The sequence below is a fragment of the Papaver somniferum genome, chromosome 3 (assembly GCF_003573695.1).
Source record: "Papaver somniferum cultivar HN1 chromosome 3, ASM357369v1, whole genome shotgun sequence".
NCBI lineage: Eukaryota > Viridiplantae > Streptophyta > Magnoliopsida > Ranunculales > Papaveraceae > Papaver > Papaver somniferum.
This window is the reverse complement of record NC_039360.1, coordinates 162,718,777-162,790,528: the sequence shown is the minus strand read 5'-3', so window position 1 is coordinate 162,790,528 and position 71,752 is coordinate 162,718,777. Positions and strand designations below refer to the sequence as shown.

Sequence of the window (71,752 nt, the reverse complement as noted above, 5' to 3'; positions counted from 1 at the left end):
CCTTTCAAAAGTTTTGATGTTTCTCTATTACCAAAATACAATCATCTGTGAAGAATCAAGATTGATCCTTTTCTAGTACACACAGAAATACCATCAATAGACTCACCCTTTTACTCTTTTTAGTGATTTTTCCTCAACACTGTGGTATTTTTTCTCTTTGATGGAGTTGTGGTCATGTTTCTCCACTTGTCTTTAAGGTCCCCGACAGTTCAGCACACAAATACGTTAGCGTATTTCCCCAAGATGTATGTACAATTCCCTTCTCCATACTTCTTCACAGCGCATAGAAAGGTCTAAACTTCATCTGCCACATAGTTCTCCCTGACTCTCCGTAGTTTAGGAGATTTCCTAACTCCTAAAGGTTTTAATTTTGTTCTATGATGGTATCTTCCTTTATCAGTTAATATGGATGATACATGTCCTGGAAACACAAACATGGAACAACTGGTATCTTTTGTATCCACTCCACTTTCTTCCTCTTCTTCCTGAGTTAATGCACATACCATCTCACGGAGTTGTGTTATCCTGCAACTGCCCTCCTCCCCTTCTATACAATTCAAAAGGCTCGAAAACGTCAAAATCTCAACTTCATCAGTTACTTGATTGTTCCACACATCAAGGTCCACTGAAATATCCATTCCCTGTACCCCACCAACATTCTTCCTTTCCAAACGGATCAATCCAGACTCAATTTCTTCGAACCTCATGCTGAACCCCAAATCAATTTCTTCATCAGTTCTGGTTCTTCTTGGTAATGCTTCCTTTAGGTTACCATTATCAAACATTGGATTGACAAACATGGAACTGATATCATTTACAGAATCAGAGCTAGAAAAACAGATTGAGTGATATTAGTTTACAACAGAATAATCTATTTGATAAATTTTCTTTATTGAATTTTCATACCTCTAGTTATATATGCTTATTATCTTTCTTTTTGACAAAATTACTCTGACCATTTTCTCTCAAATTCGGTTGGTTGATTTTTGATGGGTTTAATTTGTGTAGCAAATGGAGATTGGATTTTTTAATTAGATTGTTTGGAAGGGAGTTAGAAGATTAACCGGATTTGTTGTTGTTGTGTTTAAATCAGATGAAATCTAGTCGTAGATCACACGTCATGGTACTTCATGTTTTCGGTGCAATTGTTCATAATTGCTTTGCAGCAAGCTTTATTATTATTTTCATTTTGGATAAAGGGAAGTTCAATTATTTTGATGAAATTATTTGCTCCCTTTGTTTATATCTTATACCGGTACATATACATTTTTATTCAGAAAAATAAAATTGTTGCGACTCGATATTGTGATCCCCTTGAAGTCAAGAAGTGTCATTTTGCCAATACAAAATAAAATTTTATACATGGTATAAGTTTAATTTTTTTTTAAAAGGTCTTTGACTATGATCTCTCTAATAAAATAAGTTAATGGAACACGACCACATGTGAAAATACTTATGACTTTCATTGATGATAAGTATTTACAGAAAAATGATGTCTACTATCATCTTCTTCGTGTTTAAAATAACAAGAAATACCACGAGTGAGGTTCGTTGCAAGTATTGAGATTCCAAACTTAAACATCAAATATAACCATTTTATTTTCACTTACCTGTTAGATTATAACATTTGGTGTCATGTGATGATAGGTTGCAAGGATTATTTTAAATGATGAAGATTAGTCATAGTTACTCTTGGTTTCTAAAACAAGACATTATATCTCAATTTATAACCATATTGTTAAATATATTTTATATTTCATCAGCTTATACAACCCATGCATTACCTCTATGGCTTCGCCACTTGAAGAAATGATAGGAACTAAAAAATATCAATTATCTATTACCGTTCTTAAGAAAACTTACTTTTCTTTCCTAGTATTCTAACGATAGAGAATGGAGATTATAGCTGTAAATTTCCAAAACACATGTACACACAATTTTTAGTCTTCAACCGACCACAATTTTGATTTTATAATGCTATTTTTTTATGGTAGATATTGTATCCATTAACTTCTATGTCAAAAGATATCTTTGGCGCACAAAGATCATCAAATATTTACTACATTCGTTTCTAAAAAAGAGATACTATCATATTTTTATTTTAGCCTAAAAATAAGTCAAATTAGAAAAGTGATAATATCTCTTTCTTGAAAACCGAGGGAGTATATTTATTTAGCATATCAAACACAACACATCATTGCAACGCCGTACATACGGATACAACGTACACGTCATAATCAAGATACAGGAAATAGAACACGCAATCATGCACTCAAATAGTAAATAGTCATCATGCTCGCAAATAAAAGAAAGCTTAATGATTGACGACAATCCATGGCTACCTCGAGATCCACGATCTGCTGGTTCATCCTTTAAATCGATCGTGGTTAATAAAGACTAACTGTTAATCACACAATCACTCTAAGAATTTATCCAATAACCTCATACAAGGTTCATAACATAACACCATGCAAGTTTCTAGATATAGGCTACGTCAAATAACTAACGCTTCTAGTTTTACTAATGGTTCTTTAACTTAGTAATAAGTAATTTTGGGATAAAACAATATCTATATACCCAAATAGGGTTAAATTGGGTGTCATCAGAAAGCCCTAAAAAATGCTACAACTTCGCAGAAGTAAGCGAAAACTAATTCGGACCGTAAAGGGTCCAAAACATCAAAATACTTAATCAGGCCCTAAACCTAGCCCGTGGTTTGGCTCAACCCGGATCGCCAATTCGGCCCGTTAACCCGTGGACCAACCCTAGCTGGACCGCTAACTGAACCACCAATCATAACCCATGAACCGGTCTGACTCACTGAGTTGGTCTCTGTTGACTAGGTGAGTCAACTCACTATAACTCACTTCATCTTCAACCTCTAACAACCCCTTGTAAACAGCACGAGGGTCCAACTTTGAGGATCTATAATTCACTCGTTTCATAACCAAAATGAGTAATTCTTGTCTCTAAAGAAAACTGGAATCTTTCTCTACAACTTTATAGTTTTTATCCGAATTTAAATATGTCTCTAACATACTTAGAAAAGTCCATGAACATGGCTACTCACCGCAATAACAAGAATTTTCCAGATTTCATACTCATCACCAAAATCATCCTAACTCTCTCAAATCAACTCCAAATCAAGCAAACTTGGTTTCTTTGGTTTCAAGATTCAATATAATATAATCCCTACGTGAAAACTAAGATTCAATTTAACATATAGAGTATCTAGAATCAAAATCTAAGTTAAACATAAAATCATGATAATCATAAATTACTTGATTGATTTTACTCCATTTATAAAACTAAGAGCAACCCAAACATTAATAACATACATAAATCAACTAAAAGCGTTACCTTGATCGTTTTAACAAGTTTTTCTTCCTCAAATCCATGATTATCAATATCATCATCACCATCAACTCGTCCTCATCAAACTTCTCATCTATCATAAACAATGATCCACTTTCAACACAAACACTCAACTGATTACCCTCTCACTTTATTCTTTACTTGTTCGTAACATAATAAACCATACAAATATCTCTCCCTATATCTCACCATTATAAGCTTATTCTCTCTATCTTAGTTCTCTTTTTCTCTCATCACCAATTCTCCTAATTTCCTCTACAAGAACTTCTCATCCCAAAAGCTATATTATACTCTCAGAACTTATCTTTTAATCCACCTCCTCCTCATTTTCTTTCAATTTTGATCTCAAAATAACTACCAATCAACACCACCACCTTCCCATGAAGTGGATATATATGGACGTGTAATAAAACTAAATTAATTAATTTAGGTGACTTACACTCCCTTTACACTTTACTATATAAATCCAGAGACATTGGTTAAGGGTTAACCTTTTACTTAAAAGAGGTTCACTTAAAATATAGGTCCGGTCAATGAAAGTCCACGGAAACGGAAAAGTCAACGGTGACGGTCAACAACAGTTTTGGCTAATTTCTACTCAAACTTCCGAGCTTCGTATCTTCTTTATCCGATAACCGGTTTACGCGTTCTTGTAATCCTTTTCGCATAACCTTTAGATATCTATCTAATGACATTGGTTTCGTATCTAAACCGTTGTTAGATTAATTTCTATTAATTAAAATCTATATTAACTAATCGAGTCATTAGCGAGTAAATGATCTCTTGACCGTCTCTTGACCGGTCAAATAGCGTTGACGAGCTTGAGGGTCCTTACATGATATCTCCTAAAGTTTGTAACCACTGAACACCTAATACGGCATCGCAGCCACTAATTGCTAACATAAAAAATTTAGTGGAGAAACTATAGTCCTGTAACTTAGCTGACACATTATCACATGACCCGCTAGTTTGGAGAAATCCACCGTCCCCTATCATTACTCGCATAACTGCATCATTAGATTGAATAGGATAGCCGCATTGCTTGGCGATTGTAGGATGCAGAAAATTATGAGTGGAACCTGAGTCAATTAGAACAATGATTGGTTTCCCCTTTATATAACCCGTAATACGCATTGTGTTTGGAAACAGAGAGTCCATAAGAGCATAAAGTGAAATTTCAGGTGTTGTCTCAATCCCCTTATCTTTTTCAACTCTGATTTCTTTATCATCATCACCAATACTATAATCTTGATCAAGCTCAGTAATAGTAACACCAGAGGCACCTTCCAAGTATAACAAACGGGAATGCTCACAAAGATGTCCAGGCTTATATAATTTATCACAGTTAAAACAAAGGCCTTTCTAACGTCTTTCCTTTTGTTCCATCTATGATAAACGTTTACTCCCGGAGGTAAGCTATTCTTTTGAGAATTTGGAGGAGTTACAGTTCCTAATGCCTTTGGTTGAACATGACGAATCCAAGGTTTTGCTACAGAAAAAGCTTTAGTAGCAGTAAAAGCATCCTCTTGTCGTAAAGATATGTCGAATGCCTCGGAAAGGGTCTTTGGTAAAAATAATCGAACACCGGTACCAATATCAGGGCGAAGTGCAGAGATAAAGATACTAACCAAATGTTCCTCGGGTATACCACACACAAAATTCAGTAGCTTTTCAAATTCAGTAATGAGTTCGCGGACAGTACCTTGTTGTGATAATTTGGACAAAGAGCTGCAGGGATCAATATGCTTCCGAGATGCGAATATAGAACGAAGTTTAGAAGAGAATTGTTCCATGTTGGTGCTTCAAGAGTGTCTTTGATCCAACAGTACCATGAATTTGCATCCCCTTTGAAGTGAACAGCAGCCAATGGTATCCTTTGAGCATCTGATACACCATGAAGAGTGTAGTATTGTTCAGCCTGGAAAATCCAGCCTTCAGGATCATCTCCGTAAAATATAGGAAACTTCAAATTTCTTGTGCCTGCACGAATCGTGAAATCAGAACCAGTAGCACCATCATTAACTAAGGGACTTTTATTGTGTGCGTGACCATTGCTAGAAGATTTTCCTGACTCCGTAAAAATAGATGTAAGACCATCGATACTGGTTGTAAGCTTTGTGAAGAGAGTTTCCAGTTTTGTATCTGAGCGGTATACGATCTTGCTTCATGTCTTCGATTACTGTCTAAATTTTGTCAGTTAACCCTAGAACATGCTTACTCAATTCTTGAAATTTCATTGTTGGAAGTAAAGAAGAGAAGAATTTTTTTTTTTTGAGGATGAAGACCTAACCTGCTCTGATCCAGATGGTAGGATTCAGCACCAAGTAATAGAACCCTAATGATAAAATCCTTTGAATTGGGGATTATCCACCTAGGTTAAGAAAACTTAATAGATTGATCTCAAAATTGAATGTCTTACACAACTCTAGAGATGAGTATATATAGAGTTACTGACTTCTAAAAATAAGAACACTAAAGAAAGAAACAGTTAACTTAAGAAACAAGAACTAAACTAGGAAAGCAATAAACTACAGTAATAAGGAAAGATAGTAGTGGTGTCAGTATCCCAACATGTGTATAAAAAATTGGTGAAGGAGACATGTTAAGTATGCGTACTCGTACGCATACTGGAGGAAGTTTTCCAACCGAAAAATTTCTGCTGAGTTTGGGAATTAACAAGCTCCTACCTAGTCACCATAAGTACGCGTACCCGTACACATACTGGCGGAAGTTTTCGAACCTAAAATTTCTGCTGAGTTTGGAAACTATACAAACTCAAATCCGGTTGCTTAAGTACACATACTTAAGCTGGTTACTTTATCAAATCGGTCAGTTCATGAACTTAAACATTTAATTTATAAGGAATGCAATCTTTGTAAACCGTGGCTATAATGTTCATGATTGATTCAAGTGAATCAAACCGATTTTGTTTCAACTGTGTCTTCTATGCAATTGAACAACTCTTTATCTAGTTTCATTTGAAGTCATTTGAACTAGCTATGATTAAGATGAATAGGGTTGATATGAGAGTAATCATATGGATAACTCGGTTAACTATTTGTGAGCCAACATGGTGTACACGTTTGTGTACGGTTACATAAACTTAAATGAGGGTAAATTTCATTTGTGTGTAACAAGCTAAGTTCGATATAACGGTTGAAAGATATTAGCTTCGTTGAATCAGGTTTTTCATCTAACGGTGAATATTGAATGCTTTGTCACCAAGGTAAATTGGATTGCAAACCCTGATTTGAAAACTATATAAAGGAGAACTCTAGCAACTAGGAAACCTAATCCCCACACCTCCTGTGTGATACTAGTTACATAACTAGATTCGATTCTCCTTTAACCTTAGGTTTCTTCTCGAGACCCTGTAGGTTAACGACTTAAAGACTTCAATGGGATTGTGAATCCAGACCGAATTACTTTTCGTGTAGTTAAGTGATCTGATCTTGTTGTATCTATCATACGAGTACAATTGTATAATCGGCTTGAGATTTATATCTCCGATGGGCAAGATAAAAAAGTAATCACAAACATCTTCGTCTCATCGTTTGTTATTCCATAATATCTTGTTTCGATAGTCGATTAAGATTATTGTGAGGTGATTGATAACACTAGGATGTTCTTCGAGAATATAAGAGCGGTTTATCAATTGGTTCCTGTTCACCTTGATTTATCAAAAGACGGAACAAAAACTCTTGGGTATTTTTGTGGGAAACAAATTTATCAATCATATAGACTTTTCTGTGTGAGACAGATTTGTTTATCAAGTCTTCGACATTGGGTCGTAACAACTCTTGGCTGTGGGTGAAATCTGCTAAGGGAATCAAGTGCGTAGTATCCTGCTGGGATCATAGACGTAAGGAGCGCAACTGTACCTTGAATCAGTGTGAGATTGATTAGGGTTCAACTACAGTCCAGTCCGAAGTTAATTGGTAGTAGGATAGTGTCTGAAGCGGCTTAATACAGTATGGTGTTCAATCTGGACTAGGTCCAGGGGTTTTTCTGCATTTGCGGTTTCCTCGTTAACAAAATTTTGGTGTCTGTGTTATTTCTTTTCCGCATTATATTTTGTTATATAATTGAAATGTCACAGGTTGCGCGTTAGGATCAATCAATTAGAAAATCCAACCTTTGGTTGTTGATTTACATTGATTGACACTTGAACATTGGTTTTTGGTACCGTTCAAGTTGTTTCACACAATAATCAGGCTCGCGGATTTCTATCTGTTTGATTTCTGATTACATTGTGAGACAAGAGATATTTTACTCTTCGATATAACTTACTCTAGATTGAGTCTGAATGTCTAGTTGATTCTCTAGAAAGTATATTGGAGTAAGTCCTCTCAGATTGCCAAACAAATTATTGGGTGTGGTTGTTAGACCCCCGCATTTTCAGCCTCAGTTTCTTCTCTTTGGCTTAAGATATGAAAAAATTTAATGCCACATGTTGTCGATCGTTTATCAAAACATTGTGATGCTAATATGATGCGAGTTACTCTTTACCATATTAATCAGATGTGATCGTCCTAATCAAAGAAGAGGAAAGTCAAATTAAGTTGTACATGGTTGACACCGATTATCGGGATTTGTGGCATGAATGCATTTCTAAACAAAATTGTTATCGTTCTACCGGAAAACATGTTTATATACTTAATATCAAAGTTCCTTATTTTGACACCATTACATGAGAATTTGGGAAATAGTACTAGGAAATAGTACTAAACTAAACAAATGAAACCAAATGGATGAGAATCATCTGCTTTTTTCAATATATAAAAATCTAAGGTTTATATCTGTTAGAGGAAGACGGGAAAATTTCTAGGGGTTTTGTTTAAAACAGTAGTTTTAATGTCGAGACGACTCAACTAAATAGTAACTAGCTCTAAAATCCATAGACTCAGTTAATGTATGATTTGGGATTTGGTTAATAAATTGAAATTCTTTTGTAATGTGGGTTATGGTTAATAACAGTATGGGCTAAATTTAAGAGAAGGCAAGATTTTTGGATCTACTTTGTTCATTTTATTTTTTTAATGAAGAAAATAAGGACTGGAGGTTTGGGATTTAAGGAAGCTTCTAGCTAGGGAAACCTAATAATGATCGATAAAGCGGTCTAGGTATTGGTTGATAATCCAAATGGCCTATGTTTTAGGATTTTGAAAGAAAAGTATTTCAAGAAATATGGACATTGCTATCCAGGAAGAAGGATAAACCTTTCTGGATATGGAAGTGTATTCTTCAAGGCATAGAACACATTATGAAATTCAACATATGAGAGGTTGGAGACATAACCTCCACCAATATATGGGGTGATACGTGGAATCCTGGACATGAAAAGTCATTTGAGAACAATTTTAATCATAAGATAACACTATAACACTTGTGTCATAGTTAAGCAACCCTAACACAAGAAGTGGAATAAGAAAAATTTGGACATTCTTTTTGGTACTCGGGTGGTGGAAGATGTTCTGAAAATAAATCCATACAGCTCTGAAAATGGGAACTTAAAGAAAGAGAAACTGAGATGGACCCTTAAGACAAATGGAGAATTCTCAGTCAAGTATTTATACGCTAAACTGAACAATCCAACAATCAAGCTTCATCTTGTTCTCCAAAGTTCTGGAAAACTTTATGGAGCATGGATACATCTGAGAGAATAAAGTTATTTATTTGGAAATGTATTCATGATACTTTACCAATAAGAAAAAATAATTGAGATCTGTTCTCAATGTGGAAACTTAGTGTGTTTCATATGTTGAAACTAATCATCATATTTTTTTCTTTTTTTGTTATGAATTTGCAAAGAAAGTTGGAAGATGCCTCAAATAACAACACAAGGAGTAAATTCTTACTCTGATTTTTGTACTTCTTTACCTGAAAATTAAGGAACGGATGGTAGATATACATAATGCAATCTCTATGGCTTTGGTATAAACAAATGCTGGTTCATTTGGAATGAGATGCGCTTGAGAGTTTTCCAAAACAAAACTCACACACTTATGCAAGTTTCAATGCATGTCACTAAACATTACAATTTGCACCCAATTAGAGAGCATGACAATCAGGATACTATAAATAGGATTCCAAACATAAATTTAAATTGGGCAACACCATTGATGAGTGCTTTTAAAATTAATTATGATGCATCATGGATCTCTGCGAATATTAAATCATGATTTGGTATCATTTATTTTAATTGGATAACTTCTTTCAAAGGAGCTAAATATGGAACCTTCTTCGCAACCTTCACTGAAAAAGCAGAAGCTCAGACTTCGTTACAAGCAACGATATGAGCCAAACATAAAGGAATTTAAAATTTACAAGAACATATAGATATACATATTATAATAGTAATAATAGATTATGACTTTAATATCAAGCATGAGGAAATAAATGGCAATAATATATTTCTCACAGTGTGATGAAAAAAAGAAGAAGTTATAAGATATGTTGATTGAAACTATCTTAGTTTAATGCTCAAAGGCTTTGGTATATTATTGATAAAACTCATGATTTCATTACGTCTTAGGAATGTATCATATTGAGCAAACCAAAAATAACCAAAATAAATAAATATAACTTTGAGTATTATGAGTCGATATAATGATCATTCATGTTTTCTTATATTGCTTTCCTCCGATATTCTACACAATTGTTTTTCGCTCTTCTACTGCCTTTTCCCGCTCTTTTAAAGGTCTTTTCCTCTTATGTTCGAAAGCTGAAACACAATTCAAGCCCATCTAACCTGCCCACATATCAAAAATATAATTGATAACACATAATTAACATAAACAAAAAGTAATATTACGTACTCTTTGACATCCGATTGGAACTACCTATCAATCTTATTTTTTCCAACAATATTTTTGACATGATTTGCATTACTGGAGAATTTCAAGTGTTCTCGTTGACCACTAAATTGAGAGAGTATTAATAGTATATGTAATTGATATTTTTGTATTCACCCCTAAACGATGATGGAAAAACTTGACCTATAATTGTGTCATTGCGAACATCATATTCACCTCTTTTAAGAAGAAAAATATATATGAGTGTCAGAATAATTCAACATTTGAAGGATTTATAGTTGTTCCGCTTAGCCTACGAGACCTATTTTATATTTCCTAGATGTAAAATATCTAGTTTAATTTGCATTTCTTTTTTCTCATATCGTGGATCTTCATTTTCCATTGACGACTCCGATCCTGAAAAATCCACAAGAGATAGTTCCATTAGCATTAAAGAATGTAATATGACTAATATTCTTTCAACTTGAACGCATGAGTTGTTGTTACCTTTTTTTAAACGAAAGTTATGCATAATATATCACAAGAAAAACACTTAACTATTTGTATACTATGGTTTCTTAAATTGTATTGAAAATTTTTTTTGTTAAAAAAAGAACCTTCAAAAAAGAAAAAAATCAATATGGGTTAGCAACAAAAGAAATATCATATTAATATATCATTATTTTTCATTTTCTCAAACAAAAATCACATTTGTGCCTCCAACACCGAAAAATCATATTTTAAAATTTAATTGTGCTTTTGACACTTAAGACTTACGCGTAGATGACCATTATTATCCGATTTCAGAAATCTGACTCAGAGATAGTATTTTAATATCTTCTTCACCGGGTACCTCCTCCGAACCAGGGGCATCCTGATTGGAGAGGTTCTTAAATATATGAAAAGAAAACTAAGAACGTCAGATTATTAACAGAAGTAAAAAAGATGGAGCAAAAAGAAAAAAAAGAAAGTAAACAAGACCAAAAAAACTAAGGAAAACTTCTCATCATGAACCCGATTTTTTCAAACATCTCCAATGCTTCATTGTAGTTGCTTGAAACTGTTGCAAAAACATAGTGGGCAAGTGCCTATCATAATGTAAAAATCTTTTAGGGATAATGAATCACTGTAATAGATAGTTCATCAAGTCGACGACAAAAAGCTGTAAACTTTGTAAATACTGATAAGCTATAGAAATGGAAAATAAGATTTTCGAGAAATAATGATCAACTTATGGAAAGGAAAATAAGATTTGCGAGAATAACATAACAAGATTGATGCAATTTTGATCAATCCATGGAAAGAAAATATAAGACTTTGGAAAATAATGCGGCTGATTTAATTTCATCAAAATACAGAAAGAAAATTAAGAATTAGGAATTCCAGAATGCACAAAATCATGAAGCTATATAAATACAATATAACTTTATCTCCATATCGTAACATCTCCATCTTTGTATCCTAACATCTCTACCTCCTCAAATCCATTATAATATTGATGTTTTCTTTTTTTTTCCTCCAAAAAGAGGTAATTTATTATTTCAGAAGTCTGTCGTAGTTAATATGTGTTTTGGTGCAAAAGCCCAAGATGCTTATTTTTCTAATAGAAAAGAATCCTAAAAGTTATTGTTATGTTAGAATACATTTCATGTTTATTTGTTGATGATGAGTCATAAGTCCAAATTTTTTGAATGTTTACAGTGGGACTTACTAATAATATTTTTTTGGATACTGCACAATACATACTTTCAGGCCTTTTAAAATGACAATAATACCCATGTCAATCATTTCAATCCAAAATGTATCATTTTCCTTTTGAAAAATACAATAGATGCAAATATATTTTTTTTAAAGATACATCTGAGAGAAGAAGCTGCTGGAATGTCATAAATGGATGATGATGTTTCTGAAATGGGAAGAAGAAGAATGGAAGAAAAGGTATCGCAACAGCAAGAAGAAGTAGAGAAGGTATCGATTGCAGACTCAATTTTCCACAAAGTTAATAAATCAATTAGGTTTGTCAAAATGATTCATCGCAGATTATAATGTGAACTTCCACTCTTGACGAAAAAATGCTTCGATTTATGATTCCTATCACTTAAAATGTGGACATTATCTGGGAAAAAAATTAACGAATTAAGACAGGGTTTTCCCTACAATTGATACTAAACTTTCATATCGCCGTATCTCAGTGGATAATAATTCATACATAAATTGAATAAAAATCACAAGTACACTTACAGAGAGACTTCGCTGCGAGCCCACTTATAAAGCCAGTCCGTAGTTATCCGAGAACTTTGAATTGCACGACTACATCAGAGGGGGAAGATAGCAGAATAATCCCACAGTCCCCTGAGATTGACTGTAGAGCTCCAAAATCCAGCTGTCAATAATTTAAGAGATTAAACTTCATATAGAGACATTAAGGATCTAAATAATCTATTTAGGAATCGTACTAAAATTTTTAAACAAAGATTAACAGCAATCTAAACCCTCTTTGAAATATATACAAGAAACTTCTCTCAGATGATATATATATATATATATATATACAATAATGAGTTGGTTTTCAAATAAATTATAAACACAAAGTAAACATAACAGAATCTTACCAACTAATGGACTCTTCTCCGTGAAGCTTTCAGTTCTTTAATGATTCTCGTCAAATGCACAACTTGATCCGTCCCAGTAACTGAAAGTAATAATTGAATGATCACATCAACCCCTAAGAAGTTCCAAGTAGAAATAATAACCAATTTTTAAGTAATCGTTAGCATGATTCGAAGACAATGTAGATTTTGTTGAAACCAATAAAACATGGAAAACAAGTGAATCGTATTAAACGTAATAGTTGTACTGAAATATAAAGTTCAACCAACCAATCATTCGGCACACACTCACAACAACAATAATAGATGAGTGACATAATCGTTCGGCAAGGATGACTCTTTGCGGACTCTTCAATGATCACTAAAGCGCCCTGAGGTTTTCTGCCTCGAATATAGATTTGTAACGTTACCCGTACCTCATTCATACATGCACCCTACATAGCAATTACTCAAAAAAAAAATGGTGCTAACATCATATTCCACACGGGCATCTATCATAGAATTTCCCACCCAAACCATACGTGAATACAAAAATCATATATAATATTCTCATCATCATTCTCTCTAGATACCAAAAACATAATAGTAGTTTTTTTTTTTGAAGTACTTTAGAAGAACAGTAATCATCCGTGTATGAGACATGAAAGTATATACAATAATATGCTCCTTTTTTTAAATTGGATTTTTGGATGGAAATGAGTTTCATCGTGGATAACCTCTCCCGGCTTAAGGCAAGCCTAACAAACTTTTATACTCTTTAGTAGTAAATTGGGTTAAGCCCAACTATAATTGTTGTGAACCCAGGTAAATCTACATAAGCACGCATAAATTTGTTTCTCCTTCAAAAGAAAAAACACCTCTTTTATAGAGGATGATAAAGAGAACGGAATAAGAACAGATTAGACAAAATGATCTCTAGTTATTTGTCTCCTTTGAAATATGGAGAAAGGCATCACGTAAGAATGACTCCTAAATAATGCAACTTGATAGATTCTTCCGTAGACGTAACAATATTGTGTGTTACAAGTCGACAACCACTCAACTTGATGATCCAAAACAATATCTTCTACCTCCAAACTCACATATATAGGCTCCTGACCTGAGTTCACAAGTTATCACCACCTAGCTAGCTCTTTTGAATTATTTGCTGCTGCTGTTTCAATCTCTAAATCAACCTTCTCAAACTCATCCTCCCAATCGACTTCCAATATCAAATAATAAATAGGTGTAATGTTTGTTTTGTGTGGGAACCATCAGACATACCCTGGAGAGATACACGATCAGTCATATGTGATGCTTAGCATGATGGTATCTCCTCTCAAGTGTAAGTTTCTATAGACTTGGATTACCGGAAATTTTGTTAGGAAGCAAGGCGCTGTATGTGCTTGGTTAATTATATTCAGTCTGAAAATAACTGGGCATGTTTTTACATCTTACGGCGTCAGGTTTCCTCAATATTCCATGTTGTAGCTGCTGGTAGCTACTGGAGTACTAAAGGGAATGACAACAGTATTTACTTGGTGGTGCCGTGGATCAGGCTTGGGATTTGACTCATATTAATTTCTCGTACCCACATGATACCTCCATGGTTTGCAAAGATAAACGATAAAACAGGCACACCTGCAACCTCTACGGTTTTCCTTGTTGCGACTGCTATTATTGCCTTGGCTATATATAGACACTATTTAAAAGTACTTAAATCATTTGCTTACGCTGTTGCTCGATAAGTATGCTTTGTGAAAATGCGTGTATCAATACTAAACTTTTCGATGGTTCATTTTGTTTGCTTTGATTTGTAGCTGGGATGCAAGTTGTATGTTTAAATATTTATAATACACTTATGAAAGAATGAACAGATTAACGGGTTACAACTTAATTCATGTAAAAACATAACAGCAAACATGAATGAAGATTACTAGTCCCGGAGATGAAAGGAAACCTCCAACCGTTGCGTTGGTCGGGCTCTTATTAGTCGTACCTAGATGCCTGGGATTTGAATCTCACTTGCATTAGCGCAAGGAAAAGAGTTCACTTTCTGTATGCAAAGTTGCCCAGCATTACGGGTAAAAAAATAAACCTCCACTTATGTAATAATTAAAGAGGTAATAAAAAAGAAAGAAAAGTGAAAATTTAGTTAGTAATCGTGGTGGTAGTACTGGTGGCATAAGTACTAGTACCAGTCATTGCCATCATCATCCTCAATAGATTACCATCTGCACTCATAGCTGATGATGATGATTCTCCCAAATGCATATAAGTAGATGTACTGATGTACGGATGGGGAGGAACCATTGTAGAGGAAGAAGAGCATGGTATCGTGTTGTTGCTTGTTTCGCTGCTGTTACAGCAAGAGTGATGACCATAATACGTTACTTCAAATGTATTAGGGTCGTCATCCAGTCTCTGCACTTGCTTCTTCGCTTCGCAGCCATAAAAGCTCTTGTGAGTGCATCTATAGTAACCTCTGTTGCATAAAATGGGGACATAATCAAATTAGCTACAGGAAACCCGGTTATCAAAATCAGCTATAAAATCCTAGACAGCTGATAGGAGTATTGTACGATGGCTTCATTTCATGCACAGTTATTTGGTTGATAAGAATGTGCGGTAATTACCTAGGGAAGGATGAGCCAAGAATCTCCTTCTGGCCATACTTTCTCCAAGTAAATCCGTCGTCTGGTGGAATCTCCAAATTTCCCATGACAGGACCTGCTACTCTCACTGTACGCTTGTCGGCTCCATCTTTTCTAAAGGTTGATAAAAGGAAAAAGGAAATTCTGTTAGATATTGAAATGTGAAATGGACATAATCCGATAAAAGAAAAGTTATGAACATATCATTACCTCTTCCGCGCGCGCGCTCTTTGTGCAGCGACTGCTGGAATACCCTTGCGAGGATCTGACTCTATGTTACTTTCATATTGTTGTTGCTTCTGTAGATAGTACGCATGATCTTCTACCATGTTAATGATGCTATTACTGCTCAATAAATGCCCTACTGATGAATGGTGGCCCGTATCCTCATGACCTTGTACTTGTTCAAGTGCCTGCGAGTAACTAGACCTCAACCATTCCTGTATATTATTGTTATCTGGCACGCTTGTCCTTGCAGCAACAACAGCATGCGGTTCAAACAACGAGAACTCACCATAATCAACAATTGGATGGTGGTGAAGTTGAGGAGGAAGAGCAGGAAGTAATAAAGGAGAAGATGACGTCATAGTCGCCATTGACGAAGAGTTACTCATCGTCCTGTTCATCATCAGATCATTCAAATGATTCGCAGACATTTCAAATACTCTTAGTATCTCATTACAAGAGCTGGAGAGAGCATTAGGCTGTCCTGTCAGGTTTGCGAGATTCGACTCAAGTTCTCTAGCAAGTCTGCACCCATGGATGATCATCGACAAGGTTTCTTCCATGCTAAAGAGAGGTAGTTATCTGGTTTCCTCTTTGAGGTGGTTGGATGAAACTTTTAAGAGATGATGATTCCATTCTGTTCTTCCAATTAAAGATTTATTTATACATAATGGACTGCTAATAGTAAATTATGATGACTTGGTCAAATGGTCATGGGGTCAACCATGAATTCTCCTTGCCCTGTCTTATTTGTGGTTCAGTCCAAGGGAAGACTTGGCCTTTCTTTACCTTCATTACTATTTCCTCTCTAATTTGCTCATTGAATGGAAATGAATCTTTTGAACTTTGAAAAAGAAAATTCTTACTTTCTTCTTTAAATCTTCTTAGAAGCTTGAAAGACTTCTTCTACAAAGTGAAAGAATAGAGATTAGACGTATTTTGGAGGTTTCGATTTCAAACAGGTAGAGGGGCCTTTGTCCAACTGCCATCATCATGAGGCAATTGGCTTTGACTTGGTCATACACCACAAAAAACTTTGTATCATGAACAAACACACATCAAATAATTTATCAAATAAAACAGAAACACGAGATGGATCCTGACATTCAATTCCATGAACGAAGTTATGGTTTTTTTCCTGTCAAACAAAATTATGGTTTGATTGAATGACTCCATCCAAGGAACAATTCTGTGCCATAAAAAGAACAGGATTGCACTCTTGGAGTCAAGAGTTCAAGTTGTTTACAGTCACATCATTTCCCCAACCAAGCAGAAACATGAGAGCCCACAAAAACACACAAAAAAACGGCCACAAGGGGGAGACTGAGATTCCGAGAAGTCAAAGAGTAAACATGCCTAACCATCTTAACTGGTCTGCAACCTATGCTCAGACATTAAGTACTAGAAATCAACGAAAGAAATTAAGATTTGTTAGCATAATTGATTTATTTTAAGAAAAAGCAAGTACAAACTGCAGGATTTCTTCCAGTGAATCAAAAATTTGTCAAAAATTTATCGTAGGCTTCACTGATATCCACAGGTCAGATATCAAAATTCACAACCACAGAGAAAGGCGTGGTGTTATTTAACCAACTATCATACTATTGCCTAGATTCTTTGGCTATGGAGTCTGCCATTTACATGCTCTACCAATATACTTAACCTCGATAACTCACTATTTTGCTACAAGATAAAAAACTACGTCCAGAATCACTTGACTTCACCTGCCCACAATATTAGCTCCATGAGTCACGTTCCAATCGTCTCTAGCAAGAACACTTCTTGAATACTGTTCTGTTTAGCTCATTCTACTGCAGCCTAGCAAGTCCAGTTCTCTGCACTCTCTCTACTCTTGAGGTGACTCCTGAGCCACCACCTTTGACAACTGCAAGTTGGCCCAAATCAATAAAAAATATTAGACAAAAGCCATATGTGCCATCAAGTACCATATTCTAGGCATATGAAGCATCATAGAAAATTGTTTTTGTACATCAAGTACCATCAACATTAGTGCTTGTTAAAGTGCAAATCATATGAGATATTTCAACAGGATTCTTATTTTGGTACCATTATTCAAGCTAGCTGTATTCTTCGTGGTAAATGTAATCACGTGGGCTATGTGTACCAATTCTCTTAGTAGTTCTAAAAGTTACCGGACAACAAAGGTTTCTCCAAGCTGCTAACATGCATGTAAAAACCAAATTCTACACAATTATTCTACCCTAACTTAGCTGTTCTAACACAAAATCACCTTTTCTTGAGAGAGCTTACATGTTCCAATGAGAAAAGAAATTACATCAACAAAATGGTAAAAACTGATAGTCTAGGGAAGGAATTAAATTGCTAATTTCTGTCAATTTTACTGGATATGAGCAGAAAACGGTAAAAAATTGAACGGAAAAACGAAACTCATATGCATTAACCCTTAAGTTGCAGCAACAAGTAAAGAAAACCATGCAAGTTTCATACATCCACCAGAATAGGTGGATAGTGGCTGAGGATATAATAAGAGAGAACTGAACTTAAGGAACGGTTGGCAAATTTCCAAATGGTACAAACTAGAAACATTCGAAACGACTGATAATAATGAGAGAAAAAAATAACACATGGAGAAGCATCAGATTTCCTAAAAGGTTGTTGAATATAAAAAGATAACGGTTTTCATTACTTCCAAAAGAATAGACATCAAGTTCAAAACCATCAAGAACTCAGACCTATGCAGACAATGTCGAGGATTAAACTTAAATTAAGTTTCTCTCCAAGAAACCAGAACTAAGGGAATAACACCAGTTAACATATTTCTACTCCAACTTAAATGATATACACAGATAAATTACTTAAAACCAATGGGGACTTAGAATCATAAGATAAGAATTTTTTTCAGGAATTTCTCCAGGATAACCTGACTGACCAAGTACAAGTTCTTGTAATTTTGCTAAATTCCAAACTCAACTGGTAATGAAATGAACATCGGTTATCATTCATTTCAAAGTATTTTCAACTCTGGTTAATCCTTTGGATACTGTGCTTAAAATCTGTTACTACTAAGAGAAAGAAAAACCAGAAACTAGGCTCCTGAGGTAGCTTTCAGAACCATCCTAGCACCCGAATTCAAGCCTCAGTCAAGACTTTGAACTGTAAAAGCCTACTTTGGTTTCCACACAAATTACCAAATCCACTATCTGATGGGCGATAGAGAGACTAGAGAAGAATAACGTTATTTTTTTCCAACATATATGTGACATGTCCTAACCCTTTACCAATGGATTAAAAGTTACATCATAGATGTACGGTACTTGATTTACATAGTACATTTCGATTAAAAATTGCTTACAAAATCAAACAATATACATCTATGAATACCTAGACTTAATTTCATTTTAAAGGGTCAAGGTTTAGAAGAATGCATTCATAAAAAACTACTTCTCCTAACAATGCTACTACACACACATTGAACTGCAGAACACAACATGGATACATATTCTGATGCTCCCTTTACAACCGCTACTCTCACTGTTGGCAGATTAACTTCTGCAGGAAAGACAAACGGTAACTAAGGATAGCAAGCAGGCAGAATCAGAAACTTTATTATAAGCAATCATATGGGAACAACAGCAAAAACGTATTCAAATCCACCTTGTCGGAGACCGCAAATATGTTGCACAAGCAGTCAAAAATTATGTGTAAAGGAGATGGACTTTGCTTCAAAATTGTGAATATCTGTTGATCTCTTTTGCTAGACAGCAGTGTAAATACTAAATACGTAAACTGGTACGCAAAAACTAAGTCAAGTGGCTTTGCAGTTTTCATACTAGGTAGGAGGTATAATGAACTATACAAGTGGTTATGTGCGAAGTTAGGAGGTATAGTGAACCATAGAAAGCTACTTGATATTTCATAACATCGTGTATAACCACTCAGTACTACTCCTAATAGACTTTCCAATTTTCTTCAACTGATGTAAAATCAAATCATCACTAAACATTCAAATTTGGTATCCGAGAGACTCAGTTCTAAGCACACATAATGTCACAACACAAAGTAGATGAAGTCATAAAACATTATACCAAACCTAAGATGTAACAGCAGACTGTACACACTAAAAGCTACAGAGTTCAACCTTTGAGATTATGTAAGCCATAGTTGTGAAGTTTTCAATTTCTAGAAACAGTTAGCTAATAAAAATGAAAATACACAGCTTCAAGTTAGAAAAAGCAATTTGATAAGAATCATGATACAGCACTCAGAGAAACATGAACATACTGCAACACTTTTTCCTTCCTCAGTCATCAAGGATACTACCCAACTTGGATGTCCCATTTAAGGTGCAAATACAAATCACTGGCAGCTGATAACCACTGAGACTTTTCAACCTCACCTTTTTACTACAAAAAAACCCCAAGAAAAAGCTCTCATTATGGCATCTAAAAGTGGCATATAAAGTCAGTGGAAACCCTCACAAGGAACTCATCCAGTTAGTCACCACTGAAGCAGATTTGGCCCCTCCATTGACACATATCCCCTGAGTCAGCAAGACCAAGAAATTTCCAAGTGCTGTTTGGTGTGGGTTTGGTCAATCCCCTACAGCACTTCTCTACATGGCTGGAAAGTCTCCTCACCACCACAGCTTCTACCAATATTACTAGAACAATAATAGAAGTGTGATGGATCTGGGTTACCTTCCCTCCATGTTGCGACTATAAACAAGATAGAAGAGTGCATTCATACAAACCTTCTCTTCTTAACAATGCTACTACACACACATTGAACTACAGCTCACAACATGGAATCATCATCCCAACACATCCACATATTCTGATGCTCCCTTTACAAACAGCAAATTAACTCCTGCAGGGGAGCACTATGGATCTTGAGAATTACAAACAGTAACTAAGGATAGCAAGCAGGCAAAATCAAAAGCTTTACTAGAAGCAATCATATGGGCACAACACCGGTTATCATTCATTTTTAAGTATTTTCAACTCTTATTAATCCTTTGGAAACTTTGCTTAAAATCCATTATTACTAAGAGCAAGGAAAACCAGAAACTAGGCTTCTGAGTGGTTTTGTTGTCTTGCGCACCCATGCACAAGATAACAGCCAATCATTGCATTGGAAAATGCAAAAAAAAAGAGCATGAGAGGTGATGTTAAATTGCATTGGAGAATGTAGAAAATTTATTAACATTTGCATTCTCTAATGCAAATTAACATCATCTCTCAAGTTTTTTAATTGTTTTTTGCATTTTCCAATGCAATGATTGGCTGTTATCTTGTGCACCCATGCACAAGATAACAAAACCCCGGAGTGAGAAGGACAAATGGTTTTTTCCAACTAAGGATAGCAAGCAGGCAGAAACAAAAGCTTTACTAGCAATCGTAAGGGCACAACATCGGTTTTCATTCATTTAAAAGAATTTTCAACTCTGGTTAACCGTTTGTAAACTTAGCTTAATATCTGTTAATTATTAAGAGCAAGAAAAACCAAAACTAGGCTTCTAAGTAGCTTCCAGAATGATCCTAGCAAACGAATTCAAGCTTCAATAAAGACTTTGAAGTGTAACCCTCCTTTGGTTTCCACAAAAAAAAAAGATATCAATTCCAGCTATCTAACGGGAGATAAGAGACTAGAGAAGAATAAAGTGATCTTTTCCATCATATATATCCCAACCCCTTTAAAAAGTATCTTAGATGTAAGATACTTGATTTACATGGTACATTTCCATTATAAATTGCTTATACATTTATGAACACTGCGACCTAAATCCATTAAAAAGGGGTCAGAATACAACTAATAAAATAACACTTTATTCTATTCTAGTCTAACTTCAAGACCTAAATTTGTTGCAGTTGAGTTCGATATTTATAAGGATACATGGGATTTAAGTTCCGATCATGCCGGTATCAATGTAAACTCATTAACATCTGTGGCTACTACTACCGAATTTAAAAAATGGCAGCATGAGGAATGTTTGAGTAAGTTACAACTCAACCACAAAAACTTGAGCGCTTTTCTAACTTATGCTGTTTTCAAATGGAAACTCTACTTTGCACTATTTGTTAATCCTAGGAAAGTGCTACAGACTAAAGTTGGATTTTCAGCGACCTTTACAAATAATCACAAAATCCTTTCCTGGCAATTCAATTCCACCTTCCAAACAGGAAACGGGATTGACACTAATTTAAGTTTCAAATCATGTCTTTCGATCCAAAATTTCGATATTTAACAATTTCATTATGAATTCTTCCAGGAAGGAAATTACAGATTAAATCAAGACAGCAAAGGATCGAATTAGTCGAAAAAAAGTCTGTTCTCAATACAAGTTTGATTAGGCTTGTCAACTAACCTACATTTCATCTAGTTAAAACTACCTTAATTAATCTCTAAAATGCGAACAATACACAAACAAAACCACTGATTCAAGTAAATCTGAAGAACATAAAACAATAACAACAAATCAAATCAAGCCACAAAATCCATGAAGCTGAAATAATAAAAAAGGAATACGAGAATCCAAAATGCAATACAGGTTCAGAGATTCTAGACTAAAAATTCTTGGTTGAATTACTCCAAAGTAAGTGTGTCCTCTTTCATTTGATTAGTTCAGTAGCCTAAATTTCATCTTTCCTGGTTAAAAGTTAAACCCAAGAATTTGAACCAAACACAAACAAATCATGAATTAACAACAAATTTAGAATTACGCAGACCAATAACAACAAATCAAATTAAGACACAAATCAATGAAGCTGAAAAGAGAGATTTAGGGTTCATATTAGGACTTACCCGTTTAAGATCCAGGCGAGTCTTAGTATTAAACTGAAGCTCAAACTGAGCACCAGACAACCGCTGTCTCTTCAACCAAAAATACTTATTCTGCAATTCGCCTGGTGATACTTTAATAACCTGATATTGACTCTTAATTCTCATCTCAAATTGTTCTCTTGATTTCTTATCAATATGTGGTGATCTGTTTACTGTATACACTTTCCTTCTTTCAGGTAATCTAATCAAACCTTTCGATGCTGATGATGATGAATCAGATGGCGATGAGAATGCCTGAGTTTTCACAATAAGCTTTTGAGATTGAGGTGATGATGAGGAGGATGTACTCAAAGATCGATGAAATCTGAAGAGATTCACTAGGGTTTTCGATGGATTTTTTGTTGCCATTTTGTGATTTAGGGTTTAAGAAATCGGGGATCTGAAAAGATTTCTTGATTTCTCTCTCTACAGAAATGAAGAGAAGATAAAAACATACTTAAGGCCGGCTTTCCTCTTTGACACCCAGGCCCAAAAGTTAGGGGAACCGGTTTGTGGTTTAACACCGAGTCTCTGAGTGATTTCCTTTTCCAATTCCGATTTCTATTCTTATTCTTGGTATACGTCGGCTCTATAAATATTGTATTCTCTTTTACTTTTTTTGATTCAATTTCTTACGGAAGAAAATAAAGCAATGGATTGTGCAACTGATCCTCCTGTACAGTTACCAGAAGCCGTCAGGGATGAAGGTGTCGAAGCAATTGAGGAGGAAGGTCCCTATGATGCCTTATCTTCCTTGTGGTATCATAAGCGACATACTCCTCAGACTTCCAGCTGTGGCAACACAATGACTTATTGTATCACTTAACGACAACTCCGTACTTCAAGCGTGCACACCTCGACCGAGCTACTCCAGACATTGTTGTGCAATCTCTTAGCGAGCAAGATGACAATGACATCGATCTTTTTTTTTTCGATGGTGAAGGTGAGAATGTAGCTATAAGCTTCTCTCTTGATGAGTATTGCGGCGGTCCACATAAGCTATGGAGTTCATATCATGGGTTTCTCTTATTCAGAGGTGTTGTTAGCTGCTCTCATCCTCCAAGTAAAAAAAGATGGCCTGCAGGAATTTTTACTGGATGGTTGATGGCTGGTATTCAAGCCTATCAGACGCAATAATATCATTCAATATAGAAACCGAAGACTTATGCGTTGTAGAAGTTGTTGTGCCATCTAGTAATATAAACCCTGCAGATTCTTTTCAAAAACTTTTTAAGTTGGAAGGCGTAATAAATTATGGGTATCGAGGGTTCATAGATCGGAAAACAGAAATCAAAGAAGACAATGTTTAAAGTGGTTCGGTCACTGACCTACATCCACTGAGAAACCCCGTAGGGTGAATTGGATTGATCTCCAGGCTTGCTAGGATATTTTACATTTACAAGATTGATCCTATTTATAGTTGATAGGATATGGACCTAGAAGATAAAGAAACAAACCATATCTTTGACTAGGTGAAACTTATCTATCTACATTAGAGGATTTACTAGCTGACTTGATCCTATAATCTAGAAGATATTGTTACAGACTTGGTCTTCTTGGTCTATAATGCACCGTATATTCCAACAACCCCCCACAAGTTGGACACGGAGAGAATTGAAGTGTGCAACTTGGACAACATCTTGAAAAGAAACCTTGTAAAGAAACTTTGTATAACGTACTTCGATAATGGTATATGATCTTCTTTCACGGACCATGACGATTGAACTTTATGAGCTGGCTTTCTCGTGTAATTAAAAGCTGCAATTTGATTGTTCTTCTTCAATATCTTCCTCCATATCTTGTACTTGGACTTCGAAGATCACGCTTGAGACGAACTGGATCTTCAATTAAGACACACAATAATGAGGCAAAACGAGCATCGAACTGCTGAAACAGGTCTTGACTTGATTTTGAAACTTATCTTGATTACCAGAAACGGCAAGAAGTTCGAAAATAGAAAATATTTTTAGAATTGATTTGAATGTTCTTGAGAGAATGAACAAACAAATTTTGAGAACAAGATAAAAACTCAAATAATGAGTAAATAAAAAGAGATGACAGTCCTTCATAATAACAAGATGATGGACGTCTAACTGTTTACGATTATTTTTTTTTCGTGAATGAAAAACAACTTTTGAAAATAAGATCGCAAAAGAGTCTTTTCCGAATAAAGGATATTATCAAAAAACTACTTTTGGAAATAAGATCACAAAATATCATGTATTTTGGGAACGAGGGTAAGAAATAAATGAAGATTTCTTGAAGGAGAACTTCCATAAACCAAAGACCATCATAGCCGATGAAAATTATGATCATGAAAGAAAGCTTTCGTGGGCAGGAGATATATATTGCATCCATACACCACAATTAATCAAAGGAGTCAAATTACACTTCTTCTAAAGAGAGGAGTACTCCTCGTAAATCAAATTCCTAGAACGAGCCAAGAACTTGTACAAGACACATTGATAACTAACACACATCAAAATTGATGCAATGATGAAAATATATTCTGATTTGTGCCCATGAACTGGAACAACAAGTTTCGATCAGAGGTAACTTGTTTGACAAAGTGAAATAATACAAAGTGCAGCAGTATCAACTAACAAAGAAGGCTATTACTGGCACTGCTGATGCAATATATTTCCGAGAAAAATATATTGGATATACTCCGAAAATATTTTTGGAAACAAAATCAATTTCACATAAACATGGAAATATTTTCTGGTTTGCCAGTGAGGTAATTAAGGGCATATTATAACACATACGATGTTAACAATTTTCATTGACAGAGAAATAATACAAATTTGTATGCGGATATTTTGGACATTAAATTGATTCGACTATGAAATAGTCAACTAGGATTACCCATATATCGGGTTTTCTTGAAAGGATATGAGGATATGAAATCCAATAATGAAAGATCAAGAATTTAGTTCTCGAATAACAAAGAGAACAATCTTTAGGAATGAAAAGTTGACATGATAACACGTACATCTTTTGTGAATGATTAAGATGCGCGGGAAAGTTGAATAAGTTGACCGTAAAATGATCAACTAAGTTTGAGGAATATTATCTCATAAAAGAACCATATGAGGATATTATTTGATACTCGCAGCTTGCTATGGTAATTAATAAAAGAACCATAAGCTGATTGACATGCACCTTGAATCAAGGTTCCGACATACCGGGGTTTCACAAACCATGTGTTTCAACTGACAGCGAATAAAAATGGCACAAACTGCGACACTTAAGCAGAATTCCATGCCATATGAGATATTCCAATAATTTGGGGAATATGAATGCAGATATGCAAGCTATTTTTGGAAAACATAGATTCCAACAATGTGAATATATGGGAAAATATATTAGTTTCATTTGATTGACCAAACGAAACTCTGAAATTTCCGTCGATGATTATTAGCCATGGAACTTGAACTTGGACTTGAAATGACCCATGTAACAACACTTGAGATCGGATGATGAGAAATATGGTAAATTCAAATTCTTCCACAAATCGTGTACCAGAATGGTAGATGATAAATGAGCAGTTGAACTACTACATTTATGAATTAACTCATAAACTTAGGGGCTAGGTTGATCTTGCATAAAGATCTAAAAGGAGAGAATCGCCCAGTGAAGCCAGGTGAAATCATATTTATATCGCATAATCGATAACCAATCATCCGTTTTATTTTGCATCTCCTATTCCTCAGGGAGAGACTTGCGTTGAATATGATCACAATCTTATCATTATTAAGTCTGTGGGTGTAGCCATAGCCGGGAATCACACAAACCTATGTACTTGAGAGCAGTAGCAGAATGATCTTCACGAGGCATAAATGAGTGAAATGGCTTTAACAGGCTTGAATTATACATCAACTGGAGAAGCAAAATGATCTTCATAGAAACTGGTAGTTGCGTCTTGTGGTTGCAAACTGTCTTGAATTGATATTAGGCTTTCAAGAAGGTTTAGAAGAGTGGTACGGACTTGGTTTGATGATTACTAACCAAGACATGACATGATAGACAAACCAATGGTTGTCTAAGAAAAATAGTTTTCACAAGTGAAAAATGAGTTGTATAGTCTTCATGCTCACAACTTGCTACTGAACCTGATAAAAGGCACAAGAGTTTATAGATACCTTCGATTTGATTGTTCAGATGATAATGACGAATGAAACAGAAAAGACCATGCAGTTGAACTTGATCTTCATGCACGGACCTTGGAAGTTAAACTTGATGATCCGTCTTCCATATGGGTTCATCAACAACTCGTAACTTATAAAAAGATGCTGAAACGTATGACAGGTGGATAAAAAAGATTTGATAAGAAAATTTGGAATTGAACCAAATCTCCCGAGATATCAGAAATATTTTAGGAAATAAATGGCTATTAATGCCAAATCGAGCAAACATCTCGACTTGCATAATAATAGCACCAGAGAAGTAAACAAAGCGGAAAGTTTGTTTTGATTTCGTCTTGACCTAACAGACACATAAGAGAATCTTAATCCATTTGATTAAGATTTTCAGTGATGATAACAAATTTTGGAGTAAAAGTATCCTTCCAAAACGGATGATTATGCACAATCGTCGGAATAAAACCAACACTGGAATCAATAAAATTGTCCAAAATAAAATATGACAAAAATTGGGACTGATTTTCAGAGAAAAGAAACCTGAAAAGATTAATGACAGTTGCACAAAGTGCAAAAGAAATGGAACTTGCAAACGGAAATGTAAACATCGTTTGAGATTTGAGAGTAGGACAATGATAAATTTCAAAGAACGATATCCATAGATATAATGAAAACGAAACTCATGATGATGAGAAAAACGATCATTAGGAAGAGTTAATTTGATGATAACTCTGTTGGAAATAATGGATATAAATCATCCATAGAATATAGGCTAATATTGGAGATTAGTCCAAATAAAATAGATGAAAATGACAGAAAAAAAAAAATAGAAAGCGGAAGCAATATGAGCGGATCTCCCCGCTCTGATACCATAATAAATTATGGGTATCGAGGGTTCATAGATCGGAAAACAGAAATCAAAGAAGACAATGTTTAAAGTGGTTCGGTCACTGACCTACATCCACTGAGAAACCCCGTAGGGTGAATTGGATTGATCTCCAGGCTTGCTAGGATATTTTACATTTACAAGATTGATCCTATTTATAGTTGATAGGATATGGACCTAGAAGATAAAGAAACAAACCATATCTTTGACTAGGTGAAACTTATCTATCTACATTAGAGGATTTACTAGCTGACTTGATCCTATAATCTAGAAGATATTGTTACAGACTTGGTCTTCTTGGTCTATAATGCACCGTATATTCCAACAAGGCGATTTGATCCTTGATCATCTTCTAGCATGAGGCATGGAAGAAAAGGTACTGCTTGAGTAAGTTGCACTGAAAATTCTTTGCACTAGCTGTAGTGCTGATCTTAGGGAGGTTCTATTTGTTCTGATTAAAGTTAGGTATGAATGGGGAAGCTCTCTTTATTTGTCATCCCAAGCATCATCCGCGGCGCCCTCTTAATTTCCTCGTATTTGCTTGGGGCGCATGCACGTACTTGTATTTATCCTCTACATTTACTGATGCTGCCTGTTTTTCTTTCCGCCTTGAAACCTAAAATCTCGCCCAATGCAAATTTTGATTCATCATTAGATAAATTGTAACTAAACATAAATTAAACGAGTGAGGGTGCCAAATCAGGGTTTACGAAAAAAGGTTAAGATATATTTCTGATAAGCATACCTTGCCCACCCTCAAACGTTTTTGCTTCTTCATATGTGATTTTTTGGCTCTTCTCTCGTTGCCATGGTCCCAAAAAAAATGTGTGTGTTGGTAGTTTGAATTTTATTTTTTGATTGACCAAGCCCACTAGTAATTGATATACGTAACCAATGAGGAGGGTTACGTCATGGTAAAGGGGAATTCGTAGGTGATTCGTTAAAAAAAAAAGATGAATATGTCGCGTCACTCCGTCACCTTAGTAACATCACACTACACTGAAAAAATTAATCTTAGGTGGAACTTCAGTCTTACAGACAAATTTGTGCGGAAACCCTTCAATACCTTCTTCTGCAATCATAGAATCATATAATGACTTAACTGAGAACTTCCCATTGGTGTTATGTGCCCATCTTCTTGTGTCAGGTAAAGTGTCGCTAACAGGTGGATTCAAACCAATAACAATGATTAGATCAGCAATAGTTCAGCAAACTGATTTGATTCTGAATTAGTCAGTATCCTTTTGAAATCAAAGCTCCAATAACCAGTTGATGTAATATGTTCCTCAATATTGCCAAACTCTAATCTATCCAACTTATAAATGGAACTGAAAGTAGAAGCTAGACAAGTAGTTACAACCCACTTATCATGCCATAAAGATATGAGATTACCAGAGTGAAGACTAAGAGAAGAGTTTACAGTGATTAGATATAGAGTATTAGCAATAGTTCTCCAACATGTCACACCATGAGGGGTGTTAATTTTACCAGGAATCCAATGTGAATAGTTACTGCCGTATTTTTCTCCATAAGCTTGTACCATAAGTGAGATTTTTGTATGCCAAATGCTTGATTCATCACTCTTAAGTTTAGAACACCAAGGCCACCATTCTCCTTACTAGCATTTACAGTGGTCCATTTGATCAAATGAGAACAACCACTTCCAAGACCATATAAATTGGGGATACTTGGAAAAATGCCTCAAAATTGGATGCCCCGTTGGGAAAATGCCCCATCAAATAAAATTTATGGGAAAATGCCCCACCGTTACATTTTCCATCCAATACTGGTTAAGAGGTCAAACTGTTGATACACGCGGGATTGCATGTGCGAAAAGAAAAACGTTTTATTGTAATCCAACGGCTACTGGTATGCCACCTAATCTGTTTAGTGTTGATGAATAACACGAAATCATCTTCTTCTTCGTTCTTCTAAGCCCTCGAGCAGAAAACTGAATCCTGAAATCCCAAAATTTATGAACCCTAAAAATCTATATCCATTACAAACCATTGAAAAAGTTGATTATATATGGTTTTACCCTAAAAATGAATCGAAATCATTTATATCATCGTCATTGTCATCAGGAGTAGGTGTAGTTAAGGTTTAAGGAGGAGGCCAAAGGATAGGAAGTAGATGCAATAGAGGTACATGTGATGGATAATTAGGGGTTGATGAATTGTTTTACATTCTCAATCATCAGTTTGAATGTTTAATGGAGAGACACAGTAGAGAAGAAGCCCGTCGGAGAAGATATTGACTAATAAATGTAGCGAGTTTGACCATTTAACTGAAATTGGAAGGAAAGTGTAACGGTAGGGCATTTTCCCATAAATTTTATTTGGCGGGGCATTTTCCCAACGGGGCATCCTTGTATGGGGCAGTTTCCCAATTTTCCTTATAAATTGCCACAAGAAGTTTCTCATTGTAATATAGATTGGATCTCTAAAGAGACAAAAGTAATACATATGCAGAGAAGAAAGAATGCATTTGAGAAGAACAAGTTATCCTCCTTTAGAAAGTAAAATTTGATCCCAAATAGAAAATCTAGCATCAAATCTTTCTAAAATTGGAAACCTAATAGCTTTAGAGGAAATATTAGCACCAAGATGCATCCCTAGATACATGAATTGCAGTGAATCAGTCACACAACCCATCTCTACTTCCCAGTCATTTATTTGACGCACATCTCCAATTGCAATTAGTTAACCTGGTTTTAGCTCTATTAACTTTTAAACCTGCAATGTATTCAAAACAATAAGGAATGGAAAACAAATTTTTGAGCTCCTCCTTTTTACTATAAACAAAGAAAATAATGTCATATGCATAATGTAAGTGGTTCACAACAGTGTCATTTTCCACCATAGAGAAGCCATTAAAAAGATTAGCATTTGCATCTCTGTCTGTGTAGTGGTGAGAAGCCTTCTATTACAATATTGAAAAGTACTGATAATGGACAGTCCCGCGTAACTCCTCTTGTATTGTTGAAAAAACCAAATGTTGAGCCATTTATAAGAACAGAGAAAGTGGCTGTAAAGTAACAAGATCTCATCCAGCTGAACCACTTCATGCTAAAGCTCATTTTATGCATCATGAACTCTAAGTTACTCCAGTTTACCTATCAACTGCTTTCTATAAATCAATCATGCAAATAATACCAGGTTTATTAGATTTCAACCTTGTTTTCACCAAATCATTTGCAATTAAAGTATTATCAATAATTTGTCTTTCTTCTATGTAAGCACACTGAACATGAGATATGCGTTTCTTCATGACTAACTTCAATATGGTAGCAAGAACTTTGGCCAAAATCCTGTAAACACTAGTAAGAAGACGTACAGGTCTAGCAATCCTATTCTACCTTATGTTATTTTGACCGACATAGTTACTAGACTTCCAGCAAAGTCAATCTCCCACCTGTGGAGAATTTATGCAAATGGCGTATTATATAACCTAACCACAAGTTCATATTTTATGCATAGGCACCTAGATCGATCCTATAGAGGAAGAGAGATATCTGGCCATCACAATAAATATTGATTTGATTATGTTGGACTGCACTACAAAAGCAGGAGTTGTATTAGTTTTATGTGATTATACAATTACAGTTAGAAAAGCCGGAAATTCTATGTTGACTATACAACCAGAGAGGAACTAAAAAAAGCTTGAACTGATGCGGCTTTCCAATGGGCAACACATTGGAGAGGACACATAATTTCTTTTAGGATTGATTCAGAATCAACCTTACTATTGCTAATAGGAATTTATGCATAAGCCCACCAACGGAGATATAAAATCATGAAGACTTTGGTAACAAAGAGAAGTTCGATATAACTTTCATAGCTCAAGATTTTATTTTAGTAATATGGTTGTAAAACTAGCTATTTTTTGTAACAACTATATGATCAAACATAATAGGGTAGATCACGGATTATGCGCACTGTTATGAAGAAATATACGTATCGTTCCTCCCATCAGGGAAACAATGGTATTTTACTATCAATATATTGAGGTTTTATTTTCTAGAAAAGATATATAAATAAATAAGTAATACCACCCGAGTGGTGATGTATGTAGAGAAAAATTTATGTCCACTAAATGAACAATTTTCTATTGTGGTTTTTCTATCACTAGAAGATGACACATATTGATAGGGGACTTGTGTCGGTATTTTACGGGATATGTACCCTTTCTTGAAAACAAGTACATCCCTCCCCTACCCTACAAAAGGGACATTTTGGAAGATAGAGTAATCATAATAGAAAATTACTTAGAGGTGGAGACTACACCGGAAGATCTACACTACACCGAACGGTTGAAACTCAAACGCTCGATGGAAACCTGTCCTGGCCTGGTTAAGTGGCTAATTGACCTTGCCTGGCTAATTTGACACTTAACCAAGCCAGTTTGCTTGTTTGCCGGCTACATAATGGGTGTGAAACTGGTAAACTGGCCAGTTTGCTATGCCCATAGGAACCGGCGTAAGCGTCCCATATACAAAACCATTATTCCATTCACAATCCGTTTGTATTCTTTGCTACCTGATCCATATTTTGATTCATCTAAATGAAGGTGAAACACACCACTTAGCCGAACAACTCAACTCTCTTTACGGATGTACACTCACAAGAGGGTTTTCATCTGCATCTATAGTTTGTCTTCCATATTGATTTGACAATACAGAAGCTTCAAGACTGACACCTGAGCCCGTGGACAAAGTCATTGATATTTTCTTGTGTTGTGAAAGCTCGCCTAGCTGATAAACAGGTCTAGCAACTAGCTAACTCCATTTAACGTCTTGTTGTTCTTCTCGTTTGTCTTTTGTTGTTTGTTATTTTACCAAAAGCATCACAACTTTGCATATAAATTTCTCAGAATCAAGCAATGCATGCACAACTATAAATACTACGACTCAGTAGGAGCTAGCACAGTGGTAATGGTTTTACAGTCTAGAAAACAAAACACTAGTAGGGAGCTAGAGAGACCTGCATTTTTGAATCAGCGTACTTACTTGAGGATGATAATGACAAGTCGAATCAAGTAATTTATTCAGGATAATAATGAATCGTAAGTACGACTGTCATGTACTTGCTTCTTTGGTTTTATCTCTCTATATTTATTTTCTCTCAAAACTAAATTCTTATACCACCATTTTTCTTCTTACCCTCAAGACCATCTGAAACAAAGAGCTAAAATCATTTGAGAATCCATTTTCCTTCTTCATCATCAAGCGACAAGCATAAAGGTGGTTTCACTTCACAAATTAGGATTTCAAACTGACAAGAGGTACAGGGTTTTCTTCCTTGGAAATTTTTGATGAAATTGCTCTTCGTGATTCCTAATATTGAGTTTGTGTTTATTTAGTTCGTGAGCTTGAGTTTTCTATTTTTGTTTGAAATAAAATGGTTAAAATCTAGTGAGCTTGAGTTTCTTAGCTGAATTGAACCAACATGAAATTCCCTCTTGTCTTGGTCATAGTTGTCGAGAGAGAACTAAGAAAAGGAGCATGTGCTCTGGACCTACAATCTGAGGTAAACTTCTACAAACATTGGGGCTTTTCTTTTTTGTTTAGTTATTATTATGGTTTTTAGGGCATGATTATGATTCAGGGGCATGGTTACTTAGCGTTGGGGAGATTTTTTTTAATGTTTTTAAGAAGCTACCATTTTCTTACTATCTGATTCAATGTCTGTTTATTCATGGTTCAGTAATATTCTCTTTTTCCATTCAAGTTGTTGGTAATATTCTGTTGTCTGGTTTCACACAGGATTTAGTGAAGCTGGAAACGGCATAACTAGTACCAATTTGCATTTGGTCCATCAACTAACTCATAAGGATATATTTCTCTAATCATGAGGTGACCAAAATTAAAAATATTGATTTTTGTAATTTTTTTCTTGCTTCCAAATAGAAGCTTAAATGACTTCTTTTACAAATTTGGTTGTGACTTGGACACCCACCACAGGTCCACAGATAATAGACTCATCTAATAGTCTCGAAAACTTAATTCCTACCGTGCTAATGGCTACCTAAGTCAGATTGATATGTTGTACAGAATGGGGAAGCTTTCTTCATTAATCATCCCAAGCATCATCAGCGGCACCCTCTTTCCTTGTACTTGAAGGAGGCGCAAGCATGTACTTGTACTTATCCTCTACATTTACGGAGGTTGGACCTGTCACGGAAAGTTTTGATAATGCAACTCTCGCTTCTTTCTGTGCAGCTGCTGCCTCTTTTTCTTTCCGCCTTGCAACCTAGGATCCCACCCATGCAAATTTTGATCTTATTTTATTAGATAACAAACAAAAATTGCAGCAAAACACCTTTAACATGAAAGAAAATATGTGACTGCGCAAAAAAGAAAAAAGGTTAAAAGATGTTTCTGATAAGCACACCTTGCCAGTTGCAAATGCAAAGGAGTTCCCAGATTCTGCATCTGAAATAGCTTTCTTAATATGGGCCACCAGGAACTATGAGACGCGACAAACAAGAAGAAAGGAACAGTCAATACAAGCAACTCTAAAGAAACATAAAACATGAAACCATAGAAGAGCAGAACAAGACCATGTCACGATCTGTGTAAAATGAAGTAGCCTGTCCAGTTGATCCTGCACGCCCAGTTCTTCCAATACGGTGCACATAATCCTCCATTGTCTACACCCCACATAGACGCAGCAACACACACGATAAAAATCAGACATGGTATTTAATGTAAGAAAACAAGGATGAAACTGAACAAAATTGAATAGTACATAGTGCTGAAGAAAAATATACCTTGGGAAGATCAAGGTTGATCACATGAGCAACTCCTGTGACATCTAAACCACGAGATGCAACATCTGTGGCGACCTGGACATCGAGTTTGGAGGTAAGTCGTTGCAGGGTGTAATACAAACACTGAGCATTTCTTTAACGTAATTCAGATTCAGAAGAGAATGGAGGTACCAGAATATTAGTAGAACCATTTCGAAAATTGCGAAGAGCTGCTTCTCTTTCACTTTGGCTACGGCCACCATGAAGAGCAACAGCGTGCAGACCTTGTGCTATCAGGGCTTCTGCAACTTCATCACACCTAGTCTACAAGATGATATTAACATAACTTGTCAGCATCTCATAGGCGCTTCAAAAGTTTAAGTCGTCAATCATGGTAAAACATCGTTACCTTCCTTTCAACAAAAACAATTGTTAACGGGAGTGGATGACCAGATCTATCAGCCTGAGCCGCCTCTTCCACAAGCAAAGACAGAAGCTGATCGATCTTTTTCCAAAAAACCGTATAGAGCAAATTAAACTTATGTACTGTACAACACCAATACATTTTTTTTATAAAAAAATAGTAATGCATATGTGAATATGAGCTATGTTGCTAACCTTCTCATTCTCCGGAACCTTCTGCAGCATTTGAGACACATTTGCTGTAGGGCTACTTACTTTTCCAACCTTTACTTGCACTGGGTCAGTGAGGTACTCCTGTTACACAAGCTCATTAGCACAAATGATTGTCCTTGGAAGAAAAATTAATTTCATATGGTCATATGAGCACAAGTGTAGCATACCTGTGCAAGGGCTTCAATTTCAACTGGCATAGTTGCACTAAACAGCAATGTTTGGTGCTTTACGGGAAGATTCCGCATCACCTGAAAGCCAGAAAACAACCAATAAATACTATGTACTATTACACACAAGCAGACACACATTGTAACACTGAAATTGGGATGCTCATGAAAACCAGAAAACCAGAGACAACAAAAGTAGGGAGTTCAAGTACGAAGCTAGACCTCTCTTATCTGCGGCTCGAACCCCATGTCCAGCATTCTGTCAGCCTCATCCAAAACAACGAAAGAGATCCTAGAAAGACAGGTGTTCCCTTGTTGCAAATGGTCGATAAATCTTCCAGGTGTGGCAACCACAATATTTACTCCTGCCCGCAACTCAGACCTCTGTCATGGTACAAACCATTAAGGAATGGAAAATATAAAAGCAGCACAGATACGCTAAGGTCACAACATGTTTAAAGTTTTCTCTTCTCTATACTTCAGTTAAACCAAGAAATGCAAAATAGCGACAACCATACAACATGAATACCTAAACTACAAGAAATTACCTGTTCTGCCATATTTGTTCCACCAACAACAATAGCAGTTCTAAAAGACTCCAGAGATCTACTAAAGGCCTTAACCTGGGAAAATATCCAACAATCATTCAGCAACAGAGAATCAGACAAGTAAATAAGAGAGGTATAATGACTTCAAAATAGTCAAATTGAATGAAATTTGGTGTACTCGTCTCATATTATCGTCTACCTAGAGAGACAAGAAAGTGCCAAATAATACTGAGCCCAGTTGAAACAAGTTACATCGTATGAAGTAAATTGTATGGTTCTTTCCAATGAGCAAAAGTGAAGTTTCAGATAACGACGAGCTCAAGAATAATGACCTTAGTTTGTTTACATAAGGGTTAGAAAATTAAAATTGTGACAAGCTCAAGTGATGGTTACCGATAATGACGAGAATGCAAAGACTGCCTGGAAAAATTATTTTCAATACAGCAAGTTTCATTTTGTATTACTCGGAAGACGAATGTAGCAGTTGTTAAAACATTTCAAATCCTGTGGTAAATAACCAGTAACCTCACCTCTTTCTCAATCTGTTGGGCAAGTTCTCTGGTAGGTGCCAACACTAATGCAAGAGGACCATCACCTCGCCGAACAGAAGGCTGGGCTAAGCAATGCTGCAGAGGAAAAACAAAACATGTATAAACATAGTACAATAAAAAAGGAACAAAATGTGCATGGATGGTGGGAGGCTAACAAAAGAAAACCTGGATCATTGGAATAGCAAAAGCAGCAGTTTTCCCACTCCCCGTCTCGGCACAACCCAAAAGATCCCTTCCCTGAAGAGCAATTGGCATAGCTTGGGCCTGAATAGAGGTTGGTCTAGTGTACTCGTGAAATGCTATATCTTTCATGATACTTTCATGCAAACACTGAAAAAGACATTACACATAGTTATAGAAATGTGAATCTTGGTCACAGACACAGACTTGTAGTATCTAAAAAAGAAAACAATTTACCATGTCTGTAAATGATTCAATTGGCGCAGGTGCAGGAGCGGAATCTGGCGCAGTAGTAACATCAACATTCAGCCGTAAGCGAACCTCTTCAATCTGCAGAACAATATGGTACGTCAGTCTCATTGAATTTAGAATTAGAAGTTACATGTGAACTATGTTATACAATTTCCCCTAACTAGAAATTCCATATGAATACAATAGGCCTTTATCCATGCTGTATGTCATTACCTACAAATTTCATTATCTTTTATATAATGCGCAGGAAATTTCCTTCACAGAACATTGCCCTTTTTCTGGTGTCCTTTTCTCTCTAATTTATCTTTGTTTGATCTGTTTGCTCGTGATTAAGTAACAGCAAAAACTACACAAGGGAAGAGAATAAAAACTCTACTAACAGCCTTCATTGCATGGCGGTTACTAACATTTCATTATGTAGTAGCTCCTGGAACAAATTTAAGGTACATGAAAATATACCCGACAAAACATAAAATTAGTAACTAGGGACCACATTCATGGTCCCCGTACTGATCAAAGCTTACACAAAGTCCCCTAAATTTCATGCACCTACTTCTAATTACCCCGAGTCATGATTCTATATTACAGTTCCAGTCTCCTATCAGATTCTACATAAGATAAACCCTAGAATGTGCCAGTAAAATATCATCTCAATGTACAACATTAGTCCAGTACTATTCAGAGCATGTAGATAACAAAGTGTGAGTACAAAATAAGGATTTCAAATCAAAGCTCATTGAGTCAGTAAAGGCACACATAAACCCTAAAATGTGAACACTACACAAGCACAATCTAAGTAAAACTATAATTTCTCAGCAATGTTCACCGAATGCAGAACAACAATCAGTCAATTTAAGATATAGATTGAAATCTTCGAAATGAAACTTAAAATTAAGCTTAAATAAAAAAAAAAAGAAACAACAATCAATAAAAAAAAAAGAAATTAGGTTCATGATTTCCGATTACCTGTTCAGGTAGAAGACGGGAAACACGCTCAGACGGTTTCCATTGATGAAACACCGCTTCAGGAACAGCCATAGTTCTAGAGACAGGCAGATTCGAAGAAGAAGAAGATGTTGTTCGACGAGCGCCATTGAATGAAGACGAAGAAGAGTTGCTGTTGGAATTCCATGTTTTAAGTTGTTGTTGGTGATCAGAAGAAGAATCTAGGGTTTCTGAAGAAGGTTTAGTGTTTCCAGTTGTAGATTGAGAAGAAGAAGACGATTGAGATGAGGAACTCCTTAGATGTGGCGGCACATACGGCATTGTTGTTCCTGTTTGAAAAGATATGAAGAAGAAGAACGAAAATGTCTTTGAAGTGCAGAAGAGTGTAGAGGAGAAGAGAATCTCAAGTAGAAGTTGTATTGTACTTTGGAGACACGATAGGTCTGAATTGATTTCATTTTGAACCAACGATGAGGATGATGATCATCATCTTATGGGCCTTTTATGCGGGCTTGACCCGGATCCAACAAGGAGGCAATTTAAAACGGTGGAGCGCAAAGTATCCTAACCATTTATTCGTCGTTTTCTTTTCGGTGTTTTTATTTTTTCCCCATTTACACAGATCGATCGAGAGGGAGATTTCTCTCTGAAGAAGAAGGAGGAGGAGATTGAGTGTGTAATTCTGTAGAGGAAGAGAGAAATCGAGATGTTTAAGTTTCTGAAAGGAGTAGTAGGTGGATCCGGTACAGGATTGAAAGATCTACCTTATAATATCGGCGAACCTTACTCTTCTGCTTGGGGTTCATGGACTCACTCTCGCGGCACTTCCAAGGTTACTTTCTCTTCATCCTTACTCTAATTTGTTTATGAATTTCAATTTTGAGAATTTCATTTTGTGGAATCGTAGTTTACAGTGTGTTATAATGACTATTTTGATCATAATTGGGCAATTATGAATGGGCATTAGTGGCGTGTTAAGATAATTATCTTGATTTTGAGATCTATGTAAAGTAAATTTTGAAGGAGGAGGAGGAGGAGATTCTTATCTGAAGTTAACATTGCGATTATGTGGAATTTTGAATGCTCATGATTTGGTTTCGATTAGCATTAGTGAAACAATATACTCTTGCATTGACTGAATCATGCAACTTTCTGTTGTTGTTTGTGATTGTTGGTCTACCAGGATGATGGTTCCCCAGTGTCTATATTTTCACTTACTGGGAGTAATGCTCAAGATGGACATTTAGCTGCTGGTCGTAATGGTGTCAAACGTCTAAGGACGGTAATACATATTCACATGTACTTGGGAAAATCTATGGTCGCCATTTTTTGGATTCTTCTCTACTAATGCGAGCACATTTGTGGGCTCATTTGCAGGTCAGGCATCCAAATATCTTATCATTTCTTCACAGCACAGAGGCCGAGATTTTTGATGGTGCTACTCCAAAGCATACTATCTACATTGTTACTGAGCCTGTCATGCCACTCTCTGAGAAGATTAAGGAACTAGGCCTTCAAGATACTCAGAGGTATACCAGGATTTTTTTTGTTTGTTCTGTACCTAGAGAGTTCTTTTCTAATTTTTGAGTGTTATTTAAAATAACTGCTCGGCAGAACTCTGAGGGGGTGGGATATGTATAGATACTGTTGTTGATTGGTTAATGATTCTATTTTTTCCATGTTATAAACTTTCGCCTATGAAGTTTGTCCAGATGCTTTTAGTTATTATTTTACAGCTTATAAGTGCCTTGGCATGTTCCATTAGAAAGAAAAGTGCCGCAGCACTGCAGAATTGTTATTAATTTTAATTGGATCTGCATTTCTGATACTTTTAGTTTGTTCTCATCCTCTTCAGTTCTTTGTTGTGATCCTAGCTACTAGTATATTGACTTGTGCGTTACAACAATTTTGGTGGCAGGGATGAGTATTATGCATGGGGACTGCGCCAGATATCTAAGGCTGTGAGCTTTTTGAACAATGACTGCAAACTAGTAAGAGTCTTTACTTGATATTTTATTTTGTTCATATATATTGTTCTCGTTGATCATCTTATAACCCTGACCAAAACACTGTGGTTGAGGAATTGCATTTATCTAGCACATGTACTCATTTAATTTGTGTGCCCGAATTTCTTATTTTAGTTTAAATCTTGGTATCTCACTATTTTGAAACACTTGTTGGAATCCATTAGCTTATTTGCTCTCCTCCGACTGTTACAGGTTCATGGTAATGTATGCTTGGCAAGTGTTGTTGTGACTCCTACGTTGGACTGGAAACTGCATGCTTTTGACGTGCTATCTGAGTTTGATGGAAATAATGAAGGGTCTACTGGACCGATGCTGGTAATTCTCAAGTCAAAATTCTTAAGTGCTTTATGTTTTTCAATGGTTGCTTCTCTAGGTGCATAAGTTGTCCACCATCATGGTCTGTTATGCAATCTCAATTTTTATTGGGAACTGTTGTTTTCTCCCTCTAGTGGTTTCTCACTAAAGAATACACGTGCAGCAATACGAGTGGCTAGTCGGAGCACAGTACAAACCGATGGAATTGACAAAATCTGATTGGGCAGCAATCCGAAAATCACCGCCTTATGCCATTGATTCTTGGGGATTGGGTAAGTTTTCAGTTGATCCTTCTTGTTTTTAATTCTTTGCTGTTTGCTTTTGAATACCAAACACATCGAAAAAGAGGACAAGTATTCTGTCTTAGGCTTCACTGGTTATTCTTTAATTTATGAGCTTTCTGGATATTAAGATTTTTGTTTTCAGACATATGACCTGATTATATCCATACTGATGCAATTTTGTTGGTGTCATGTGTTAGGTTGTCTTATTTATGAGCTTTTCTCTGGTATGAAATTGGCCAAAACGGAAGAGCTGCGCAACACCTCATCTATTCCAAAGGTGAGCACCCGTTTAAGTTTGGTTATTTCGCACATTTGAACTATATATATGTTGTGTTAATTTAATCATCATATGACCCTGGTATGTATATTTGATGTAATTGCTTTCTAGCCTATAATGTTGTGTTTATGTAAGATATAGCATTCGTTGTGACGTATGTTCATTAAGGCTCAAAATTTTGTTATAAGGTCATCAAGTATCTCTTCTAATGATATTGGCATTAAGTCAGCCTGTATTGCATGCCCAAAATAATCAGGACCATAATATAAGAATATAACGCCACCCATCCTGATTGAAGAAGTGATATTTGCTTAAGATTTTTTTACTTCCAACTGAAAATTTAGGTAATTTGTATACCAGCATTTAAATTAGAAAAATAGAAAGAAACTCCTTGAAGGTACAATGGATACATTTTTCGCTCAAACCATCTTCCTTTTGGTATTGTATAGTAGTTCTTTTTCCTTTGTTGAAATCTAGTTTGTTTGCCTAGATAAGAAGAAAAAGACATCTAACTAAGGCATAAAGTTTACATTATGAGTTGTCCAAGTCATGCATGCACACAGATGTTTAGTTATTGGTATTTATTTATATTAGCGCACTGTTTTTCTCTCCATTGATAAACTTTCAGTCCATTTGCATTTATCCTTTTTCTTGTCTCACAGTCTCTACTTCCAGATTACCAGAAGCTCTTGAGTTCAATGCCCCCTCGCAGATTGAATACTTCAAAGCTTATTGAGAACAGTGGTAAGTTTGATGTTTTGTGTGTGCATCCTTTCTTTCTTCAATCCTAGTACATGTTTGAGCAAGTCCCTGTTTTCATAGTTGAGGTTTAGATAATCTATGTGTTTGATTCTTTGAAGATTTTTTTTCTTATTCTTGTGACTTGCATGTCTTTGCTTTTTTCCACTCAGACTCAGTACTGATATACCAGCATGTCTGTTTTGTCAGAGTATTTTCAAAATAGGCTGGTGGAGACAATCCAATTCATGGAAATCTTGAGTTTGAAAGATAGTGTTGAGAAAGATACCTTCTTCCGTAAACTTCCAAACTTGGCTGAGCAACTTCCTCGCCCAATTGTTTTGAAAAAGGTCTTACACTCGACATCTTCACCTGAACCTTGTGCTTTTTTAGACGTTTCTGGCATTTTCCTGTCAATTTTCAGTCTTTAAGCCATGCTTATATCATATGCTATTACAGTTACTGCCTCTACTAGCATCTGCGCTAGAATTTGGTTCAGCTGCTGCTCCTGCCTTGACTGCTTTATTAAAAATGGCTTCATGGTTGTCTCCTGAAGAATTCACTGCTAAGGTCATTTTCTTTCAACGACCCTTGCATTCTATGATTCTTTATTAACAAAATTCACCTCTCCTTTTACCTTCTATGTTTCTGTTCTGTGTTTATGTATTTGAAAATACTGTTGATGGTTCTGAGTATTCCTACTTTGTTCACAGATATTGCCAACTGTTGTGAAACTATTTGCCTCAAATGACCGTGCTATTAGAGTAGGCCTTCTACAACATATCGATCAGTTTGGAGAGTCATTATCTTCTCAAGTTGTAGATGAACAAGTACGTTGTCAATTTTAACAGTTACTCTAATAGCTAATGGGAAATTCTTCATCTGGAGCGGAGATTATTTTAATAGATGCATGTTAATATTGTACCATCTGATTGGAAATAAGTGGGCTTAATATTGGTTGACATTAGGTTTATCCTCATGTTGCCACTGGGTTTTCCGATACATCCGCTATTCTTCGGGAACTGACACTTAAGTCAATGCTCATCTTGGCACCCAAGGTATGGTACAATCTACTACTTATTTTCTTGTTGGAATGAAGTAGTGCACGATTAGTCTAATGGTATAATTAAACTGTATACGTACTGCTTAGCTGTAAGGGTTATCAACTGAAATCTGCTAAACATTTCACCGAGTTTACTTGCTTAACACTCTCCTACAGTCGTACTTATAGTCGACTGCAAAATTGACACTTTTTGTTTGGCATGAAATTGCAGCTGTCTCAGCGAACTATTGCGGGATCGTTGCTGAAGTATCTATCGAAGTTGCAGGTAAACCACTAACTCCTCATGGTTGTGTTATCAATGATATAGTAAGTTAAGATTGCTTCTCTTTACTATATCTTAGGTTAGTCTTTCTTGTAGTTTACAATTTGCTAGTCATACAGGTGGATGAAGAAGCAGCTATTAGAACAAACACAACAATTCTATTGGGGAACATTGCCAGCCATCTTAATGATGGGGTCAGATTCTTGATGCCCTAATCTGTTTTATTTCACAGTTCTACGGTATCACTTTCAGTTATTTTGATTCACCGTGCTTGATTATTTTTTGTTTAGGTGAATCTTATATTATAAATATGAAATGTCATCATTCTGGGAGGATCACACTATACATTCGGTAGTAGTTAGGTTGAATGTCATATATGTTTCCAGTGAGCATTTGGAGCTTTTAATCTCAACATTGGGTTTAATAATAATGCAGACAAGGAAGCGAGTCTTGATTAATGCATTTACAGTACGTGCACTACGTGATAATTTCTCTCCCGCGCGTGGAGCAGGTAATAAACCCCTTGGCATTCAGCAACTGCATATAAGCTTACCATTCTGTCTTGAGAATTGTTGGTAATATTGTGTAATGACTTTTATATGTTTCATAATGTTCTGTACTATTATTTCCTTGAGCTAAATTCACATGAAATTTGTATTGCTGAAGGTATCATGGCTTTGTGTGCCACAAGTTCATATTATGACACAATGGAGATTGCAACCCGTATCTTGCCGAACATTGTTGTACTTACCATTGATCCTGATAGGTAAGCTCAAATAATCTTTTTTTCCATTCCCCTGATAAGCGAAATTATGGCTGTACTCAATTCGGAGGAGGTTAAAAAATCCTATTATTTCTCCTACGCAGTGATGTTCGATCAAAAGCGTTTCAAGCTGTTGACCTGTTTTTACAGATTGTAAAGCAGCATGATGAAAAGGTATTGTTCTCTACTCTTGCTGCTTTGATCTATTTATTTACACTTGCAAGCTATGTTGTATTAGGCGCTGGGCTAGGCGAGGCGCCAAGCCCATCGCCTCGCCTAGCACCTAGGCTCCCTGGGCGCCCAGGAAGAAAAAATTGGTCATGTGTTGGCGCCTTTGAGCCTTTTTTTGCTAGGCGCCCCCTAGGCAACTCGCATGGCTAAGTGAGCGCCCAGGGCGCCTTAGACAACATAGCTTGCAAGTACTATAATGGTTGTTAACGTCTTTGGTTTTGGTAATGGTTCTCTTATCTGTCAGATAACAGTATGACTTAATATTTTGAGCAGATTAATAGTGGAGATACTACTGGAATTTCAAGCATGGGAACATCTGCTGGAAATGCAGGTTTGCTCGGGTAAGTCAACTTGGCCTTTCGAGTTATTACCAGATGACAGTGACCAGATTCTCTCAAGGACTTCCTGTAGACTGGTGTGAATTGATACCATAAAAGTTCACTATATGTTGTAGCTGAAACGTGATACACTGATTGCAATGCAGATGGGCGATGAGCTCTTTGACAATCAAGGGTAAAGCTGACCACGCACCAGTTGCATCAGCAGAATCAAGCGGCCAACTTACTGCAGCAGCCTCAAATGCAAGCTCAGGTTTGTGTCTCGATTACTTAGTTTTCTTATCTTACTATTCCATTGACAATATGCCATCCAAGCTGTTTGACCCCATGATTTTAATTGAAGTGGGGTGGAATTGGTAGCATTACTCTTTGTACTCGGTGATTTCTGAAGTTGCAACTTCAGTTTTCGTAAATTCGGGAAGCCAATATGTGAAATCTGTAATAAGGAACTAAAATCAAATATAAAAACAGCCTTTGTATCTGGTTTTACATTCCTGACAAGAGTGAGCACAGAAATTTGTGGTGAGTTTAGTTGGTGATGGATGTGGGACTCGTTGCTACAGAATATAGAAATTCTGAAATTGTTAGTCATAGATCCTGATGCGTTGTTTTCATTGGTTTATTAGTAGAACATTGTTTTCATTTGGAATCTAAGATTACTGAGTTTAGTTTCTTGTGACTATGTAGTGGTGAATCCTCCGGATGCAATGCCGGCCTATCCAACTTTTACTACTGATTCAGCTGATTTACCCGTCCCATCATCTCCAACTTCAACCGATGGTTGGGGAGAAATTGAAAATGGTATTTTTGAAGAGCAAGACAAAGAAGAAAAAGACATATGGGATGATGTTGAACCAGTTGAGGAGCCAAAACCTGCAGCCTTTGCCAACATTCAAGCTGCTCAGAAAAGACCCATTGTGCAACCAAAATCACAAGGTAAAATCATCTTTTGTGTATGACTTGCTTCTTAACTTAAACGTAACGAAAGGAATCTCAGCTTCGCCTCTATCTCCTGCTCAGAAAAAAAGAAAAGAAAAGGAAACAGTCATTTTACCTTTACGTATTCTTATTAAGCTTGGATTCTTGTGTTGTCATTCAGTTACCAGTGTGAAACCGAAGAGCACAGTAAGGGCAGACAAGGATGAAGATGATGACTTATGGGGATCCATTGCCGCTCCTGCCCCGAGGTCAACGGCATCAGCATCAAAATCTTTGAACATGAGGTCAACGGCATCAACATCATCATTGGCATCAGCATCATCAACAAAACCTGACGACGACGATCCATGGGCAGCCATTGCTGCTCCACCACCAACTACCAGGGCCAAGCCATTATCTCTTGGAAGAGGTCGTGGAGGCAAACCTGCTGCCCCGAGATTGGGTGCACAAAGAGTAAACAGAACGTCGTCAGGCGGAATTTAGAACTCTGATTCATAAACAAATAAACACAACGACAAACAGAAATACTTCTGCAGATTTTTTGTAGGGTTGGGTAAAGTGGTGGTAAATTACTAGTTGCCAGTGGTTGTAATATTAATTTTTTTTGTTTCCCTTAACTTTTGATTTGTAATAATTTTTCCAGTTGTATTATTTTTAGGGCTTAAACACTCTACTTCTAGTTCTGACGAATCTTTATGTGAAAATGTGTGTCATTTTAATTGAAAATATCTCCCTGAATTACAGGTCTTTGCTCTCTGATGACAAAGTTTTGCTTTTCATTCTTGAAGATAAGATTTTTCCAGTTCTTGTTTTACTACAAGTCTGTAAAATAACTGCGAAACATGATCTGTAGAGTTGCAAAAATCATTTTCTTTTTCTTCTTTCTGGTTGTTGTGATGCTTTTGCTGGAAGCAAGGAATTAAGAGTCTTATTAAACAAAACCAACACCTTTTAGTACCTTGGAAGCTACCTCATCTCATTTATCAGCACTTTGCATTAATTTTTTCCGCAACATTTCAAAAATTATAGTAACGTGATCTGGCTCGACCGCCAAGGATTTTGTGGATGCAATAAAATTTTACAGTCTCGAGGTCATCTCGTCTGCTAGACATTGACTTTGGCATAATTCCACTTGCATATACAATTACAAATACTATTGTTTTGGGCTCGACTTCATAGACAAGCTTTGCCAGATTGTTGAAACCAATTTACACTGTTCTTCTAAATTCGTGAGCAAAGCACTGACTAGCAAAGAAATCATAAAAACGAAAAGCTACAAACAATTAAAATTAGGAGATTACTGTGGTACAGTGATTAATAGCATGTTTGGATGCATAGTAAGAATTTCCTTTTTAACCTCTAAAAGTCAAAATTAAAAGCAAGAAGTCAGTTTATGTATAAAATTTTAAAACGAACTCGTAGAAATTAAAAAGTTAACTTTTTATAAAGCAGAATAGTTTTGTTTATGACTTGTGCTTCATTGGGTGATATTCCGAGTTCGAAATTCACAGTAATAAAAATCAGTAATAATATTAATTGGCAGTAAGAATTGTGGTGTGTTATTAAATGACATATACTCTAAGACTCACTGCCACAGTCCCAACAAGTCACGTGTATTTTCCTCTTTGAGACTCGCTAAATTTCGTTTTTATTGTTCTTGCTGGGTGGAGTGTCATTTTCATTCTCATTTTCAAAGTATTTAGATAGAATAGAATAGAAGAACCCGAAATCAAAATCTGAATTTTCAGATCGATCCTCCTCCCCATTTTAATTGCACTATTCCCACTGACAGTAGGAAGAAGATGGATCACAACAGAATCAGACTCAGAAGTTGTTCCTTTGATCCGCTTGATCTAAAATTAATCATAAAATTAGGGTTCTGTTTCCTAATCTTCTTCTTCTTCGTATCAGTTGTTGAAAGTTCGATCCATGAATATAATAACGAACCATTTACACCTCAATTAAATTCCTTCTTCTTTCATGGTGGTAGTGAAGGTCTTTATGCTTCTAAGTTTCTGGATGATAGAACGGAAACAATAAAAACAAACCCAGATGATCAACAACAGCAACAACAAGAACAACAAAAGCCCCCTATCAATGGAAAATCCTTTGTCCGGTAAGTCAATTTCTCAATCCCCCCTATTTTCAATGTGCATTTCCTTTCAAAATCCAAATTTGTGATTTAGGAACTGAGAAATTGATTGATCTACACTTGAATTGGAACAAAATCCAAATACATTGCAATACCTAAATTGACTGTTCATTATCAAGTGTGAAACTGTTAATTTTCAGTTTTGAGTATCATAAATTAGGGTACTGAGTGAGTGTTATGAACATTCGCTGATTATTCTGCATCTAGATTGAGTATTTTGATAGTGAATACTGGTATTCGTGAAATGATGAATTTGCGGTTTCCAGTGATGTCTTACATGCTATTTTTAATCACATTTTGGTTATTTTATTGATCTAGTAAAATGATATAGTGGTTCTTAGTGTGTATTACATGTATGATTTCTAGGTTCGAGTCTGTTACTTTTAGAAGAACAAAGGAAGCTACGGAAAGGCAAAATCCAATGCAACAAAAGACTGGATTGATAGAAGCTATATTGTTTGAAGTCAAAGACCGGGATAGGATTGGTGGTTCTTTTGTTGGTTCTGATGCATTGTGCTGTACTCCCGAACTAGCCAAAGACGGAAACTGTAAGGTTGGAGAAGTTATTATTCACCGTCAGGAGAATGGTGAATGGCCTAAACGTATCCAGACTTTCTTCGAAGGACAAGAGGAAGAAGCTAAAATGACGCCGTTATCTGTTGAAGTGGATAGTACTGGAATGTATTATCTATATTTTATGTATTGTGACCCTCAACTTAAGGGCACAGTGATTAATGGAAGAACTGTTTGGAGGAACCCAGAAGGTTATTTGCCTGGAAAGATGGGCCCGCTTATGACATTCTACGGGTTCATGTCTCTTGCTTATCTTGTACTTGGTCTCTTGTGGTTTCTACAATTTGTTCGATTTTGGAAAGATATATTACAGCTACACTACTACATTACTATTGTCATTGCGTTGGGGATGTGTGAAATGGCGTTCTGGTATTTCGAGTATGCAAACTTCAATTCTACTGGGGCCAGACCAATGGGTATAACTATGTGGGCAGTCACCTTTAGCGCCGTCAAAAAGACTGTCTCTCGGCTACTTCTTTTAGTGGTTTCAATGGGATTTGGTGTTGTAAAGCCAACCCTTGGTGGGATAACCTCAAAAGTACTTCTGCTAGGTCTAGTTTACTTTCTGGCTTCAGAGGCTCTTGAGCTTGTTGAAAATCTGGGAAATATCAATGACTTCTCGGGAAAAGCAAAGCTGTTCTTGGTGCTGCCTGTTGCTCTGTTGGATGCGTGCTTTATACTCTGGATATTCTCATCCTTATCTAAGACTCTGGAGAAGCTGCAGGTAATATTTATGTTATTATTTAGGTTCTACCTATTTGCATTGCGCTAGCCACTATCCAGGGTGGTACTGCACAATGTAACACATATCTTATGCTTTTTCTTTTCTCTTATTGGGTACAGATGCGGAGAAGCATGGCAAAATTGGAGCTCTACCGGAAATTCACCAATTCACTAGCTGTGTCTGTGCTGCTTTCTGTTGCTTGGATTGGCTATGAGGTAGCATTTTTTCTTGTTATTTTCCCCTGAAATTGTTTTATCCAATTCATCATTTTAGCAACATTTATACTGTTCGATACTTGGAAGCTGTAGTGCCTATTCTCTCGTACTTAATCTAGCTACTCTTCTCATCACGGTGGTTTTACTTGCTAAACTTAGTTGTCCACTGATACCCGTTCTGATATTTGTATCGTTGCAGTTGTACTTCAATGCAACAGATCCATTGAGTGAGTTGTGGCGAAGAGCGTGGATTATCCCAGCATTTTGGAGTGTGCTAGCTTACTTACTCCTTTTGGTGATATGCGTCCTTTGGGCTCCTTCTCAGAACCCCACTAGGTACTCACTTTTTCATTGAAATTTTTTCCACTACTGAATTACTGACGCTTATCCTGCTATTTCTTCTTTCTGTTGTGATATAAGAATTGGCTCAGCCAATCTCCAACTTTTTGTTGAGACTAAAATTTGCCATGGTCTAGTCTGGTAATCCGTTGGCTTCGTTTGTGTCCTGCAGATACGCGTACTCAGAAGAAACAGGGGACGACCTGGAAGAGGAGGGTATCTCACTGACAGGCAGTGTAGATGCTGCAGTCAAGACAGAGAGGAAGGAACTTGTTTTCGGGATTGGCGGCGAAGACCTTGAGGAGGACAAACGAGAGTGACAATATGACCATTTTGATGTACTTGTTCTCTCTTGTCGTATCGGCAAACCATACCTGTTCACTATTAGCTTACTAAATATGTTCTGTTATCCACTTTTTTGGCTGTTATATTTAGGAAGGAAGGAACACATGAAAGAAACGAGTAACTATAATAGAGTATGCTTCTTCATTGATAAGATCTCTTGTAAAAGTCAATTTCCAAAGACATTAGAGAAGGTAACAAAAATTTACCATGCAAAAAAACCAGACAGACATTACAGAAGTTAACCAAAATCATGGTTTTACTGCACATTAGAGAAATTTTGGATATACACAGACAAAGTCTTAGCATGATATTAAAGTTTAAGAAACATCCCAGATTACGGCCATTGCCATCACTCCCAAGCCTAGAAGCCCCGAAGCGCATACCAACAAGGAGAGAGTTCTACACAAGTAAGTTTCATCACACCAAGATCGAGACCACAGCCATCAGTCCCACGACTAGGTTTCTGTTTTTTGAAGTCTTTAGAAGAGCAGTGTCATAGACGTAAATTCCGGCAATAGAACCTGTTGTCATGATCAAGATCCAGTCAGCTACTTTTGCTTGTGTAGCGGCATCGATACGAGTAGCTATGGCTACTCCAATTGGAGTTGAAACAAAGGATGCAGATAAGTAAGCAACGGATAGTAGGTATGGCCTGTGTGGTAACCACTCGAACAGTCCAATTCCCATGGTGATGGCTGCAATGATCTTGGGCAGTGATACGTTCCACAAACTTGTCAATGCATCTGCTTCAGTATCTGAAAAATAAATCAAAGAACTAACACTTGCCCCATCTCATTCAGAAATTAACAACATGTCAAACACAGCTAGTACAGAAACAAGATGGATTTTCAAATTCATATAAACACAAGACTAGGCGAAATAGCGGGTAATGTAGGAATCCATAAGTGAAATTTCATCAAACATTCCATTAAAAAGAAGCTACTGGTGCCAGATAGTCTTGAATGAAGGCAAGAAAAATGGTGCCAGGAGGAATTTTCTAGAGTCTTGAATAAGAGTCTTCGTAACAATAATGCTGGAAGAAAATAAATAAATTAGGAGAGCTCTGAGGATCGGCTGAAAAACTGAGTTGACTCAGTCTTCTTTTTCTTTTACAAATTTCATTGAACTTGAGGGTTTTTTCTTGTCACCTATCCGTTTCACGCACTTAATTGTTATTCCTAGTTCTGTTGATCACTATCACCACTCGAACATCATTTTCAGGATCTTACATTTACTACAATGGAAATAAACAAATTAATTCAACCAAACAGTTAGCAGTGACTTGCATTTTTTCTCTGTTTCCAGATTCAGATTGCACTAGTAGGATTATACCAAACATTATTTATGGACAAGGTAACAAGCCGTTATCAACCTCAGCCTCAACTACTCCACAGTTGTTGATTGCTTTTACCAACTCTCTCCTTGAAAATATCTCAAAGTAATATCACTGATTCACTACAAGTATAACGAGTCAAACTAAAAAACCCAAATTAGAATCACAACAATGCATAACCAAATGGAAGCCCTAAATACCCCACAACCTAAAACAAAAGCATAAATACCTTGAATAATTGAGTTTCTAACTGAGCATCATTGGAGTCTTTCACAAACTTTAATTAAATGGATGAAATCGAAATCCAAAATTACTAATCTTTTTCTGTCTCAGGTATACACGTATCAATATTTGATGGGCTAACTCATTTCTAGTGTTGGGCTAGCTAAATATGCAAACTAAAAAATTTTGTTTGGAAAATTTAGGGACCGGCTATAGCCCAGGTTAGCCCCTTGCTAGGCATTTCTCATTTTCTTAAGTTATGTCTAAGTAAACTTTTGTTCTCCTAATGTGTTTGCAATTGGTGTTATCCAAAATGGTGTTTACCATGTTAGCATCTGTGATCCTAGCATTTGCTAAAGTTGTTCTGCTGCTTTTTAAAGCCATTGTGTTCCTACAGTTTGCCATTTTTGATCTGGAAAATCTTCAGTGCCGAGTTATTTCAGTAACTCAGTGGCTCGGAAAAGACTGCGTTCTTGTCAAATTCAAATTTCAAAAATTCTGTTACCGAATGGTTCCATTAATTACTCTTGTTATTTCGGTAGTTTGCACAATTATTAACTTTCCTTTTCTGAAGCAGATTTTTTCTCAAGAGGAATATTTTAGCCAGAAATTTTCTCTCAATTACGAGATTTTAGGAAGAATATCATCAACAATTCAATTCCTGTTCTGGATTCACTAGGGTTTACATCCTTTAAATATTGCACTGAAAAAGGTCTTCATCATCTCAGTAATTCTCATTGGAATTTTCATAAACTTAGTCAAATGGCAGAAGACAACTCAACTATTATTACAGATCTAGCTTCAAAATTTATACAAGCAGCGCTGGATCTTGGAGATGTGGATGAGATTGTTTATCATCAGTCTGAAGCTGCTACTGAAGATAAATAGGAAGTTGAAAAGGAATTTAGTTTAATTGGAAAAAAATTTATATAAGGAAAAATGGGTTTAAAGACTGTTCAAAAATTTCTTGGTTTTATATGGGCGTCTATATCAGTTGGTGATGTGAAAGTTTTTGAATTGGATTACAATATTATGGAGGTTCGTTTCATTAATAAGGATATCGAAATGAAAAATTTTAATTCTCGTCCATGGAGTATTAATGAGTATCTTATCAATTTTCGTCTTTACAATTCTAGGATGAATTATCAAGAATTGGATTGGGGAACACAATGTTTTTGGATCCAAATTAAAAGAATTCTTCTAGAACACATGAATGTGAAGGCTATAACTAAAATTTGGTAAGATTATGGGTGAAGTCCTAGCTATCGAACCTAAAGATGGTGTTCCAGTTGGAAGTGATCCAGTTAAGGTATGTGTTTAAGTTGATTTGAATTATCCGTTGAGGAGAGGTGTGATGTCTATTACCAATTAGGGGTCAACTAGATGGATCAAGTTTTTTTTATGAAAAACAACTAAGATTTGTCCAAATTGTTACATTGTTAATCATATTAAAGGTGCTTGCAAAGCTGCTTCATATTATCTTGTTAAGGCCCATGTTAAGCATCACTTTTTTGGGGAACTAGGAAAGGGGAAACAAAACAAATTGTTACTGCTAGAGGAGGTGATCAAGTTCCAAAGTTACTATAGAAGAATGACAAGAAGGTTACTTCTTTTGTTACTCCAAAGGATGGTTATTCAGTAATTCTTAAGTCTTCTTATGAAGAACATTATGATGACATTGTTGCAGGAGAAGGGCTGGGTAAAAGGCAGAGGAATAATTTTCCAGCGATTCATGTTTTGGAACATGATGATAATAGTAATGGAAAACTGGTGAACTCACAGATTATTTACATGGTCACAACAAGGGATATCCAATCTGGCAGCACTAAGGAGGTCAAAGTAATTTTCATAAAGCTAAAACTATAGTAGAATTTGTTTTTATTTTTCACAAAATGAGGATTTTATCATGGAATGTGCAAGGTATAGCCAACAAATTCACAAAAGACCAGTTTCAAAATTTAGTTAAAACTCAAAATCTATATTTTTTATCTTCCTCTTTGAGACAAAAATTGATGAAAGTAGAATGATTTTAATTGCTCAATCTGTGCTTTATCCAAATTTTGTTTGCATTGATAGAGTTAGATATGTTGGAGGTATTATTCTTATGTGGAAGGATGGAATTGATGTTGAAGTTATAGGGTTGAAAATAACTCTTTACATGTTTTGATACAATTGTGTCCCAGTAAACCCAAGGTTCTTATGGACATTTATATATGGTTCTACTTATACTGAGCCCAAAAAAATTCAGTGGAAATTTTTATCTGAATTTAGTAAAGATGTTCAACAACCTTAGTTAATTCTAGGTGATCTGAATTTCCATTTGGATAGAAATCATAATAGTTCTAGTAATCGGGTTCAACAAAGAGTTAATGATGCAGGTCTGATTGACATTGGTTATGAGGGGAGGGACTGTACTTGGACTAGTAACTCTTATGGTACAAGTACTAGGAGGGCTAGAATAGATATGGCTTTTAGAAATAATGTTAAATTGCTGCTATGATCATTGTCCTGTGTTGCTCATAACAGATCCCATTCTGAAGCATTTATGGAGACCTTTTAAATTTTTAAGAACTTGGATGTGTAACATAGTAATTTTAAGAATAAGTTAGAAATATCTTGGAATCTCGATATCCAATGTAGACCTGCTTATAAATTGAATCAGAAGCAACATAATACTAGAATTTCTTTATATCAATGGAATAAAATGGAATTGGAGACATCTAAAAGAATAAAAATAATCCGCAAACTGAGTTAGAAATTGCTCAAAATGAAACTAGTTCTGCCTCTCAACATGCTAGAGTAAAATCTATGGTTACTAATCTAGAAAACTGGTATAAAATTCTGTAAGGAAAAGTCTAGAGATAAATCTATTTTTATATGGATAATAATACTAGGTATTTCCATTATATAATCAGTGACAAATATTGCATACTAATAACATTAATTCTTTATGTGACTCTAATAGGAACCGGTTTAGGGATACAAGATATTAGTAATTTACTTACTTCTCATTTTAGTTCTGTTGCTTTCTCCTCTAATCCTGTGTTAACTGATGTTGAATTTGATGTTATTCCAAAAATTCTTACTGATGTTGATAACGCTTTGTTGCATTCTGTTCCAAATGAATTAGAAATTGAAACCGTGTTTAAAAAATGGCCCCTTGGAGTGCACCTAATCCTGACGATGGATTTCAAGTTGGCTTTTATCAATCACAATGGCAGCTTGTTGGTAAGGACATTATTGATGTTGTGCAGAATATTTTTCATGCTGGTCATATGCCTAGATGCTTGAATAGGAAATATATTTCTCTCATTCCTAAGTGTAAAAGTACTAAGTCTCCATCTGAAGTTAGACCAATTGGTCTTTGAATGCTTCTTACAAGATCATTTCTAAAATTCTAGCTAATAAAATCAGGCCTTTTCTTACAAAGTTAATTTCTCCTCACCAGGCTGCTTTTTTTCCAGGAAGATATATTCATGACAATATTATAATTGCTCATGAAATGATTCATTCTATGAAGCATAAGGAAGGTTTTAGTGGCACCATGGCTCTAAAACTTGATCTGTCAAAAGCTTTTGATAGATTAGAATGAACTTTCCTTGAGAAAGCTTTAGAAAGCTTTGGCTTTCTATAATCTCATCATGCAATGTGTTTCTACTACCAGTATTAATGTCCTCCTTAATGGGTCTCCATGTGAACAATTTAAGTCAACTAGAGGGATTAGACAAGGGGATCCTTTATCCTCCTATCTTTTTATCTTAGCTATGGAGTATCTATCTAGGTCTTTGATTTTTGTTGAAACTAATAAATCTATTAAGGGTGTTAAATTAAAGTCTCTAGGAAAGCTCCTCACATTACTCATTTGCTTTTTGTAGATGACATCCTCATTTTTGGTCAAGCTAACTCTCAACATGTTGATAAGATCTTACAAATTTGCAGGATTTTGGGAGACTGTCTGGTCAAATGTTAAATTTTGATAAGTCATGTGTGTACTTTAGTAAGAATATGATCCCTGCTAGTTGTGTAAGTCTTTCTCAAGCCCTTAGTATGAACTTGGTTACTTAATATCTTGGAGATGCTCTATTATTAGGATATTCTAAGATAAAATCTTTTGATCCTATTGTTCAATCCTTTGAAGCTAGACTTAAAAATTATGTAAGTACTACCCTGAACCAAGCTGGGAGATCTCTATTTAAATCAGTTCTGAACTCTTTGCCCACCTACCAAATGGGTTGTTTTAAAATACCTACTACTCTTATTAATTAGCTTGATTCTTTGGTGGGGGCATAAGGCTAGAAAAGGTATTAAATTCATCGGTTGGGATGACATCAATAAAAGTAAGGACTTGGGAGGTCTAGGTTTTAGAGATTTAAAGACTTTTAATACTGCTCTTATCTACAAGTTAGTTTGGAAAATTGTCATTGAGAAAGAAGAACTATGGGTGCAAATCTTACAACGCGGAATTGCTCTAATAGTGAGGGATTTTGTAGGTACCTGCTATGCTACACAAGGATCATATTTAATGGGGGAATGAAGGAAGAAATAGAAGTTAAGGAGGTGGAATGTAAAGCCATGAAAGTTTATGTCATTGTAGCAATCTCAAGCAATTTTAGTAATGTCATCTTCGAGTCAAATAGTGAAGTTTTAATAAAATCCATCAATGAACCAACTTTATATGTTCATTGGTTGAATCAGTCTTTGGTTTTAGATATTATATTTCTTTTAAGTAAAATTAGTCGTTGGAAATGTATTTCAGTTAAGAGAGAATTCAATGGGGTTGTGGACAAGCTAGCCAAAAGAGCTAGAAGTTTAAAGTCGGGTTTTGAATTTCTGAATGATCTCCCTCGAGACATTCAGGATTGGGTAAACTCTGACTATGCTGTAACTTTTTTTGTATGAAATCAATAGAATTTCTGTTTTGAATCACAAAAACAGAACAAAGAAAGCCCCGTATCTGATACGTGCCAGGCATTTTCTAGAGTTTTTTTATCCTGTTTTCACCCGGTGGTAATAGTACTTCAGGGCTAACATGCCACTTGCAAAAATAGCACTATCATGCTGCTTCATCGGACTCGGACACTGAATCACCATAAGAATATTGGATCATTCGTTTTCCGATTAAATTATCTCATGTTATATTGAGATCAAGAATTAATGTTTTTTAAAGATATTTTCCTGGATTTAAGTTTGTTAATCGGTTGGCTTTGTTTGTGTTATGTAGATATACACTCAAAGTAAACATGAGATATTTTTTATTTATTTTTGATAAATCAAAAAATTATGTTAATAAATAACATAACTTTTTTACGTAGAATTTTTAGTGGTGGTGACCTTATGTGCGTATCTCTACTTGTATTTGGGTTTCAGTCTCAGTATCTTGTAATAGAATTCTAGCTTGTTTAGCTCTAAATCCTTATAGGGCAAAAGACCATTCAACGCTGAACACTCTGGCCGAAGCTATGGATAAAGCCGGAAACAGACTACACATTTTTCAATTATTTTTTGAATGCATTGTCATCCTTTCTTTTTTCGTAAGTCATGACCTTGCGTAAGTATCCTACACAAGGAGTAATATTTTATTGAAGTTTCAAAAATGTATGTCTCTTGTGACTTTATAGTATTACTCGAGAAAACATGGTGGAAGCTCAAATTGTTAACAACTGAAAGGCATATAACTGAAAGGAAGAAGAAGAGAACTTATAACAATAATGTAGTGGATCCTCTTGAGTACGGTGAGTATCATCCTATTATATCTTGTTACTTTACATACATCAAAATGTAGAACAAAATACAACGATTTTTTTGGAAGTTGTTTATTATCTTTTAAGAGATTTTGAGGCTAAAAGTTGATGTTTGCTGTGAAAATTCTGAGATGACCATGTTTGATAGGTTTCTATATATTTTCTGTCTCGCCAGTTCAAGTCAATGAAATTCTTGAAGAGGTATTTCCGAAAGAGTCTGTTGATGTTGATGATAAAAAGTTCAAAGGATTGGATTCCAATGACGAATCTAACAGACTAACAAGAACAGCTAAGAGAGAATTATATGCTTATGCAGTAATCCTTGTAAGAAGGAACACATGAAAGAAATGAGTAACTATAAAAGACATCAGACAAGGTAATAAAAATTTACCATGCAAACCAGACAGACATTGAACAAGGTAACAAGAATCATGTTTTTACTGCAGAAGTACTTGAAATGTTGAAATTATGGATGTACACAGACAAAGTTAAACATCATGTTTTTACTGCAGAAATACTTGAAAAGTTGAAATTATGGATATACAAAGACAGTGTTTAAACATGGCCATTGCCATCACTCCCACGCCTAGAAGCCCTGAAGCAAATACCAACAAGAGTTTTACGCAAGTAAGTTTCGTGACATTGACTGGTTATAATATGATTCCAAGGTCGTGATCACAGCCGCCACTCCCATGCCTATAACCACCGAAACAAATCCCCCGAACAAACTAGGTTTCGCTCGTTTGGTGCCTCTAAAAAGAACATAGAGAGCAGTGTCATAGACGTAAATTCCACCAATAGCACCCGTTGTGAAGACAAAGATCCAGTCAGCTACTTGTGCTTGTGTAGCGGCATCAATGTGAGTACGTATGGCTACTCCAATTGGAGTTGAAACAAAGGATGCAGATAAGTAAGCAACAGATGCAAGGTATGGCCTGTCTGGCAACAACTCGAACAGTCCAGTTCCAAAGGTGACGGCTGCAATCATCTTGGGCAGTGATACGTTCCACAAACTTGACCATGCATTTGCTTCATTATCTGAAAATTAAATCAAAAATCTAACACTTGTCCTCATCTCATTCGCAAATTAACAACTAAGACTCAACATCTTTAACTAAGAGAGTAGTTTGATGTAGTAGTAGTAGCACGATTACCTGCAATGCCAACTGCTATGCCCTCCAAACCAGAATAAACACCGAGTAGAAGTATGAGAACCATAGTAATTACTGAAGTCAACTTGAAAAAAATTGTAGCCCCAATGCACATGTTCATTCCAAAGATCAGCGATTGAACGGTTTCCACAGGTGGAATTGTCCCCATTATAAACCTTCAAAATCACAAAAAGCACATTCTATAAACCCGTAAACATCAAAACTAAAGATTGCATTCAGTGAGGCAAAATGTCAAGCAGTTGATATAAGTGAATCAAGGAATTATTAAAGTACCCATAGCGCCTCATCTCGCCTCACCTAAGTATTACATTTTGACGCCCTAGGCGTTTTTACTAGCTAGGCGCCCCTTGCGCTGCTCGTGCACCTAAGGCGCCTTTCCCAAGATTTTTTAAGGAATGTGATTTTTTCTTCCATAGGATCGGTATCAAGAACAAAATTTCATTAAGAATCCACCAGATCATAAAAAAGGTTTAACACAGATATATAAATGGTTAACTCTCGACAACTAGGTCAGAAACAAGAGGGATTTTCATCTTCATCCACTCAATTCGACTAAACTCAAGCTCAAAATTCAAATAAACACAAGAAATATTTGGAATGTATGAATCACGAAAACCAATTTCATCAAACATTTCGAAGGTATTGGCAAAAAGGAAGAAAACCCAGTACCTCTTGTCAGTTTAAAATCCAATTTATGAAGTGAAACCACCTTTATGCTTGTCGCTTGATGATGAAGAAGGAAAATGGATTCTGAAAGTGATGATTTCTGGTCTACCCACTCGCATTCGAACTAACCCTAGTTAGTCTAAGCAATCCCCAAATTCCATTCGCCGGGAACCATTGGTCAGATGGTCTTGAATTAGAGTAAGAAAAATGGTGGAATACCAAGGAAGAACTATGTTTTGAGAGAAAATACAAGGACGGGCCGAAACATAAAGGGAGCCCTATCGTGCCAGGAATACGGAGAGAGTAAAGGGGCCGAAACATAATGAGAGTAAGAAAAATGGTGGAATACGGAGACGGGCCAAAAAAATACGAAGGCGGGAAAATTGGGAAAGAAATTTGGAGACTGGTAAGAAAAATGTTGAAAGGAAAAATTTAGTTTTCTGAGAGAAAACTAGGCAGACGGGATAAAATAAATAAATATACGGAGCCCGTATTTGATACAGGTCATATATTTTTTAGAGTTTTTATGTGATGGCCCGTAGTCATATTGGGTTGGAGTAGTATTCTTATCCCTAAAAAGAATTTAACCACGGGTAGCTTTGGATACTCGTCGCCTCTGACGTCGTACTCGAGCTCCTATGTAGCTTCAATTGTTTGTGGTTGCAATATTATTTTCATCATTCTAATGTCTCTGGTTCGAAGAATGGTATTGCAGTACCTGTGCCGGTGTCTTTCGCCGTAATCGACCACAAGAAATGTTGTACTTTCGGCTTTACGGCTCTAAAAGATTTCTTTTAGACTATTACTTCGACCCTCCCAATAAAATTATCAATTAGAACGGGTATGTGAAATAACAGATACAGTGAAACCCTATAATAACATAATTATATTTAAGGTTTGTACCCCTTGATCCAACTGAGAGCATACAAATTTAGGTTTCTAATGATGCTTAGATAAAAGACGAAAATCAGACAGTTTTGACGTGATAAGAATGGGAGAACATCTTCACTACTTATAGGAGGATTCACACCCATCAAAGATGCATCTTAATCTCCAACGGACACCTCCATGATGCATCAATGATGCTTTGCCAGAGGAGAGGCATCTGCTAAAATTTAGTTTAAATTTGCGTTTAGTTTTCTAAATAAACAAAATTTGAAACTATTTGAGAATATTCAACACCTTATTCCCGTAGATTCTTAGGCATTTCTTCAACTAACCGGACCAACTTTATTTAAGGTAATAATATAAACTTCAACTTGCTTGCAGTTTTCAAATGCTTTAAGAGTTTCACATTATGTTTCTCATAGGTTTACTTAATCAGGAGAAAAAATGGATTTTTTAAGTGGTGAACTGAGTTCCCTTTGGATGAAATTCTATATTATTTAGGAAGCAGATTACACAGCTTTTTACTGGGACAACGTAATGTTTGTTACCTTACTCAATTATTTTTGGAATGTGTTGCCATCCTTCCTTTCTTCGGAAGTCAACAACTTTTCTAAGTCTAAAAAGGGACTCATCTTTTACTCAAGTTTCTAAAATGTATATCTCTTGTGACTTTGAACTATTGCTCGAGAAAACATGGTGACAACTCAAATTGTTAATAATTGTAAAGGCGTAGGAACTGGGCAAAAGAAGAAGATAAATTTTATGAATAATGAAGTGGATCCTTTTTAGTTCGGTGAATGTCATCCTATTATTTCTTTCTACTGTGCATACATCAAGATGTGGATGAAAATACAACAATTTTATCGAAGTTTTCTATAATCTTTTAAGATATTTTGAGATAGTAAGAGTCTAATTTGTTGTTGTGAAGAATCTTCTTGTAAAAGACCGAGTTGGAAAAGGTTTCTATTGATCACCTTTCTCTCTTGACAATTCAAGTCAATGAACTTCGCAATCAAGAGGTATTTCTAAAAGAGCTTTTTGATGTTGTTGATGAAATGTTCAAAGGATCAATAATGAATCTAACAAGAACAACTAAGAGGGAATATAATGCATAGTTTAATCCTTGTATGACTTGTTCTTATTTTTCTTTTGGGTGAAAAACTATGTTACCGATAGTTTATTGTAGTTTATTATATATTTAATTCTAGCATTATCTACTTTTCCATGTCTATTGTCCGTCATTAAATTTACTTTTTGTGATATTTGAAATACTTGATCTTCATGATTATCTTTATGTACTGCTTGTCATGATTGTCTAATCTTATGATTATCTTTATGTATATGTATCTTTATGTATGTATATTACTAGGGTACCAACTAGCCTTCGACCTAGGATCAACTTCTAGTGCGCCTTCGGCGCAATGAACTTCGTGATTTGATCGCGTTTTTGGCATACGAAGTGCACAAAGACGTTAATTAAATATACAAAATACGTCCATCACTAACAATTTATTGTGGATTCTTTCAAAGTGAGCAATAAAAGGTATTAAAGTAAATAAAATTCAGCACATCCAACACTACTGGTCAGGCTTCATTAAAGGACATGTTGATCTTTAGTGATCGATCTCTTAAAGCCTTAATTCATTAGGAACTGTATTCTTACCATCTTTGTCAACTTTGTAATAAAAAGGAAACTTAGTTATCATTTACTAATGAACTTATGGCTTTTCGAAGTATTGTGAAATGGAGAGTGGATTAACTTGTAAGTTCATCATAATATTTAGAAAAGAAATATCTAAAGACTAAAAAGGGAGCATATCCCTCCAAAGAAGTGACATCACTTACATTTAAAAAAATTATGATGTGCTTAAAGTGATAAAAGATATTACTCAACGAGTAACAAGGTCGCGCAGAATGAAAATCATCCATGCAATCTCTAAGGGAGAGTGTTAATGAAAAGTTGTTATTAAATCGTGAAAATCTTCAACAACATGAGCTCAACGGACACATATTAAACGAACGGAGAACTCTCAAAAAATGAAGAATTCAACAACATTGAAGATTCAAATAAATCAAGAAGCATCATGTAATTTGGGAATAATTTTTTATATGTAAAAGGGGAGAATATTAGAGCATTGATATGTCACAACTACAAATGTTGATGTGTCAAGTTTATAGTCAAATTTAGATGCCAAAACTCTTTCTTGTTTAGCCTACTAAAGTTGGTTTCAGATTTGATTATCTTGGATATTAAGAGACATATGGTCTCATGATACATTTGAAGACTGAATATCACTCGAGGATATCGTTTAAAGAAATTCATCACAAGTTAGTAATGGAGACTCTGATTTTGTTCATGGGCTCATTATTTTCTTTCTTCCGATCTATCTTTTGCAAAAAAGTCGAAAACTTTAGTATTGAACAAAGAAAACTTGTCATGGACTATCAAGATTTCTCTTGTATAAAATCGACACTAAGTTAAAGATGAATAAGCTCTCATTTTCGATCTTCATCGGGATCACAATCGTGGGATTTCAGAGGAACAGGTGAGTTAATAAGAGTCTAAGTTTGCAAACCCAATATTTGAGTTCTTGAACATAAATTTAGTAGTTTACTACTAATAACTTTCAACCACTTGAGTTTTCGAAATAAAAGCATAAATAAAGCCTAAAGTTTTTTTATGGCGATTCTTATTGTTTGAACTAATCATACCAATTGTATTAAGGGTACATGAGTGAGAATATAACCTTCAACATGGAGTTTTTGGTTGTTATTTTCTTACAATGAAATAAATCTTTATGTTATTCAAATTCTAAACTAAACTGTAGACCAAGTTATGATTCCAGTTATTGTGTTTGTGTTATGAAATGAAATAATGGGTTGTATTTTTCATTGTGCGATTACTTGAGTCGTACTACGTATTGGTTAGAATCACAATAAAGAATTTTCCGAGATGAGAAAAAACATTACCACATCGACCAAACATCATTGCGTTGACCCTATTATTTATTTCATACTGTATTTTCCCTAAAATATATCACAACATCGACCTTTAACTCGAATGTTCACCTATTAGACAAAATTTCTTTACAAGTTATATTCGAGTTGTGTGGCCCAAATTATCCTAATGTAACAAGTTAATCAAACTTAGAAAAGAATATACTAAATAAAAACAATATGATAATCCTTATTATGCATGTTCACAAAATATATTTTCAGAAAATATCATGATAAACTCGATAAAGTATCTTTAATATCTTAATTATATGCATTAACACTAACTCAATTATGAAAGGAAATTCTTATACGTTAGAAACACATCAATCATTTATGTGATACTTTTTTTTTGGAAAAATGTGAAATAATATATATAATGTGTGAATTTATTACATGACATTTTCAACTCCTGTTATACCAGGATACTCACTTTTAAAAGCGATGGCGTCCAAGTTCTTAGTTATCTAGGAGCAGAAGTTATACACTTGTGTATTCTAATTATCAAACTTTGGTTTGTACTAGCTACTTTAATTAAAACACTTAACTTATTTGATTCGGTTCAGGTATCAAGTATTCACATCTGCATACAATTTCAAAGGACGAAATCATTGAGGTATATTTACCAAGTAGATTTGGCATTATTGGTCTTAAAACCGATAAATTTTGATGTTATGAGTGTGTTGAAGAGAAAGTTGCAGAAACCTTGAGGGTCGAACTTGTATACATTTAAAAGGCCTTAGAAGTAAAATAAATTACTCTAAATGAGTTTATTTTAATATCTTTCAACAATGTGCTTTAAAGATAAAGTAAATTGACCGTATAGTATACTTTCCCGTTCTTAAATATCACTGTAACACATTTTATCGAACATCTCACCACTTCAAGAATTCAAGATTATTTGAACAAATCAAAATAAACTAGTTAAACCTTGAGACACAAAAATTTGGTTCTCGAAGTCTAGAATCGGGATTTATAGCTGAACAAAACTAGTAGCTCGGAAACACCTGGAGATGGAATATTCCACAATGGTGCAAGAAATGGAGATTATTTTGTTAAGGTTTGAAAATTTGATAAAAATGTTTTATATTATTTCTTTTCTTGTCGTGAATGCGGATTATGCTTACTAACATCTTTTCTTTTTCTAAACTTGTAGGAGTTGATGAATACACTGAACGTAAAATTTAAGATATGGTACGGGAAAGTCAGTTCAAAATATGAACAACAAAAAGAAGCATATGTTCACATTTTTTTTTGAGACTGATATTCATTTTGTGTATTAAAGATTGGCATACTTCTTAACATACATACTTGTGACTTTTTATAATTTATAAGATGGACGCGATGGAAATTGTGCTTGCAAATATAAAGAAAGAATCTGAAACTATAAGGAATAAAAAGATCAGGTAAATTGCTTTGTAAATTACTCATATGCTCCTTCTTTTTATTACTCCCATGCATCTATACGTTGCTGAGAGGATTATAGCAAAGGATTACTCCTCGCATTGACTTACAATTAAATGTATTACAAATTTATATTCTTATTTTGGAATTATTATCTTGCTTCATCTATAAAAATCAATAGGTTTGTTGAATTTTCAGTTGAGTAGTGCTTCGGATTTTGGTTACTCATTTAGGTACTATGCAGTTTATGATTGTTAAAATTATCTTAAATAGAAACATATATTGTTAATTTAGGTTGTGGAAAGTTAAATCTGGAGTAGGATATTCATTTTTATCTCATTGTATCTTGTTAATTATTGATTGGTCGGATGGAAAATAGGAATCTGAAATTGACCATGTTTGTATGCAGTTGGAGAATCAAATTTGTTACGAGTTTTCTATTACTGTTTCATATGATTTCCTGATAGAACTTATTTCAGTGGAAAATACTTCACCTAATTCAGTTTGATGCAACTTTTCCACTGGTAACCCCCATGTAATGTCTCTTTGTGGAAGAAACTCGATGATAGCTAAACTTGAAAATATGTTACACAGTCGTAAAGATATGGCATATGTATTATCATAAGTAGATGCGCATGCAAAGAGACATTGGTATGAAATCAGGTCACTTACTGATGTAAAAAAAGTGATGATCCATGTGTTTCGCTTAACATTCTCCTCAAGGTACTACTTGGATTGTTGAATGCAGTTTGTATTCGTAATAACTTATACATTACTTTTAAGATTCATGTTTATCTCGCGCTTCTAACAACCAATATCAACATGCATGATTTACAAGACAAAGTAGATGAGTGTAAAGACAAGGATTTAATGTCAAAGGATCTAAAGGAAAAGTTTGTTGCACTCAGTACTTTAGTCCAGCAGTTGTAGATGAGGAATGGATAATTAATTAAAGAGAGCAGGTTAGTTTATTTATTTTTGGACATTCTTGTACATATCCTTCAGTGTTAATAATTTGACATTCTTATACTTATCAATCATTCTTGCACAGGTTGCTGCTAGTATCCACGACAACACTGATTTGTGTGATGATGTGGAAGCTCTTGATTTTGATAGCGATCACTCTACGGCTCATGATTGGTATACTTGAATAACAAGAGGCCTGTGATTGAGGATGCTTTTTGTGTAAGACTCCATGAAACATCTTGGTACATCTTTGATCGAGAAAGCACTAGAGGCAGTCAAGTTCATATGATGTACGCGAAGCTTCACGTTCTCCTTCCATTGGCAAGATATCACAATTCTACATATGGTGTGATAAAAAATCACGTCCCACATTATATATATTATTTCACCTTTTTCCGAATAAAATTATTGTGTTTTTAATTTATAAAAATCTTTTTCATAATCAATTTAGTCTTAGTGCGTACAGTAAAAAATTTAAGATGTTAAGGATATTTTATCTATTTCATCATGGTATCATCAGAAAATATACTTATTAATGCAACCATAGTAAGATTATCATGGTGTTTATTTTGTAGATATTGTCTAAGTTTGATTAACTTGTTACAAGTATTAGGATAATTTATGGTCCAAAACTCAAAGATAACTTGTAAATAAATATTATCTAATAAATGGAGATTTCCGTTAAAGGTTGATTGTATATATGATATTTGATGGGAAGCGCAATATGAAAGAAATAATAGGGTTAATGCAATGATGTTTGGTCGATGCAGTGATGTTTGTTTTTATTCTAATGAATTTTGTATTGTGATTCTAACAATACGTAGTGCGATTCAAGTAATTGTTCAACGAAACATACAAATCAATCTTTAATTTTATAACACAAACAAATTAGCAGGAATTATGACCTCATATACAGTTTAGTTTTATTTCATTACAAGAAAGTAACAACCAAAAAACCCATGTTGAAGGTCATATTACCACTCACTCTTAAAACAGTTGGTGAAGTTAGTTCAAACAACAAGGATCACAGTGAATAAACTTTTAGGCTTCAATCAAGTTCTTTATGCTTTTAGGTTGGTGAACTTAAGTGACTAAAAGTCGTTATGTAACATCCCGTGTTTTTAGCATGGAGCATGCTAAAAGATGCGCCATGGCATGGGATGAAGCTTCATCCAAAGCTTCCGTTGGTTGGTAAGAGATAGATTGTCTTAAGGCCAATACCGCGTCAAAATGACACATTATGTTTGACATTTGGCTAAGAGACAAATCTCACATCAAATGATGCATTGGGACAGTTGGGTAGCTGGTCTTGATCTTGCATCGTAATCATTACGCATTATGAAAGCTATTGGCTTATAACTAATATCGCACAATCATTGTGCATCAGGCCAGAGAGGGCTGGACGAACGAGTGTTGCGCAATCATTGCGAAGTAAAGCAATCATTGCGAATGAACACAATCATTGCGAAGTAACACAATCATTGCGAATGAACACAATCATTGCCAAGTAACGCAATCATTGCGAATGAACAGTGAATCAAGCATGTTAATTTGGTCCCCTTTCCATACTTGTATAAATTCCATTAAGACATATATAGGGAGGGGTAGTTGGTTGAAGGTGCATATGCAGAGTATGTACCAAGTAAGCTTCACAGCTTAGATGAAAGAGTATAAATGATGCCTAAGGCTCATTTATAATTGCGCAGCCTTGCAAAGAGGGCATTTGATGCTTAGGCATCACTATGTCGTGTCGCGGACCCGATGATGCATAATCATTTTGCATCATGACGGAATGGCCTATACGGACCAGGCCATTACCATTTTTTCTAGGCCACGACCTTACAAACGAGTTGATGTGCCTTCGAGGATGAAATACGGTCTGTGCTTGACCCCTTTAGAGTAGGAATGGTATGTAGGCAGACGCAATGAGTTGCAGCATTGCCGGTCCAGCACGTTGTCGCTCATATCATATAATTGTGAGATGATTGCGCCAGATTTACTCCTCATATCATCTAAGCTCGGTAGCTCAATGAAAGAGATGATTATGGTCAATCTTGATGAGGCTTAGTTGCATGCCAGCAAGTGGATGCTCATACTTCCTATCAAGCTATGAAGAGAAGGCTATAGCCTATTTGGAGGCTAAAAACCCGAGTGTCGTAATTTAGCTCAAGAGGAGTCCATTTTGATGGGAAACGGCCCAAAGATTAAGACATGTAGATCTATAGATCTACATGGTCACCAGAATATAGCCAAATTCCAATTCTTAGGGCCTCAAAAGGGCATTTTTCCCATTTTAATAAAGTTTTTATTTTCTTAATAAACCCTTTGCGGATCAAGGGTGAGTTGGAACGGTGTGGAAGCTAAGTTAGCTGCATCATGCTCCACGAGCATGCTTGCAAGGGCATATGGACGTGCATTTTCCTAGCTTTGAGGACCGAATCGTAGCTTCATCATGGCGCACCGGGAGAGTTACGGCATGCGGGGCAACGCGCCAAAGACTTAATTTTCCGGTCTGTCACACGTTAGTAGTATAAACTACTAAATTTAAGTTCACGAACTCAAATATTAGGTTTGCGAACCTAGACTCTTTTTAAATCGTTTGTGATCTTCCTCTCAAACTTAGCTTCGAATTTAGATAAGAAAAAGGTTGCTAGTCCGTCACAAATTCTTTATTTGAAATTCAGTCAATACTAAAGTTTTCGACTTTGTTTCAAAAGATAGAGAGGTGGGAAAAGAGTCCAAAAAGAAAATCATATTCTCTATTACTAACTTGTGATGAAGTCCTTCAAATGATGTCTTCGTGTGATATTTAGTCTCCAATATCCAAAAATGACTTGCAATTCCTTGTCTCTTACTACCTAAGTTAATGAAATTATGTACAGAGAATTCACTGTGGATGTTGTTTCTTCTTAAAATTCATGGCATCAACTCTATATTTCTTTTCATGTTTAAGTTACATATATCTATAGTTGTTATGATGATATCTAAACCTATCATCATATCAGAATATCACATATATCTATAGTTGTTGCATGTGTCTTAAGTATATGAGAATTTTATCATCAACAAGTACCGTTACATATATTAAATGCATCAAGGTAATACGATTTATAGAGTTTATCTGAAAAGTTCTCGACAAGTTCTGGGTTTCTCATTAAATCAATGTGGTATTTATACATTCAAGTCTTGTACTGCAAGACAAAATACGTGAATTTCACGTATCTAACTTTCCTAGAATAGACAAATATACTCTATTTCCTAATACCCTCCCTCAAGATGGAGCATGCAGATCACGAATTCCCATCTTGGACAAAAGAAACTGAAAATGAGCTTTCCCTAATGCTTTTGTGAAGATATCAGCCAATTGTACCGTTGTAGGAGTGTAGAAGGGTGATATAATCTTCCTTATAATGGCATCTCTAACCAGATGACAATCCACTTTTATATGTTTTGTTCGCTCATGAAACACTGGATTCTGAGCAATATATAATGCTGATTGACTATCACAAAAGAGATTCATCCCATGAGTATGATGAACTCCTAAATCACCAAGTAACTGTTTCAACCACTTCAATTTACATGTCACTGCCGCCATAGATATGTATTCAGCTTCTGCTGAGGAACGTGACACTGTGTGTTGCTTTTTAGTCTTCCAAGAAACAGGAGAAAAACCAAGAAGAACAAACCATCCTGTTAATGAACGTATAGTCAATCGACAGCTCTCCCAATATGAATCACACCATCCTTTTAAATTAAGACTACTATCAGAACGCAACAAAATTCCTTGTCCAGGGCTCTTCTTCAAATATCTGACTACACGAAGTGCTGCTTCCCAATGCTCCATTCTTGGTTATTGCATAAACTGTGATAAAATATGCACTAAGTAAGCCAGATATGGTCTTGTCACTGACAGATAAATTAAACGACCAACCAAACTTTTATACTTTTCCACATCTTCAAGAATTTTGCCCTTTGCCAACGCCAGTTGATGATTCGTCTCCATTGGGAATTTTGCAGGTTTAACACCCAATAGTCATGTCTCCATTATGATATCTAATGCATATTTACTCTGGCATATGTAGAAACCTTGTTTGCTATGAGCCACCTCCAATCCTAAGAAATATTTCAATTTTGCCAAATCCTTCATCTTGAAACACTGTCCCAAATAAGTTTTAAAATTATGAAGTCCAACAAGATCACTTCCTGCCACAATCAGATCATCCACATAAACTAAGACATTAAGTTGCATTTTTCCTTTTGTCATAGTAAAAAGAGAATAATATGAATACGATTGTTTAAAACCATAATTCTTCAAGGCTGTGGAAACTTTACAAACCAACACCTAGGCACCTGTTTTAGACCATATAATAATTTTTTCATTCTACAAACCATATTAGAATTTCCTCTGGCAAACCATGGAGGTATCTTCATATACACTTCTTCCTCCAAATCACCATGAAGAAATGCATTATGTACATCATTTGATGCACTTCCCAATTCTTAACTGCTGCAACAGCTAGAAAAGTCCGATCTGTTGTCATCTCTGCCACTGGCGCAAATGTTTCATTATAATCCAATCCTTCAGCTTGATGATTACCAAATATCACCAATCTTGCTTTTAGACGTATTAAATTCCCATTTTCATCACGCTTCTCAGTATAAATCCATTTACTTCCTAATGCCTTCTTACCAGGTGGTAATTCTTCAAATTCCCATGTTCCTTGTTCTTCAAGAGATCTTATTTCTTCAGCCATGGTTTTTTTCCAACCTGGATGCTTCATAACTTCTTTGAAGCTCTTGGGTTCATTTCAAGCCGTTATAGCTGCAATGTATTTTCTATGCACAGCGGAAAAACGATGACAACTAACATAATATGTCAAAGGATAAGGCGTAGCTGAGGTTGATGATTGTGTAGGTTGAGTGGAAGGTAGACTATTCTCACATACTGTATGCGTCACAAAACCTTTTAGTCTGCTAGAAGGAAATTTCTGACGCTTTCCTTTACCCATCTCACTGTTGTTATTATCAATCACAACTTTAGCCGAAGTTTCATTTGATGAATCATCCTGTTCAGTTTCCTCATGATGTTCTTGAGCACTTCTTTGCAAATCTTCTGTTGCACATTCAATACCAAGCTGTGTTTCATCACTTATTTGTTGTTGCTGCGTCTTAGGCTGCTGAGTTTCAATAACTTCTCTAGGAAACCGTACTTCTTCTATATACTCATCATCACTCCAACACGTTTCCATACTTGATGGAGCAATATTATTTGACTCCTCAACATTGATTTTCATATATGGAAACTGTTGTTCATAAAAATCTACATCTCTTGACACCAAAAATTGTTTTGTGTCTAAGTCATATACTTGCCACGCATTTTTACCAAATGGATAGCCAAGAAATACACACCTTCTTCCTCGGCTTGCAAACTTATCTCCTTTACTATTTTGATTATGCACATAACACAAACATCCAAACACTTTCAACTGATCATATGGAGGTAACTTTCCAAACATAATTTCATATGGAGTCTTGTTGTTGAGTATAGGTGTTGGTGTTCGATTAATCAAGTATACTGCAGTCAATGCACACTCCCCCCAAAATTTTATTGGCAAATTAGCTTGAAATCTCAAAGCTCTAGGAACATTCATTATATGCTGATGTTTTCTCTCAACTCTCCCATTTTTTGGGGTGTGCTAACACAAGACGTCTCAAAAAAAATTCCATTAGTCTTAAAATAGCCACGCAAAGCATTAAATTTTGTTCCGTTGTCACTTCTAACATTTCCGATTTCCTTGTTAAATTGACGTTTAATAAGAGCAATAAAGTTAAGGAAGACCAATTCTCAGTTTTATTCTTGATTAAATAAATCCACACACCTCTTGAAATTTCATCAACTATTGTTAAAAAATAATGAGCACCACAAGAAGAGGGTGTCTTGTAAGGCCCCCATAAATCCAAATGAACCAATTCAAATATGCATCTAGCTTTACTCTGACTATTAGGAAAACTACTTCTACAATGTTTTGCTCGTGGACAAATATCACAAGCATTATTATTCTTCCTAACTAACCTCCTCATAACTTGTATCTTTTGTAATACTTTCTCAGATGGATGTCTCATTCTTTGACGCCATAGCTCGTACGAATCTCTCCGAACTGCAAGTACCTTAACTGAAGGAACACCACGAAACAGATATAGTCCACCTTGTCGCTCGCCCACTCCAATCACCTTCCTCTTCAACCGGTCCTGTATAAGACATAAATTGTTAGTACATTGCACAACACATGCTAACTCATCGATCATCTGTGTGACCAAGATCAGATTACATGTTATTTGAGGAACATAAAGAACATTGTGAAGCTTCAAACCACCAGGAACAATCACAGTTCCTATTTTATCAGAATTCACATACTTCCCATCTGGCAAGCCTACTGAGCATGCCGTAATTTCTTTTACTTTTATCATGTTAGCAATGTTACATGTGATATGATTCACATCCCCTGTATCCACAATCCAGGAAGTACGATTTTGTTTACCTTGCAATTGAAGTTTAGATTTGTTTGAACTCAAATAATCTAGCATTTGTTGAAGTTGTGTCGCTATTACGCCAACCAAGCCAGCTCCATCTGCAGAAGTAGTACCATGGTGTGCTGCTGGTACATTCATATTATTATCCTGCACCGTACTGACACTGCCATAACCTCTGCCACCTCTGCCTGATGCATAATTACCACGACCCCTACCACCAGTTCTTCCACTTATGGTAACTCCTCTTCCACCATTGCCTCCACGGGATCGTTCACCCCATCATTCAAGTTAACCTATGATCTGGAAACACCCATCTTCAGAATGTCCAACTCTATTACAGTGCTTACAAAACTTCGTAGCATCATAAGTGCTTGTAGTTGCTGTCTGGTCAAGCTGCACTTTAAACTCCATCACATTCTCCTGCACCTCTTTAGATAGAAGAACATCTCCCATTCTCAATCTTTCAGAATTCACCCCATCTTGATAGGCAGCATCAATAGTGGTAAAGGTTCTCGTGCTAACAATTGTTCACGTAGTGAGCTGTACATACCATCCAGGGCAATCAAAAAATAGTGGAGATAATCTTATTCTCGCAAGTTAGTTAACTGAGTTGCAATATTACAGGTACCCAGACCATACTTGCATTGTGGGATTTTCATATATGTCACCAACTCATTCCAGATTTTGTTTAATCGTCCATAATAGACAGCAACACTCTCAGACTTTCCTTGTTTACACTCACTCAAAGAAGATTTGAGT

The 71,752-nt window shown here is 35.7% G+C and overlaps 6 protein-coding genes across 6 annotated transcripts; 2 read left to right on the top strand and 4 right to left on the bottom strand.

Moving 5' to 3' along the window:
* Positions 1–14,573: 14,573 nt before the first annotated feature.
* Positions 14,574–16,214, bottom strand: LOC113361839 (WRKY transcription factor 71-like). The gene is made up of 3 exons (XM_026604938.1): positions 15,622–16,214; positions 15,394–15,525; positions 14,574–15,242 (listed from the first exon to the last, which is right to left on the bottom strand). Exons 1-3 carry the CDS (start codon positions 16,197–16,199, stop codon positions 14,909–14,911), a joined length of 1,044 nt encoding a protein of 347 aa, XP_026460723.1. The 5' UTR covers positions 16,200–16,214; the 3' UTR covers positions 14,574–14,908.
* An 848-nt stretch (positions 16,215–17,062) lies between these two features.
* LOC113357887 (ribosomal protein S10, mitochondrial-like) lies at positions 17,063–22,861 on the bottom strand. Its single transcript, XM_026601375.1, has 2 exons — positions 22,420–22,861; positions 17,063–17,521 (listed from the first exon to the last, which is right to left on the bottom strand). The coding sequence occupies exons 1-2, from the start codon at positions 22,804–22,806 to the stop codon at positions 17,483–17,485; spliced, it is 426 nt and encodes a 141-aa protein (XP_026457160.1). The 5' UTR covers positions 22,807–22,861; the 3' UTR covers positions 17,063–17,482.
* Positions 22,862–33,317: 10,456 nt separating this feature from the next.
* On the bottom strand, positions 33,318–37,812 carry LOC113357886 (DEAD-box ATP-dependent RNA helicase 20-like). Its single transcript, XM_026601374.1, has 14 exons — positions 37,513–37,812; positions 36,532–36,624; positions 36,280–36,444; positions 36,094–36,189; positions 35,564–35,638; positions 35,238–35,399; positions 35,016–35,096; positions 34,831–34,929; positions 34,622–34,717; positions 34,405–34,536; positions 34,234–34,308; positions 34,024–34,113; positions 33,855–33,929; positions 33,318–33,713 (listed from the first exon to the last, which is right to left on the bottom strand). Exons 1-14 carry the CDS (start codon positions 37,810–37,812, stop codon positions 33,534–33,536), a joined length of 1,719 nt encoding a protein of 572 aa, XP_026457159.1. The 3' UTR covers positions 33,318–33,533.
* A 284-nt stretch (positions 37,813–38,096) lies between these two features.
* Positions 38,097–45,494, top strand: LOC113357885 (N-terminal kinase-like protein). Its single transcript, XM_026601373.1, has 21 exons — positions 38,097–38,323; positions 38,675–38,773; positions 38,869–39,020; positions 39,410–39,482; positions 39,711–39,833; positions 39,997–40,105; positions 40,315–40,394; positions 41,057–41,138; positions 41,343–41,482; positions 41,592–41,702; positions 41,846–41,962; positions 42,101–42,190; positions 42,407–42,460; positions 42,577–42,651; positions 42,893–42,968; positions 43,124–43,223; positions 43,325–43,394; positions 43,725–43,792; positions 43,936–44,042; positions 44,477–44,725; positions 44,889–45,494. Exons 1-21 carry the CDS (start codon positions 38,198–38,200, stop codon positions 45,209–45,211), a joined length of 2,424 nt encoding a protein of 807 aa, XP_026457158.1. The 5' UTR covers positions 38,097–38,197; the 3' UTR covers positions 45,212–45,494.
* Positions 45,495–46,380: 886 nt separating this feature from the next.
* Positions 46,381–49,227, top strand: LOC113357884 (transmembrane protein 87B-like). The gene is made up of 5 exons (XM_026601372.1): positions 46,381–46,844; positions 47,247–48,177; positions 48,297–48,392; positions 48,592–48,728; positions 48,904–49,227. Exons 1-5 carry the CDS (start codon positions 46,531–46,533, stop codon positions 49,049–49,051), a joined length of 1,626 nt encoding a protein of 541 aa, XP_026457157.1. The 5' UTR covers positions 46,381–46,530; the 3' UTR covers positions 49,052–49,227.
* Positions 49,228–56,792: 7,565 nt separating this feature from the next.
* Positions 56,793–58,421, bottom strand: LOC113361838 (zinc transporter 2-like). Its single transcript, XM_026604937.1, has 3 exons — positions 58,214–58,421; positions 57,527–57,699; positions 56,793–57,410 (listed from the first exon to the last, which is right to left on the bottom strand). Exons 2-3 carry the CDS (start codon positions 57,690–57,692, stop codon positions 56,992–56,994), a joined length of 585 nt encoding a protein of 194 aa, XP_026460722.1. The 5' UTR covers positions 57,693–57,699; positions 58,214–58,421; the 3' UTR covers positions 56,793–56,991.
* Positions 58,422–71,752: the final 13,331 nt, after the last annotated feature.

Bases quoted from the DNA above. Each gene is read 5' to 3' on its own strand.
- LOC113357887 (XM_026601375.1), bottom strand. From the start codon at position 22,806: ATGGCAACAAAAAATCCATCGAAAACCCTAGTGAATCTCTTCAGATTT. The intron at 17,522-22,419 runs GTAAGTCCTAAT...GCCAACTTGCAG, and splicing joins CTCGCCTGGATCTTAAACGG to TTGTCAAAGGTGGTGGCTCA.
- LOC113357884 (XM_026601372.1), top strand. From the start codon at position 46,531: ATGGATCACAACAGAATCAGACTCAGAAGTTGTTCCTTTGATCCGCTT. The intron at 48,178-48,296 runs GTAATATTTATG...TATTGGGTACAG, and splicing joins AGACTCTGGAGAAGCTGCAG to ATGCGGAGAAGCATGGCAAA. The intron at 48,729-48,903 runs GTACTCACTTTT...TGTGTCCTGCAG, and splicing joins CCTTCTCAGAACCCCACTAG to ATACGCGTACTCAGAAGAAA.
- LOC113361838 (XM_026604937.1), bottom strand. From the start codon at position 57,692: ATGGGGACAATTCCACCTGTGGAAACCGTTCAATCGCTGATCTTTGGA. The intron at 57,411-57,526 runs GTAATCGTGCTA...TTTAATTTTCAG, and splicing joins CATAGCAGTTGGCATTGCAG to ATAATGAAGCAAATGCATGG.
- LOC113357886 (XM_026601374.1), bottom strand. From the start codon at position 37,812: ATGCCGTATGTGCCGCCACATCTAAGGAGTTCCTCATCTCAATCGTCT. The intron at 36,445-36,531 runs GTAAATTGTTTT...TGTCTTTTTCAG, and splicing joins TTGAATCATTTACAGACATG to TGTTTGCATGAAAGTATCAT. The intron at 34,930-35,015 runs GTATGCTACACT...CTTGTGTAACAG, and splicing joins AAATTGAAGCCCTTGCACAG to GAGTACCTCACTGACCCAGT.
- LOC113357885 (XM_026601373.1), top strand. From the start codon at position 38,198: ATGTTTAAGTTTCTGAAAGGAGTAGTAGGTGGATCCGGTACAGGATTG. The intron at 40,395-41,056 runs GTGAGCACCCGT...CTTGTCTCACAG, and splicing joins ACACCTCATCTATTCCAAAG to TCTCTACTTCCAGATTACCA. The intron at 43,395-43,724 runs GTATTGTTCTCT...TATTTTGAGCAG, and splicing joins TAAAGCAGCATGATGAAAAG to ATTAATAGTGGAGATACTAC.
- LOC113361839 (XM_026604938.1), bottom strand. From the start codon at position 16,199: ATGGAAGAAACCTTGTCGATGATCATCCATGGGTGCAGACTTGCTAGA. The intron at 15,526-15,621 runs GTAATGATATGT...ATCAACCTTTAG, and splicing joins AGAGCGCGCGCGCGGAAGAG to AAAAGATGGAGCCGACAAGC. The intron at 15,243-15,393 runs GTAATTACCGCA...TTTATGCAACAG, and splicing joins CTTGGCTCATCCTTCCCTAG to AGGTTACTATAGATGCACTC.